This window comes from Erithacus rubecula, assembly GCF_903797595.1.
Source record: "Erithacus rubecula genome assembly, chromosome: 20".
In the NCBI taxonomy this organism is placed as follows: domain Eukaryota; kingdom Metazoa; phylum Chordata; class Aves; order Passeriformes; family Muscicapidae; genus Erithacus; species Erithacus rubecula.
The window spans coordinates 4,458,548-4,513,584 of record NC_136672.1 but is presented as its reverse complement, the minus strand read 5'-3'; the positions used below and the strand labels follow the sequence as shown (position 1 = coordinate 4,513,584).

General features: G+C 44.9%; 4 protein-coding genes across 12 annotated transcripts; 2 read left to right on the top strand and 2 right to left on the bottom strand.

Annotated features, from left to right (window-relative positions):
* Positions 1-558: 558 nt before the first annotated feature.
* On the bottom strand, positions 559-14,516 carry JMJD6 (jumonji domain containing 6, arginine demethylase and lysine hydroxylase). Its single transcript, XM_079323364.1, has 7 exons — positions 14,264-14,516; positions 13,133-13,521; positions 10,025-10,311; positions 8,618-8,753; positions 8,362-8,500; positions 7,648-7,775; positions 559-6,128 (listed from the first exon to the last, which is right to left on the bottom strand). Exons 1-7 carry the CDS (start codon positions 14,390-14,392, stop codon positions 6,092-6,094), a joined length of 1,245 nt encoding a protein of 414 aa, XP_079179490.1. The 5' UTR covers positions 14,393-14,516; the 3' UTR covers positions 559-6,091.
* A 56-nt stretch (positions 14,517-14,572) lies between these two features.
* Positions 14,573-17,993, top strand: METTL23 (methyltransferase 23, arginine). Its single transcript, XM_079323365.1, has 5 exons — positions 14,573-15,106; positions 15,186-15,290; positions 15,368-15,605; positions 15,921-16,005; positions 16,303-17,993. Exons 1-5 carry the CDS (start codon positions 15,026-15,028, stop codon positions 16,502-16,504), a joined length of 711 nt encoding a protein of 236 aa, XP_079179491.1. The 5' UTR covers positions 14,573-15,025; the 3' UTR covers positions 16,505-17,993.
* Positions 17,415-21,304, bottom strand: SRSF2 (serine and arginine rich splicing factor 2). Of its 9 annotated transcripts, XR_013776491.1 has the most exons (6): positions 21,008-21,286; positions 20,464-20,872; positions 19,592-19,902; positions 19,132-19,235; positions 18,375-18,484; positions 17,415-17,851 (listed from the first exon to the last, which is right to left on the bottom strand). XR_013776491.1 is itself a non-coding variant. In XM_079323367.1 (4 exons), exons 2-3 carry the CDS (start codon positions 20,823-20,825, stop codon positions 19,599-19,601), a joined length of 666 nt encoding a protein of 221 aa, XP_079179493.1. In that variant the 5' UTR covers positions 20,826-20,872; positions 21,008-21,286; the 3' UTR covers positions 17,415-19,235; positions 19,592-19,598. The 9 variants fall into 9 exon arrangements, 3 of the variants coding, with proteins under 3 accessions (XP_079179493.1, XP_079179494.1, XP_079179492.1); XR_013776490.1 differs by having other exon boundaries at positions 17,415-18,484; XR_013776494.1 differs by having other exon boundaries at positions 19,132-19,902; positions 21,008-21,284.
* A 3,881-nt stretch (positions 21,305-25,185) lies between these two features.
* On the top strand, positions 25,186-40,149 carry MFSD11 (major facilitator superfamily domain containing 11). The gene is made up of 14 exons (XM_079323222.1): positions 25,186-25,399; positions 25,606-25,776; positions 27,262-27,317; positions 28,299-28,406; positions 28,822-28,901; positions 29,000-29,096; positions 30,807-30,865; positions 32,877-33,018; positions 33,837-33,877; positions 34,637-34,702; positions 36,627-36,752; positions 37,605-37,779; positions 38,766-38,901; positions 39,421-40,149. The coding sequence occupies exons 2-14, from the start codon at positions 25,681-25,683 to the stop codon at positions 39,586-39,588; spliced, it is 1,350 nt and encodes a 449-aa protein (XP_079179348.1). The 5' UTR covers positions 25,186-25,399; positions 25,606-25,680; the 3' UTR covers positions 39,589-40,149.
* The last annotated feature ends 14,888 nt before the right edge of the window (positions 40,150-55,037 follow it).

The following is a 55,037-nucleotide window of genomic DNA, read 5'->3' as shown; positions in this document are numbered from 1 at the left end:
TCTCTGGGCAACCTGTGCCAGGGCCCCACCACCCTCAGAGAGAATTTCATCCTAATATCCAAACTAAACCTGCTTCTTGTCAGTTTGAAGCCATTTCCCCTTGTCTGTCACTCCAGGCCTTTGTAAAATGTCTCTCTCCATCCTTCTTGTGGGTTCCCTCCAGGGAGCAGAAGGCTTCAATGAGATCACCCTGGAGGCTTCTCTTCTCCCATTTCTCTCAGCCTTTCCTCATGGCAGAAGTGCTCCATCCCTCTGATTACCATGGTGGCCCTCCCAAAACAGCACACAGCACTTGGAAGATGAAACCCTCTCTTGTCAGTGCAAGGTGACACCTGAAACACAACACAGAAACCTCTTGTGACACAGACTGGGGAGGCCAGGGCAGGGCCAAAGAGCAGGTGGGGCAACAAAACTCACCTCCCAAAGGCAGTGCAACCTCAGCAACTTTCAAACCACACCTCAAGCACCCCCAGAGTTGTTCCTGACACATTTAGCATGAGGTGCACACCTGTAAGTTTTTTTTTTTTTCTGATCACAGTATGAAAGAAAGTGACAGGATAATGCAAAATAATTGATTTTATTTAAAATAAAAAGCAAAACCACAATCATCCGAACAAGACAAATACCCCAGCTCTGCTGGATGGGTGATAAAAGCAGCTAAGGGCAGTGGCAGGGCTTGGAGCTGACAGTGGGACTGTCACATGAATGGGTAACACTTTCCTTCCCCTCTCTGCAAGGGGGATGCCAAAATCCTCCTGTTACAATGTGCCCACACAGGCATTTCAGACTGGATTCAGCCAACAGTCTTGCTTCCCAGCCCACAATGGCTGGGGCCTCAGGGAAGAGTAGAGTTTAACTATGAAAGAGGGTGCTGTTGTTCCTTGAAGCATTTGGAGAGGTTGATGTAACTGAGAAGACAAACTGGACTAGCACACACGAGCTGCAAGGGGAGGAAGTCTGCCAGAGGCTCCAAGCACTTGTGCAGAGAACAGGTGCTGGGACTGGTGCCTCTTGCCCACACTTGTGGTTCTGATGCAGTGTTGGGTTGTTTCCTCCTGAACTCTCACAGCCTGTGTCCATCACCAGGCTCTAAAGCACAGCCAGAGCTCCCATCACCTTTCCCAGAGCAGGCAGGACTGTGACAGTGACACCCAGCCCCACAGCCCCAGAGAGGTGAGGCAAAGCTGAGCTGCTGCTCTGGGGCTCAAGGAAATGAGGGGCCCACAGGGTGCTGGAGCAGCTGCATCCAGGGCCTCTAAATGCAAAAACAGCAGGGCTGGAACAAGAGACAAGGATGTCCCAAAAAGCACAGGCCTGGAGAGATCAGAGCAGAGCCCACTCTCCCCAGCCAGCTTCCCACAAGGGAAGTCTTCAACTGTTCCTGACTCACCCAGCCTGAAATGAGGGCCTGGGAAGCACCAGCTCCCCACACTCCTGTAAGGCCAGTGAAGCTGACTCCCTGATGAGAAAATTGCATCTAGTCCTATTTAAAAACAGATCCTGCTCTAGAAGCACTTCCTGTTTAGAGCAGGCCATGGAACAGCAACAGTTCAACCCTGGTGAAAACAGAAAGTCTTGTTAGGCTACAATTTATGTACCACACTGCAGTTCTGGAAGGGCCACCACAGTACACCATGTGGCTAAGAGTGTTGAACAACATCCCCAATGTTTTCTGCTACAAAAAGCTCCCACCAGGCTCAGAAGTCTCAGGTTGCCCAGGATGAATGAACACCTTTTTTGGGTGGATGGCTTCAAAGCATCTTGCACAGCAATTACAGTTCAGCCTCACAACAGCCCTTCAAGGTAGGGATTTTCCTCATTGCTCAAAGACTCACCAAAGTGGCTGAGGCAGAAGCCAGAAAGTGGAAGAATTGGAGACCATGGAGTTCTGATTCCCAGGCAGCCTGCTCAGACACTGTTTCACAGCAGGAATGCCCTGTGGAGCAGTCAGGAGAGGGTTGCTGGTATCCTGATGTCTGCAGTCCACTGTAAACACTGCTTTTCTGTGAGAGATGTCACACCAACACAGATTTCACTGGAATTGCTTTATTTCCCACCATGGAAGAGCTCACAGGCGTGGAAGAACTGGACCTTCCCACTGTGCTTCTAGAGGCAGAGGTGTGGCTTTCCCAGCACAGCAATCAGGCTTTCACATTAGATTTGAAGACTGTGCAAACTGAATCACATGTGCCAAATGCAGCTGCATTTCACTGGGGTGCTGCCCAGCCACCAGAGAGGGCAGGGACAGCTCTCCAAGGACTCCCCTCACTGTGACAGAGCTGAGTCTTGTGAGCCTTTGTCTCTCCAGGCTCTACATTCTTCCAAAAGGCAGCAGCTGCAGCCTTCTCTGACAGGACACACACAGACTGTGCAGGCTTCCAGGCTGTTCAGCCTTGGCCAGAAATGACAGGAGTTGGAGAAGCTGGAGGTTTTTAAAATGATCTTGTGGAAGAATTTGCAATGGCTACAGAGCAAGTGAGTTTGCTTATGCCTGGCTATCACAGGAAATTTGGGTGTCTGGACAGCTAAAGAACATATCAATAAACCTTCCCTCTCTCCATTTCCCCACCACCACACTGCTCTTACACAAACTGACTGGCACAAAAGAGTCAAAAACAGAGATACCAACAAACATATTTAGAATTCCTTTGTACAAAAGGATATGGCCCAGGAGTGTTTAAATAAGGACTAGGTAACATGAAAAATGGACCACAGAACCCAGAAAAGCAACACTCCAGGTTCCACCAAACCCAATACATTTAAGAAAGTCACAGTTGAGGCTTTAATCTCTCTTTAATTTCCTCTTTCATCAGTGCCTGGGTGTTGCTGTGTGTTTACTTCTGTAGTTTTCTCTCCAAAAGAATGGCTGAAATGAGTTCTACACTCAGCTCCTAGGGCTCAGAAGGGCAGCCACTGAAGCAGCCCATGGGAAGTTCAGATTTCCTGGCAGCTCCTTCAGCCACACAGAGACACCACCAGCACAAGCCCCTGCTAATACAACAAACCAGCAGCTCCAAAAGATCCCTTGGGGACAAGAGCTTTACCTGGCATAATACAAATGCATCTACACAGACTTAAGCAACACATTGCATTTTTAAAAAGCATAAAACAACATGTTCCCCTCCTCAATCCTTTAAAATTGGCACTGCAACTTTTAGAAAGGTCTGAACACAATCTCAAAGACAAGTCATTTAGGCATGTGAACTGCACTGGGCTGAGCAAGTCCACAGCCCCAGAACTGTTTGGTGTTTCAAGCCCAGCAAATGTGACCTTGACAGAGTCAGACTTTGTCAGCAGTTGCCTTGTGCTAAACATCACACTTGCACCTGAAGGATTGCAATTACTGGCAAATGCTGACTTTTTTGCCACCCCAGTTTTTGCTGTGCAAGAAACTCCAGGATTCTCATACTCCATGGAGCTTCCCATCACAAGGTGCTAGTGCAGCTTTGTTACCTGTCACTGTGACAGACACAGAGTGGAAGCAGAAGGACTGCTGCTGGTTCAGGTGTTGCACCCCAGGTGTGTGCAGAATCAGACCACAGAAGATGCTTCAGGCTGGTGGCCACCTCTGCTGAAGTTGCTTCAGTGCTTGGGGCATTCCCACCACCTTCCTTTCCTTGGCTGAACAGGGATCTTCTCTTGGAAATAAGATGAAAAAGGAAGGTGTTTGCCCAGTGGAAGCAAGATCAGGTGACATGGGAAGAATATAGAAATGCTGCTGCCACTGCAGGGAGAAAATTCATGTGGCCAAAGCTCAACTGGAGACAAATCTGGCCAGAACTGTGGGGGAAATAAAAAAGAGTTTTTTCAAATATATTAATGGCAAAAGGCAAATTAGAAATAACACTGGCCCATTCCAGGATGAGGATGGACACCTCACAAACAGGGACACACATGGACATGGCAGAGGTGTTTAATGTTTCTCTGCCTGTGTTTTCAGAACAGATGATGGACCAAGGGGGGCTCAGTGCCTTGAGCTTGAGGACTGTGACTGTGACAATGTTCTCAACCCCAAAGCAGCAGGATCTGCTGCTCCAGATGGATGCCTACAAATCCATGGGGCCTCATGGAATTCATCTGAGAATCCTCAAGATGCTGCTGTTGTCATCACAAAACCTCTCAATGATTTTTGAGCAGTCTTGGGAATCCAGAGGAGTTCCAGCTGACTGGAAGCTGGCAAATGTCCCAGTCTTCAAAAACAAGGAGGACCCTGGAAACCACAGGTCTGTCAGTCTCACTTCAGTGCCCAGCCACATCACGGAAGAGATGATTCTGCAAAGTACTGAAAAACACCTGGAGGACAATGCAGGCATCAGTCACAGCTAGCACAGCTTCATGAAGGGAAGTCCTGCTTGTTGAATCTGATCTCCTTCTGTGACAAGGTGACCTACCTGGTTGATCTAGGAAAGCCAGTGGATGTCACCTTTTGGACTTCAGCAAAGCTGTGGATATTGTCTCTCCCAGTGACTTAGACAAAGTCCAGTCCACAGTTGGGTAACTGTGTTTGCAACTGGCTCACAGGTTGGACACAAAGGGTGACAGTGACTGGGGTGACATCAGGCTGGCACTGGTCACTGGTGGGTTTCTGCAGGGCTCCATCCTCATCCCTGTGCTCTTCAACATCCTAATGACTTGGATGCAGGACTAGAAGGAAAATTAAGTTTGCCAACACTAAATTGGGAGGAGCTGTCAACTCCTTTGAGGGTAGAGAGGCCTCCACAAATTAGAGAGATGGGCAATCCCCAAGTGTATGGAGTTCAACAAGGGCTGGATTCTGCACTGGGATCCAGGCACTCCTGGTTGTGTGACAGACTGGGTAACAAGAGGCTGGAGAGCAGAGCTGTGGAAAGGGACCTGGGGGGCCTGCTTGGTGGCAAGCTGGATCTGAGTCAGCAGTGCCCTGGAGCCCAGAGGGCAAACTGTGTCCTGGGGACATCAGGCCCAGCACTGCCAGCCAGGGAAGGGAGGGGACTGTCCTGCTCTGCTCTGGGGCAGCCTCACCTTCAGTGCTGGGGGCAGTTTTGGGAACCACAACATCTAACAGACATGAAGCCATTGGAGAGCACCCAAAGGAAGTCATGAGGATGGTGAAGGGTCTTGAGAAACCATATGAGGAGTGGCTGAGATCACTTGGTGTGTTCAACCTGGAGGAGACTGAAGTCAGGCCTCATTCAGGTCTTCAGCATCCTCATGAGGGACAGCAGAAGGGCAGGTACCAATCTCTTCACTCTTGTGACCAGTGACAAGACTCAAGGGAATGGCTGGAGCTGAGTGAGAGCAGGTTTAGGCTGGATATCACAAACATGTTTTTTACCCAGAGAGCAGCTGGGCACAGGAACAGTCTCCCCATGGTCACAGCACTGAGCCTGTCTGAGTTCTTGAAGTGTTTGGACAATGTTCTTGGGCACAGGGTGGGGTTCTTGGTTTCTGTGCAGGGCCAGGAGTTGAACTCGATGATCCTGATGGATTCTTTCCAAGTGCCTGTACTCCAGGATTTTATGAGACACACACGTGGAAGTGCCAGCCCTGACAGCAATGTTCTCCTGCAGCAGGGTAAGATCCAAGGATTCATTTTCCACAGCTCAGTTCTTGCAGAAGCTCACGTCTTCCTTGTTCTTCCAAAATTCTGGTGTGAGATCCACCAGATGTTCTGATAGGCCAAAAGGGCTGATGTTCCTTTCCTCAAGTGTACAGGACAACATGTAAACATATGACAGTGTCAAAGCAAGGCAGGTTCTTACATTTACCTGCTGGTTTTAAAAAGAGTTCTTTAAAAACTGACCATTGTCTTCCTTTGTCAGTTCCATGACCCATTCAACACTTGGCATGTCCTTCCCCACAGCTGGGTTCTCGTGCACTCACCCGGGGCGCAGAGGGGACAAAGCATTGCACAGAGGGCACAGTCAGGCCATTCCCCTACAGGTTACTCAGGAGCCAACCTTGGACAGCACGTCACGAAGATGTCTGATGGAGGAAGAGTGACACAAACTAAGGAGTGTGAGAGGTGGAAGCAGGAGGGGGTGGAACAGAGCTGGCTGGCTGCTAACGGAGCCTCGGACGGCAGCTGCCTCGGGCCAGGTGGTGCTATCCCTCAGGGGTAGCTGCGGCCTCCACAAGATTCCCTAATCCTGTCAAAAAAAGGGACAACTGCCTTTCAGCATTCCCCTTGGATCAGGGCACAAGATCCCAGCATGCAGATCAATCTCAGGCTTATTCTTCCTCCAGCATTGTACATGCAGGGTTAAGATTTCATGTTTTCTAGCAACCAAGCCATCACACAGCTGGAAAAGAATGCCCACCCACCCTCACAGAGTGAAACCATCAACATACAGGAGGAAGAACAGTGAAGCCCAGAAAGCAAATGTTCTAGGCAAGGTGCTAATTTTTAATATTTAGGGTACTCATTTCAGAATTTGAATGGCAAATAATTTAAAAATGCATGGGTTTTTCAGAAGAACAGATCTGCATTGTGATCTGCATTTTTACAGCTTTCTTTTTAAACCAGGGTCTGCATTAAGGTTTGTTCTTTCCTGCTGCTCGTTCCCTGCCTGAAGTCACACTGGCTGTCAAAATGGCATTTGACAGTGTCGTAACAAGCAAACTGTGGAAACCTCCAGGGCAAAATAAGCAGTTAGTACAGTTCTCCCCAGCCTTTAATGATGCTCTGTACTTGTAATTCAATTGTATTCAGTTATGAGCAACTGCTGGAAACGAGAGCAATCTACAGGAGCACACAGGTCTTCAGGCAGTCCCCAAACTGGGAAGTCAGCCTGGAATCATGCTGCTGCACACCTTTAGCAGCCACACACTAAACCAACACAGCACTTGCATCCATGCCAAACCTGGAGCATCCAAGAGCTCTAATGCAGGCAGTCAGCCAATGCAGCAGCACCGGTTAACCAAGCTGCAAGGAATTTGCTTAAGAATTTTGGCAAGCCTCTGCTATATGAGAAAAATGCTTCATTTAGCAAAGAATGTTTAAGTTCTTCCCTGCAGTGTATTCCCATATTCCCACTGTTCCAGTGTTTTTAACTTGGCCTGTCTAGAGAACTGCCTTCCTCAGCAGCTTTACCCTAAGCATATCTATCCTTGATTTTGCAATATTAATGTTGCCTTCTTCTATGCTAAACTTGCTCAATATTTATGTACCTATTTATTTTAAATGTAAACACAGAAATTTGGAACTTAGGATGAATTTTGCCTTTAACAGATAAAGCAGTGGAGAAAACTGAAATAGTCAAGGCAGCAGTAAGAGAAACCTGTTTGAACAAGACAATGAAACACAAGTGTTGCCTGATCATTCTTCATTTTTAACTGTTCACTATTCATTTGTGCTCTCGGAAGAGCAGTTAAAACATCCCACCTCTCCCATTAAACAAAGATAAAATCAAATCCTTTCATCTATTAAAAGAGACAACTAGGAAAAATAATAAGACTGTTTATTAAATAAAAACCCTGATTTAAAAGAAAAAACATCAATAATCTTAGTTTTCTGTTTGGAACAATTAAAATAATCGATGGAGGGAAGACTGCTTTATGTCCTGTAAGGAATGCCTTGCTCTCTCTCTGAGGAATGCCCTATCTGCAGTGTGCCAGCTCTCCCCTGTGCTGTCCTGTGTCTGTTCAAGGCAGCAGCTGCCTGGTCACCTGGAGGAGCTGCGCTCTTTGCTGACGCAGTCGTCCTGGGAGGTCGTGTCCCCGTTGCCCATCATCCCGCACGTCCGGCGCTTCTTCCTGCGGTGCATCATCCCCTCTGTCTCGGAGCCAGAGTCACACTGAAGCATGGAAAGATGAAACCACAATTCACAGGGAACTTGTGAGCTGCCTGTGCTGTGCAATTCACCACAAGAGCTACTCAGAAACCCTGAGCTCAAAGAACGTGCTGTTTAAGGCTTGACACAGCAAGGAAATTTTAAATTAAGCATTTAAAAATCAGGAACAGAAACGTTCTTGGGTTTCATCACTGGCTAAAGCTGACTTGAGGCATGACAATATAATGCACCTCATCTTCCAAGAGAAGACTGGCTTCTCAAGGTTTAAGGTGTGGGAAGAGTCCTGTATCATAACTGACCTGTTTTAGAGCATTCATTTTGCAGCCATTTTCAACAAGCTAAATGAGTGACAATTTTATATATAGACAGACATGGATCAAACAGAATGAATCCATTTAGCAATGTGAAGAGAGGCTTCAGCAAATAGAACCTGCTAAGATCACAGGCTCCTCCACCATGTAGATTGATTTAGCTGCTTTCCATTAATTTATTCCATATGGCAGGAATATAAGGATGAAGGCACTGATCAGATCTGGAAAAAGAATGTAATTGCAGAATATGGATCACCTATAGCAGTAAAAAGCATTACCTCTGAATCAGAGTCTGAGGAGCTGGAACTTGATGAACTGGAAGAATCACTAGAACTGTCAGAAGCAATACCAGTAGATTCCTGCAGGTCAACTGAATCAGCCAAGGCTGCCAATTCAGGATGCTCCTGCTTCAGGATCCTAAATACAGTTGAAATTCCAGGGTTAGCCTTTGAATTGTAACACTGCACATTAATGAGTATTTGTAGGTTTTGTTTTCAATGGAGAATACACAAAGAAAGCTACTGAATCTCTTACCTGTACCATTTCCGTGACAGTTTAGGTCTCCCTCTTACTGTCTTGTGCCACACCACTGGGAAGTTGGTACAGCTGGCAAAGTTTTGTGTGATGGCAATAGTTGTGTCAAGATTGAGGACTACATGCCACCAGCCACCTAAAACACAACACAGTGATCAGTGGTGGCTGCATGGCAGAGAAAAAGTTCAAGAACAGCCAAGAACACCCCTCCCACAGTGCAGGTGGGGCTGGACCTTATCTCCCAAACTCAGGTGAGTTTTCCAACACATCATCTTTCCTGTCTTACTTCAGCTGTCACCCCAGTGCCTGACAGGTTCTTGTTACTGAAGGCAGCTCCACCAATTACCAGGCAGCTCTGACCAAATTACCCAGCTCACACACAGGGCTGAAGATGTGACCTGACAGCACCACACTGGCTGCTGACAGTTTATTTAACAGCAGCAGCCATTGTGACCCAGACTGCACAGAGCTCTTTCTGTTCAGCTGCAGAACACTTTCCACGCTGATTTTGCAAGGTTCTTATGACTACAGACTAACCTTTCATTTAAAAATAGATGCAAAATTGTTTCTCCACACAGGATAAAAATAGTGGAGTTCTTACAACCCCCTCAGAGCCTCAGAAAAGACTGAGGGAACAGTTTAATGGAACCCGACAGCTACAAACTCTTAACAGAAGGTACACTCAGGAGTCACTAATAAGTGCCAAGACAATCACAAGGCACCCTTCACACACCAAGTCAGCTGGATTTTAGAGACAAGCAATGTGGACAGAAACTATGGGCTGTGCTGCAGATAAATGATGCAAGATTCTGAGGTTACAGTTTGGTACTGAACTCACCTCACCCCCACTTACAATGGGCACACAGTGTGCAGCCACTCAGAGGGAATGGCATCTTTAGCAAAGCTTTATTTAGCTTTTGATTTCAAATGCAAGATGAAGCATAACCACAGAGAGGTGGGTGGAAGGTGTCAGTGCCTTTAAGTAGATCATTTCCCACAGCTAAGAAAAATTCATATGCAAAATTCAGCCATGAATTTGCTCCAGCATGTATAAACTCAAACACTTTGTCTAAGAGTTACTGGGGCTCAAACACCTCTGTTATTTTATGCCATTATTGTATGCCCTGACAGCTTTCTATTACTGCAATTCAGTTGAGATGACATTCCTGTGATGTTGAAATGTAAATCCCACTTGTTTTCCCATCTGCAATCCTATGCCACAGGTCATACACGTTTTGTCACATTCAGAAAACAACTGAATAATCTCAAAAATGAGCTCAGTTTGGTTTGTAAGAAATGGGCCATATAAGAAAGCTGAAATATTCCCTTCATCTCTATTACACAGGAACGTTACAAATACGCTTTTTTTTCCTCCCAGATTGGTTTCCTGGGGAGATTTGCACCTACCTGGCACAAAGACTGTCTCTCCTGGTTTCTGTAAGACCTCCAGGGGTTTGAACTCGGGGGGCCAGGTGGGAAGCTGTGTCCGAGGATAGATGACATTGAACCAGGTGATGGCCTCGTCCTGCTGGTTCCCTCCCTCCTCCCGTGTCACTTTGATCAGCTCTCTGGGAGTGCTGGTTGGGAACAGGCACCAACGCTTATGGCCCTGCACCAAGGCATTCCATGCACTGGTTCCCAAGGGATCAATGTGAATTCCTGTTCCAGAACGAGGTGGGCCCATCACAAACCATCTGCATGGGAGGCAAGAAAAGTGCTTCAGTCTCTTTCTTCGTGTTAGGCAGAGAATTACAACAGTTCATTGCACATTCAGTTAGAAATTAAAGTAACTACAGTTCCCTCATTTACATTCTTGATTTTGTTAAGTTCACACTGCAGCAAAAGGACATAACAGGAGTTTAACTTTAAGTTAAAAACCAATATGAACTGGGACAGGAGTGACTGTGGGATAAGTAAGGGAAGATGATTTTTTATATGTCATAACTGTATTTTGTTTTAAACATCTCTTCAATAAAATGGTGATTTCAAAGTTTATGAGTATGATTGAATCCCAACAGCCCAAGCTGAGATTCTTCCTAGGCAGGAAGATTCTCCTATGATTTTCTAAAACTTGCTGCTCAAACAGATCAGAACTGCAGAACAATGAGGAACAAAAGGCAACAACAAGGAACAGAGCAAGTTATGCAACCTCAGCCTCTCTGTGCCTTCTGTTCATTCACAAGAGGCTTTTCATTCCAACACTTAACTACATGCAGCTTATTCTCCAGTGACCATTCAGAATTTGAGGTTTATATTCCCACTGCCCATTTACAAGGTTTATTTCTCCCAGTGGAGAACTTTATCTACTGTACATGTTTAACTGCAGCAGCACCTTCCACTGCTCATTTCCCCTGGAACAGAGCAGTAAGACCAACCACACCAGAAAAAGCAGTGTGAGGTGACTTCATACCAGGCATCAAGAGGACAAAACGACAATAATTGTTTCATTAGCAGCAGAGAGTGCAGAAACTAAAGCACTAACACACTCCCTCCATGGGGAAGTCAAGCAAGTGATGCACAAAAAGAGGAATGCAAAAGTTCAGAAAATACACCAAGTTCTCCAGCTCCCCCTTCCCAGTGTAGGTGTAAATCAAGCTGGTTTTGAAGGATCATTTGCCAGCATCAATTGTAGGACAGTAAAGTTTGATTATCAAGTTCCTTTCTTCCTGCTTCACAAGGGAGCTGTAAACAAGCAGGTGTTTGTCATTTTGAGTGCCAATTCACTGTTTAGATTCATATTATGCTTACAAAGCTCATTCAACTACAGGTAGAACAGTCAAGGCTTTCATTAGGAAATCAGAAGAAATTATATACATGAAGATCTGTCTGGCACAGACAGATGCACTGTTCAAATATCCCTTTTCTGACAATAACCTGAATCTACACACAAACAAAAGGTTTAAAATCCTAATTAAGCAGCCCTGTCACTTGCCAGCACCTTCCTCCAAATATTTAACTTACAATGAACAAAACACAGTTTGCCCCAAGACATCTAATTTACCATTAAAAACTTAACAACTCCTAAATTCAATCTGAAAGCAAACCCCAGCCCCTTTCCCCAAATTAAAATAGCTGCTTCAGTAAATGGCTTCCAAAAATTACTGTTTTTATTTTAAAGAGGAACAATGCCAATAAAAATGTCCTAAACAGCACCAGTTCTCCTTTTTAAGATTGACACACTATCACACACCTCTCAATCCAGAGATCATATCCTCCTCATACAATTAGCTCCACTTCCTGAGAGATTTTCAATTAAGCTCTAGAAGTACTTCACACTCATTTCTGTACCCAGATGAACCTCTAACTTCAGCAGACATTACTGTGCTCTCCTGCATCACTCAGCTCTAAAAAAACCTCAACAGCCTGAAAAATACCCACATTTTCCAGAAAAAAAATACAAGAAGTTGGATACCAAGATCACAAGCAAGGAGCTCAGCATGTGCCTGTAGGTGGGGAGGGTGTGGGGGACACAGAGAGCAAAATAAATGAGTCACAACCAGATACTCTCATTTACCTCTCACTTGGGTAAATGATCTCTAGTCCATGAAGTGTATTCTACTACACCCAGTGTGGTTTTGTGTTCAACCACAGTGTTGTATGTTCTTAGAAGAGAATTATGAAAAAGCACTGCAAAAACACCTCCTTCAGTGATCTCAAATGAAATCAGGTTCTTGTTTCACTCCTGCAAAAGCACAACTGGACTACAGACACATGAGAGAGTACAGAGGAAAGTGCCATTACTCTTTAGCTCTTGCTCAATTTTTATTTTAATAAACCACATCACAGCCTCATGTCACTCAAAGGGCAACTGGCATTGTCTGACAATTATATTGTCACTGCAAAGACTTTAATTACTTGGGAGGGTTCAACTTAAGCTCATACTGCTATGAAGTGTCATAGTAACAGAGATAAAAATGGCTTTTTTATCTAGAAGTCAAATACAAGGTTACTGCAACTGAATTTATGAATGAAATGTCATTTCACCCTCTTCCAAGCTGAAGCAAAAATAAAGAGTTGAAAAGACTATGTAAATGTGAAATATTGTTCTCTCTCAAAACCATTTGAAGGGGAGCTAAGGACTAGTGCCCACATTAGATCCTAATCTAACTTAAGATCTTTACCTTAAAAGGAGTGACTCATAATTAGACACAATTCCACACTGTACATAAGCCACTGGTACAAAACCCATGACCTGTTCCAGAGATATTTAAAATTTGAACACCAGAAGGCACACATAGCAAGAAACTGATCTTTATAGCTCACAGTAACTATGTAATTTTTGAAAAATCTAAGAAGTGATGTAAACTGACCCCCTACACCATAAACCTGTAGCAACACGGGTGGCAGAAGGAGAAATTATGATATAAATCTCCCCTTCTCTCCCACAGGATTACAACTGTACACTTGTTTCAGAGATGATGCAAAATTATCACTTTTTTATGTGAGACAATCCCAGGTATTTAGGAACAACCAATGAGCTGGAAAACACCCAGCTTTATTTTGCTGTCACTCTACCTGTAGGGCGGCCTCCGTTTCTCCCCTGCATACTGAAAGAGATCATCAGTGAAGAATTTGGGGACCTTGTAGTCCTCCAGGAGCTTCCTTCGCTTGGGGTGCTCTCCGTAGCTGCTGTCAAAGATGTAGAGGGGGCTGTCATCTCGCGTGGTTTCCATGTACTCTATGTAATATTTCATCTTCATCTTCACAGAGTAACCGTCATTGTCCTCCCCACATTTGAACTTCTGGTTCCTGTACTTGCGTTTCAGCCGCTCCAGCGTCCACTTCTCCTGGGCAGACCAGCCCACCTGAGCGTTCAGCAACACCACGGGCTTGTAAGGCTTTTCATAACGCTCCACAAACTCCTCCACTGTCAACTGGAGTGCATCTGCCCTCTCCACGTTATCCTGTGAAACAGAGGGAGGAAAGCAGGACAGATGTTAGGACAGACTGACGCCCTAGGGCTGCGTTTGCCTGTGGGGGAGCTTCACACGTATTCTTTGCTCCACACACCAAAGGGTACGGAGCTGCCTCTGTGCTATTTTAAGCTCCCCGAGGCTGCAGCCCCGTTTCTCCTGGCCCGCTCCCTGCACACATCGGTGACAGCGGCCGCTCGAAGCCTTTGGCACTGCTCCGCACCGAGGCGGCTCCCCGGGCGGAGAGGCCACCCTGCCCTTTGGGCTGACACACTGACAGATCCCCTGCTGCATTTCGCTCCCTCGGGACACCGGGAAGCGCTCCTGGAATGATGCGGGTGCCCGCTCCACCCCGGCGGGCGCTGACCTTCCCACACGCCCCGCCACGTGGAGAGAGGAAAGTCCTGTCCCTCACCAAACCTCTCCCTCCCGACAGCTCGGGGCAACCCAGCCTCAGGAAAGGGCCGCTTCCCATCAGAGGTCCCGCAGCTCCCCCTTCACCTCAGGCACACCCAATCCCCTCAATCGCCTCCTCCACCCCTGTCCCCTCAGGGCTCCCCAGCCGTGTCCCCACCCCACATCCTTCAGCCCCCCCCATTCCCCTCAGGTCTCTCCCCCGTTCCCCGCAGGACTCGCTCAATCGCGCCCCCCTCCATTCCCAATTTCCCCCGCTCCATCCCCCATTCCCACCCTTCCATTCCTCATCCTCCTCTTTCCCCTCCGCCCGACGCACCTTGCACGCGGTAGGGCTGAGGGGGAAGGTCTCGCAGTAGTTGTGACGGGTCCAGTCCAGCGAGTCCTTCAGCTCGGGCCGGGCGCTGCGCTTCGCCTCACGGATCCGCTTCTTGCTCTTGTGATTCATGGCGGCGGCGCTGGGGGTCGTCACTGCCCGCCGCCCCCGGCCCGACTCTGATCCCGATCCTGATCCTGATTCCGGCCGCACCTTCCAGAAATTTCACCCCGTGCCGCCGCTGTCGCCGCGGCCCCGCCCCTGCCGCGCTCCCATTGGCCGGCTGCTCCCCGGCTTCCGCCACACCTCGGCGCCGATTGGCCAGGGCTGGGGAAGCGGCGCCCCCGAGCCGCCATGTTGAGGAAGGGCAGCGCGGGCGGCACGGCGGCAGCGCGGGCGCCGGGCGCTCTGAGCCGCGCAGTCCCGCGGCCGCTCCGGGAACCCACCGCCACCGCCGCCCTCCCCGCGGCGGGCCCGCGCTCCGCTCTTGCTGCTTCCCTGACAGTGGTGGGCCGACCGCGTGCCACACGGTTTTCTCCCTTCTCCAGGAAGCGGCCCACGGAGGCGCCCGCCGCGCCCCGCCGGGGCAGCGGCGCGGGCGGGAGCGGCCCGGTTTAACCGCGCCCCCCGGGGGAGGCCGCGGCGGGGCGAGCGGCTCTTCGCCATCAACGCCCGCGGCGGCGCTCCGGGTGACGTCACGGCGGGAGGAGGCGCCGATTGGTCGGTGCGGCCTGGCCCCGACACGTGTCCTCCTGCGATTGGCCCATGGCGGAGCCGCGGCGGCAGCGCGCGCGGCGGTACCGCTTCGAGGAGGGTCCGGCGGCGCTGGCCGTGCGCGTGCCCGAGGTACCGGGGGCAGCCGGGACCCCGGGAACGGCGGCAGCTCCCGGGACCCCGGCACAGCGCCTCGCCCCGTGTCTTGCAGGTGCTGGACTCGCAGTATGGCATGTACGTGTGGCCGTGTGCCGTGGTCCTGGCCCAATACCTGTGGGCGCACCGGCGGAGCCTGCCCGGCAAGCGAGTGCTGGAGGTACCGCCCGCTCCCCGCTGTCGTGACCCGCGGGTCAGGCTCCACCCGCGGGCTCCACGAACACGCTGTGCTTTCAGATCGGCGCCGGTGTGAGTCTCCCCGGCGTGGTGGCCGCCAGGTGCGGTGCCCAGGTGATCCTGTCGGACAGCGAGGAGCTGCCCCAGTGCCTGCAGAGCTGCCGCAGCAGCTGCCTCATGAACCGCCTGCCCCACCTGCCCGTGCTCGGCCTCACCTGGGGCCGCGTCTCACCAGAGCTGCTCTCTCTTGCGCCCATAGACATTATTTTAGGCTCAGATGTCTTTTTTGACCCTAAAGGTTCGTTAATGCTCTTAGGTGTCTTTGGTTTGTGTCCAAGTAGTGCTGGGAACAGTCTGTCAACAGATCGGGTGGCACTGTGCTACTGACCTTGTTACTCCGGGGTAATTCTAGTTCAGAGCTGTCATAAATGCAGCTGAGGGTGTGGGAATAGAAGATGAAGTACACAACTAAGTCCCTTCATGCTATGCTTGGGTCTCTCATACAGACAATATTATTGCATTGATTTGTAATCACCATTTCATAGAACCAGGCACTTATCCACAGCTGGAATCCAGAGTTTAACCCAGACTGCTTTATCTCCCCAAACTACAGACTTTGAAGATATTTTAACTACAATTTACTTCTTGATGGAGAAGAATCCACAGGCTCAATTCTGGACAACTTACCAAGTCCGAAGGTAAATTTTTACATATTTAAAACTCAAATCTTAACTCCTGTCTCAGCTATGGATGAGCATTTGCTGTTCTGTAGCACCACCACTCTGACTCAGAAAAGTTCTTTATTGTGAGTCAGGCTTCCATTTGCTCAGTAAACCCTTGAGGTAATAAAATCTGAAAATAATCCAAGAATTGCCAATTTGCTGTTGACTAGAAAACTGTTACAAACTGTGTTGTACTAGTTTGGTGACATCCTGCTCGAGTTCCTGTAGCAGTGATAACCCTGGGCTAAGTTTTCCCTTGTTTCCTCCCCTCAGTGCTGACTGGTCCATCGAGGCTCTGCTCTACAAATGGAACCTGAAGAGCATCCACGTTCCCTTGCATTCCTTTGGTGCAGACAAAGAGCACTTGGCCAGCTCCTCTATGCCAGGAAGACACACAATCGAAATGATGATCATCTCACTAGCACAGTCAGAGGGCACTTCTGTTTATTCCACTTTAGATTTCAGTACAAGGTGATACTCAGCTGTTCACTGCAGCACAGAGCTGCAGAGAACAGTCCTGATTACAGCAAACCTCATGGATATTTTGGGGAAGCAGCAATTCTTAAAACATGCAGTGTAAAAATAAAGCTATTTGGTTTTTCAGCTACGGCTTTTGAGAAATTTGTGTTCCTCCCTCAAGTCTGTGAAATAGTTCAGAGCCTCAATTCCATCATGTGAGCCACAACACAACAGTTTAACCTGGAAATCCACATGATCCAACCTATATCCACAACTTCAGCTATGAAAAGGAAACTGCACTCTTAAAAAAACATGCCCATAAGATCCCTTTCCCAGGACTGAGAATCCTTCCCAAAGATCCACATACAAAAGCCAGCCCCCTCTGTTGATAAATGAGTGTGTGGAGACTGTGCTAACCTGGAACATACAAACTCCTCAATTTGTAGAAAAGTACTTTTAATCCTCAACAGAGCCATACTGCCAGTGTTCAGATGTTTCCATTCCCATTTAACATACATGCATAAGATAAAACAAGGCATTACAATACCCCTTGACACAGGATGTTTGAAGTTACAAGTCATTTGGTACCAAATCAAGAGAAATCATCAGTGTAAAGATCAGCCTGGTGAGCCAGGGCAAGCACACAACAATGCAATTATTAGTACTGCTCAGTGTGGACCTCCCACAACACCATCCCAGGACCTGGCTGGTTCTGTGTTGATGGCCTGGTGTATTACCACGTGCCACACAACATCGGGTTAGTAACAATACTAATTAAAATTTGCCCACAGTAATTTAAAAGCAACCCCAGTGGATAAAATTTTTAAGCAGTAGAATGCATTTAGTTACTATATAGAAGTTAAACATTGACAGTATAATTGCAGAAATCTTTTCAAGCTAAAAATAAGCTGACCCAAGACATTAAGTTGAGAAAAGTTAACACAGAAAAAAATGTTTAATATTAACTACAGAGACAGTGGGTATAGTACAGAATGTCTTAAGCAAAAGATACACCAATCAGTACTTACAAAGGAATGAACCATTTCTTTGCTTAACATTACAATTCTCATATGTAAGTTCATATATGTAGGTTGGTAAGCTTTACCATTCTGGAAATAATAAGGTGTGTATATCATCAGCTAGATGTGCTCACTGTATGCTCCATTTTTTTTACGCAAGGCCCGGGTGACTGGAAGTGCAGTTGTCAGGCATTTTAATTAACTGGACAGCCATTTGTTTCTGCACGACAAGGCATCGTTACACAGGAGCAATCAGGAGACAACAGGAAACAGCCAAGCACTCTGCACTGCAACACGCCACCTTAACAGCTAACCAGCATTACTCAACTGCTACACAACTGCGCCTAGTGCACAAAAATACATAAGAGAAGAGATTAGAATTGAGTCTGGTAAAACAATCCTTGCAAATATCAACTGTCACCTGAAAAGATTTCTACCAATTTGAATTTGATTGATGCTATTTTAAGTCAAAGTTTGTCTTTCTTTCTTTAAAAAAAAAAAAAAAAAAAAAGCATTTACAATAAGTTTCAAGTTGAAGTTTTGCGGACTTTTAAGAAATCAAGATAAAATTGAGAGTACTTTTTGACAGTTAGCTATCAGCATATAATGGCTGCATGATTCCTCAGTATGAAACTGGAGGCAGCAAGTTACCATCGACTTTAATTTCCAATATAAGTCAGCACTATATAAACAAAAATGAAGTTTTACCTCAAATATCCAAGCCAATAATGAAATCGGTAGTCGTTCACTTCACTAAATTACAAGAAATTTGAATAACAGCAACAAAATGGCACATAAAATGTAAAATCTGCCACTTCAGGCGCAACTTAAACAAGTAAAAAGTTAGACAAAATGTTACAAAATAACCTTTTCAACAGCTGGTTGCTCGGCCAGGGTCTCTCCAATGGGCTGAAGACTCAAGCGATCTTTTCCCCCCAAAGGCGTCCTTTATGTGGGTTCTCATTTAGCTGAAGCATCTAGGTTTGAAGAGAGAAAAGTTCAGCCAGGTTTCTACCTTGTCTAGTTTGGGTGTGGATGACTTCTAGTTGTGTTTCAACTGGCTTTGCCTAATTTAATTAAGCTTTAGGAATTTCCATAGTGTTCCACCTCCCCCCCGTGTGTTGCTTCACTTCAGAGGCCAAATGTAAAAGTTCAGTCAAAATATTTAGTTACAAAGCAGAGTAAGCACCAGGCTGTAGATCAAGCCACCATTAACTTCAATTCAGCCTGTTCACCACTCGATTATTCAGAGTTCTATAAAAGTTACAAAACTAGTACTTCTTCATAAAGACTTAACTAAGCTCTAATTAGCATTCAAAACCGAAAATGTGACTAATTTTGCTACAATTATCTAACTCCAGAGCTAGCTCAGGCCCTTTCCTTTTAAAAAACAGGACCAAACAGTTTGAAGGGTTAAAGACACACTATCCTTTCCCCACCCGGTGTATCCTTAGATGCCTCTTCAAGATGTTGACTTGAGGAAAAACCTAAGTTTCCGTGGTTTTCTTGTTGCAAGGAATTTACCACTTTTCTAGGACAGTTATTACCTCCAGTCAGTATAACGGCCACTGAACCGATCTTCCGTTCTAAAAGGATAGTGTATCTTTAACAGTGTAAGACAAACCTGCTCCAACACACGCCCACAGAAACTGGTCCCTGGAGGATCAGCCAAATCAGTTAAAATCTGCAATACTGGCCAATATTCTTTTAGCAAACAGGAGACCGCAGCTTTAAAGGGGAAAATGCAGATGTTGGATAAATACAGTAAGAAATAGTCATTTTCATCATAGGTTGCGTCTCATACAATATTTTATTAAAACCAAGGCATTAATCTTGCAATAAAACATTTTCTCTGTTTTTTAAAAAAATATTTCTCTGTAGAAAACCCTTCAGTAATTATTTCCCTAAATCAATAACCAAAAAACCACTGCTCAAGAAAAAAAATACCAAAATCAACAACTAACAATGTGCCCCACTAGGATTCACTTGGTTCAGGCTATTAATGTTTCAAGAACTACCCAACACCCCACCTAAGTGCTATAATAACATAACATGCATCCTATGCTGATCCCGAGGTACGTTACCATATTCCTAGGAGGATACAGCTCCTTCTTCTTCCGGAGACTTGGGAGGGCTCTTAGACCTGGATCTAGAGTTGGATTCCCTCTTTGAGGCAGGGGGAGGGCTTCGAGATCTGGACCGGGATCTTGACCTGGACCGGGATCTGGAGACAGATGAGGACTTTGACTTGGATCTCCTGGCAGATCTGGACTTGGAGGTGGAGCGAGACCGAGAACGTGTGCGAGACCGGGATTTGGATCGGCTGTAGCGGGACCGACTGCGAGACCTAGAGCGGCTCCTGCTCCTAGATCGGCTGCGACGGCGTCTTCTGGGGCTAAAACGTACAAGGAGGAAAAAAAAAAAAGGAAAAAAAAAAAAAAAAGGAAAAAAAATGCGCGTTAAAAGTTGCTCACGGGTGACGCATGGACTGGAGCAAGTGCTGCGGGACAGGGAAGGCGGAACAGGACGCACGTGGGCAAGAAATTGAGTGTTACGAGGGCGCCATTGTTCAGAGCGAGTGGCCGGGGGCTAAATCTACTACAGGGCTAAACCTTCCACTCGGAGGGAGCCCCACGTGCCTTTGCTAGTAAACCACTGGTACAGCCCCACTTCCTCTCCCCAGCTCGACCGCGAAACTCACAGGAAAATACACAGAAACCCACAATCGGTCCGGTTGGAAGGGGCAACAGTAAGTCATCCGGCCCAACCTTCCTGCTTCAGCAGGGTCGGCCTAGAGCACATGGCTCAACTCTGTGCCCATACGGTTCAGTGACTAAGACCTCACTACCTCTCTAGGCAACCAACATGAAAACAAACGGCTCCCACTGCACAGGCGCGCAGCTACGGTTCATCTCATTTACCGCCCAAACTCCGCTGCCCGTTCCGCGGCGCTCACCTGCGGCTGCGGCGGCCGTAGCCGCTGCTGCTGTAGCGGCGGGGCGGCGGCCCGCGGCGGCTGTGGTGCGAGTCGGGCGGGCGGCCGTAGCGGGCCATCTGCACGCGGAGCTCCCGGCCGTCCAGCACCGCCCCGTCCATCGCATCCATCGCGTCCTCCGCGTCCCGCTTGTCGTGGAAGCGCACGAAGGCGAAGCCGCGGCTCTCCTTAGTGTAGCGGTCCCGGGGGATGTAGACGTCGCCCACGCGGCCGTACTTCTCAAAGACCCTCCGGAGGGTGTCCGGAGAGGTGCGGTAGGTCAGGTTGTCCACCTTGAGGGACGTCATGCCCTCCACATCGGGAGGCGGGCGGCCGTAGCTCATGGTGGGCAGGAGCCCCTGAGGGGCGGCGGCGGCCGAAGAGAATAAACCTGAGGGGTTGAAGGGAGTCAGCAGCCGGCGCGGCCCTGAGGGCGACGCGCCTCACACCGCAGGGCGAGTCCAAAAAGGAGGAGAGCTACAGCGCATAGGGGAAAGCCGCGGGGTCCGTAGGGAGCAGCACCCACCTCAGGGTCCGAGGGGCGGCCCGAGACCGGAGAGAAGCGCCAGGAGCGGCCGCCCCGTCCCGCCGCGACGAGGAAATGAGGGGGAACCGCCCGCGCGCGCGGCTTAACGCCACAAAATGGCGGGCGGTGCCCCGGAAGGGAACGCGGCACCGCCCCGCCCGCGGCACCGCGGCAGCGCCCCCGGCCCCTTTTTCCTACTTTTCCCCGAGGTGGTCTCAGAGGGAGCGCGGAGAATCCCCCTATAAATTAATAATTCGCCCTGCGTTTGGAAAGCGGCTGTGAAAACGCCACCGCCGTGACCCGGAAAGGCTCGGTGGAGGCGGGGAAATTTTTGAACAATGTGTGTTGAAAAACGTGAAAAAAGCCCCAAACAATAGCAATTACAATAATAATAATAAAAAAGAAATTAAGGCAGAGCAATGTGTGTGTGTGGAGGAACGAGAGGGGCGACAAACCCCGGCTGCGGGAAAAAAAAGCGAGGGTGAAGTGAATGACTTGCGGGGCGGGCGCGGTTTAAAATGGCGGACGCGGAGGGCAGAGCCATGAGGCGAATGGGGCCGGGGTTCCGTGAGGGAGCCGGCGCTCGGCCCGCGTTCTGCTGCCTCTGCTGTGGGCCCGTGGCGGCTCTGAGGGGCCGGGCAGCCCGGAGCGGGCTCTCCGCGGGCTCTGCTCCATCCCTGCGGGCAGCGCTGCCCGGGGAAGCCGCGCCAGCTCTGGATGTGCCGCGATGGACCCGCGCGCAGCCCGGGCTGTGCCCGCCGGCTCCTCGCTGCCTGTGGGAGCCGAGCAGGGAAATATTAAAATCATCCTCGCTCCGGCCCGCTCTGCAAGTTCGTGCTGTGGCAGGAACGTGGGGAAGATTTCCACAGCTGTTGTATAAGGATGACAAGCAACTTCTCAGAGTCCCGGGAATGCCGTGAAAGCTGCTCCCCCACCCCAGAAGCTCTACTAATTAGTTGCACTAATAAAATGCCCGAACTCCAGAGCTGTAATACCTGGTTCTCATCTCAAAACAATGTTAAAAGTTTCTACCCAGCTGTTCCGTAACACTGTTAAAAAGGGAATGGAAATGAGACTATTTTCTGCTGATCTCTTTAATCCAATGACAGCATCAATATGGAAAAATATTTCAGTATTAGAATTTAAATTCTTACTTTCGCTATAATTGTGTTTAATTTTTTTTTCACTGAAGAAGTATTAAAAAAAAAAAAAAAGCAGTGGCATGGATACAAATCCAGAAGCAACAGTTTGTTTCCTGCTATAAATTACTTCAGAAATCAAACTAACTGGTTTGACATTTTGTATTGCTTTGTGTTTGTTCTTTTTTTTTCACTTGAGAATTTTGATTAAAAAATTCGGTGGAATTCGAAGTTTGTCTTTACAGTGCTTTCCCTAAAATGACAGAGGAAGTTTCCTATGGCTCTTTTTCCCAGTTTTGGTCACTTCAACGTGTTGGTGTGGCTGCTGTTGCCAAAGGAATTGTTCCAGCCCACCAGCCCAGTTTGCTGTGCAGCAGGATGGAAGCTTGTACTGGCACAAGGGAGAAAAGATGTGAGTGAGACACTATTTCTAAAGGATGTTAAAATTCTGCTACTATAAATCAATAATATTAAAAAGGAAAAAGAGAGCTTTTCTTGTGTTAAAACCCCTCACCTTGATATTTTAATTGCATCTTTGTAAAGCAGCCTCTGAATAAACACACTGACTTTTCTTTGCAAGTGAAAATAACATGCTGTTTTGAAAAACACTGACATTTAAAAATAAAACAGTTTGGGAATTTTAAAAGCATGTAATGCATGTATTAAATATATGTAACTACAGGTGGGGTGTGGATTTTATTTCACAGAATTACAGGGCGAGTCAGGTTGGAAGGGACCACAGTGGAGTTATCTGGTCCTACCTCCTTCTCCAGCAGGATCATCCTAGAGTGCATGGAACGTGATTCCAGATGGCTCTGGAATATCTCCAGTGAGGGAGACTCCATGTTTCCTCTGGATAATCTGTCCAGGTGGAGTTCCCTGGGCACCACTTTGTGTCCCCGGTGCCATTGCTGGGCCCTGCTCTGCCCCTCCTGCAGACAGGACAGACAGGGATGAGGGCTCCTCTCAGCCCAGCCCCTCAGCCCTCCCCAGCACAGAGCTGCTCCATCCCCAGATCATCTCTCCACAGGGCCCCTCCAGGAGCTCCGTGTCTGTCTCATCCCACAACTGGGCACTGCTCCAGGGGAGGCCTCGCCAGGGCTGAGCAGAGGGGCAGCTCCACTCCCTGACCTGCTGCAAATGCTCCTCCTAACGCTCCCCGGGACACCAGAGCCCTTCTGTCCCTCGGGCACGGTGCTGGTCACGGGCAGCTCATTGTCCACCAGGAGCCAGAGCTGCTTCCCCACAGAGCTGCTTTTCCAGCGCTCAGTCCCTGTGCTGTGCTGGGGCTGTTCCTCCGCAGGTGAAGGGCCCCGCACTCGCCTTTGCTGAATTCCGGGCAGTTCCTCTCTGCCCTTCTCCCCAGCCTGTCCAGCTCCCTCTGAAGGGCTCACAGCACTCTGGGCTATCGGCCACCCCCCCCAGCTTTGTGCCACCAGCGACCTTGCTGAGGAGGCGCCGACCCCTCATCCAAGTCACTGATGAGGAAATTAAACAACACTGAGAGACACCAAGCGGCCTCCGAGCAGACCCAGTGAATCTGACTGGGATTTTCTATCCAGCCGGTTCTCAGTCACCTCAGTGCCCACTCGTCCCACCCACACATCCTGAGTTTCCCCAGGAGGGTGGTGTTGAGAGGAATGTTACATTTGTCTTTACAAACAAACTGTAGATCTGTTGGTAGGTAAAGTTAGCACCTATAGATAAAAGAAACAATGAGAGGGATTACACTGATTGATGAATGGAAAAAGAGATTTGCCTTTACAAACAAACTGTAGGTTTGCTGGTAAATAAAATTGGGTAACAGAAGATGAAAGAAGCAACGGGGAGGGGGAAAACTGAATTCTACAAGAATTAAAAATTAAAAGGGAGAGTTATACATTAGAGGGGAATGTCAGGTGTCAGGCGTTCCGGGAAGTCTGTGCCTCTCGAGTACCTCAGCCAATGGGGAAAGAGAGAGGGAAAAGCGGCCGGGAAAATAGGATAAAAAGGGAGGCTGCGCCCTCCAAAATTCGAGAGATCCCAGGGGAATGCCCCATGGCCTCTCCCTTTATTCGAATAAAGCAAAAAGGACTCCTCTGTCTCCTTTTTGGACATAAACCTCTGGTGTTTGTGGGTTAATTTCCCTTACAGTGTGAAACAGTGTTGAAAACTTTGCTGGAGCCAAAACTGACAATGTCCACTGCCCTCCCCTCATCCATCCATGCACTTGTTTCATCATAGAAGGTGATCAGGTTCATCAAGCAAACCTTATCCCGCTTCATATCTAGTTTAAACTCTCAATGAGCCTTTCAAACTGCACTAATATCCTTTCCTCCCTTTGAGACCTCTGTTTCTCTAAACTCTTTACTGTGGACAGCAGAGGTAAAATGTGATGATTTGTCATTTACTTCAATCGATTCTGCATTTCCTTCTCTTTCCTTTTCGCCAGCATTCAACTGATTTAGTTGAATTCTCCAATCCCAGAGGTCCAACTGAACAGAAAAAGGATGGTAACAGGAAAAACTGGCCATTTGGTCAATGACTGATCCTCTCTCAGCTTTGCTGATGTTTTAACAGAGATCTTCATGACTCAAAGATGAAGTAGTCTTAAATTTATTATTTAGAAATACTGTGAAATGAAAGATTAATAGTATCTCTTCCATCCCTGGACATGTTCAAGGCCAGGTTGAAGGGGGCTTGGAGCAACCTGGTCTAGTGGAAGGTGTCCCTGCCCATGGCAGGGGTGGGACGAGCTGGGCTTTAAGGTCCCTTTTAATCAAAACCATTCTGTGATTCCATGTTCTGTAGTTGTGTGGGGTTTTTAAATTTTGAGGGGTTTTGTGTAGGTGGGGTTTTTCTTTTTCTATTTTTTTTTTTTTAACCTTGTCAGGTATTATATAGCAGCTAGAAATTACAATTCTCCAAACCCAGTACAAATAACTGTATTTTAAGGACTGGGAGATTTCCCCCGCTTTAAATAGGAAAAGGTTACTTTGCTAAAACTACATTTCCCATAGTGCACGAAGGCTTTCGGGGCTGGGTCAGCTGATGGAGACAGCGAAATGTTCTTTATTTCCTGTGCGGTGCATGGAAATGTGCGAGTGGCTCGTCTTCCCCTCGTCAGGTGATTGAGAGGCCGGGCACCGCAGTTCTGATTCCTACAATGACGAGCAAATCAACCTGCTCGATTTTGGGAAAGCTGCTCCTTTGGGACAAAGGGATGCCGTGAAATAACAGCCTGCACTCCGCCCTGGAAACTTCATGGGAACAGGTAAAGGAAATCTTGGCCTTTGCCTTTTGTACAAACCTTGTTTTTTTCCCCCAAGTTACCGATTTTGTTGCACATTATTTAAAAGAATTGCCAGGACTCTGGATTAATTGATAAGTAGCCCTAAGTAATCATTATTTTTGAAGCTTTCTTTTATTCCTTTTTAATTTTCTTGTTTGTTTTTTCTTTTTTTTTTTTTTTTATAACAGAGGTTAAGACGAAACTTTTAAAAGAAAAAAGAGTTTTTCCAGACTGAAACTGAGGACTTAGGAAGAATACACAAAATGTCTTCGGAAGGAAAAAAGCTTTTCAACATCATTATTTTGGGAGTCTCATTTATGTTTATATTCACTGCTTTCCAATCCTGTGGAAATATTGCGGTAGGTGTGACTTTCAAAATGTGCCACGTTTCTATCTCATTTATTCTTGTCTTTTGTGTGCTGTTTTTTGCTTTATTTGGGATTTTCTAATGTGCAGGATACTTTGACATTTAACTTCTTTTGGTTTATTTTTAAGTAGATTCATATGTTTAACCAAAAAATTCAGCAGCTTATTTCTTTAAGATAGCATAGCTACATATAAAACTGAGCCTGATTGCCTAGAAAGTAGAAAATTAATCTTATAAAATGTTTGAATTTTAAAATAGTGTCTACTTTGACACTTGCCATGTTGGACAATTGAATTACACTAAACCTTGCATAGTCTATATTCTGTATCGTTCCTTTCAAAATATTTGCCTAAGTTTTTATTAATTATACTATTATTAACTAGATTTTCATAATCTAACAAAGTAGACATTGAGGGGGAGTCTGATGATAACACCTGACAAATAGATTTCTACAATTGCTAAATTGCCAAGTCACCTTCCAGCTGAAGTTATTTGCTGCTATTTTGTATCTCTTTGCAGAGCGAAAATGGAGCACAGCATAATCCAAATTTACTGTTACTATTTAAATTTTTAGACTCTTGCTACTGCCAGGTTCAGCCCTTTAACTTCCTGAGCTGCTTGCAATGTTATTAGTTCTGTTCCTGCAGGGCAGTTTGATTTCAACATCCCTGTTGAGCCCACAGGTCTTACAGCTCTTTTCTGGTGAGCAGGAAGGAATCCTTGCTGGGTTCAGACAGATAAATATCCTTCAATGCATTAGATATTGTATTATATTATTGTATAGATGTTATAGAAATAACTACTTGTTGTTTTGTGAGTCCTAGTGCAGTGTGATACTTTCTGTGAACTCTTAAGTGCAGCCCAATGATCTCAGAAATCCTGCAATGAATTCAGCACCTCACCAAATTGGACTTTGTGATCATGCAATCATGTAATTCATTGTCATAAAAGTCTTTACAAGTGACTTTCAAGCAAATCTGCCTTCCAGTCCAACTAACTACATGGTCTCATGACCACTAAAGCTGATTCAAGGGGGAAAAAAGGAACAGGGAAATAACAGGATGCTGAAAAGAATGGAAACTCTTATCAGAGATTCAAAGTTAGGTCAGGTTAAGATTATTCTGTAACTTCTCCTTTTTTTCCCCACTTTTAAAATTAAGATAGTCATACCTATCTATGTAAGAGAGGTCTTAAGTGAAACAAAAATTTTGTGAAGTATTTTAGATTTCTTATGAAATCATGATTTAATAATGAAGTACTAATTTCTTCTTCAAACATAGATGTTTTCCTGCCAAATATCTCCTGCATCTTTGTTGAGGAGACAGTGTGAGTTGTAATTAACATTTTAGATTCTTTCAAGTACTTTGTAGTGTCTATCAATGAATAATTCTAATGTTTAATACTGACTTCAAACTGATGCAGGTGTTCTCAAAATACAATGTAGATTCTAACATTACAATGTATGATCTTCTCACAGCAAACTGTTATCACGAATTTAAACAACACAGACTTTCATGGCAGTGGCTACACGAGGTAATTACACAGATTTTCTTCTTACTTTGCTCTTTGCAGGGTGAACTTAGTTACAGCTTCATCCAGTAGAGAGACACTCTCAAGAGATTGCAGTGTTCTGCTGACTTCACAAATTACTGACACATTTAAAGCAGTTTAAAACAGGCTTCTCACAGTTCTGCTCTGAATTATTTCCAGTCGAACTACATATCTGATTTGCATGTTTTCTTTGTGGGGAGAAAAACCACTATCATCACATTCCCAGCATTTTATCTTAGTGGGCAAAGAGGTGGAAGTTTAAAAATAAATAAAACTGCTAACTCAGGCCTTGGTTGTTTGCCTTTGTAAATTGTGTTTGTGTAGGACAGGTGGTTTGGTCAGCTCTCAGGAAATAAAACATAAATGTGAAAGGAGCAGTTAGAAAGGCAAGCAAAGCCACAAAAAGTCATTCTCTTGGTTGCACTGGCAGAGTCAAACTTGTCATGCATGACCAGGGACCTTTTGCATGTCAAATTAATCTGTCATGTAGGAAAACCTGACTCCTTTGAAGGGTTTACTGTCTTCATTTTAAATTAAAAAGGCCACTGGCACAAAATATGTCTGTAAAATTTCTGTGGTGTATTTGGCAGAAGATGAAAACCTCACTGAGAGATAAATTGGGTTCTAGAAAATTCTCCTCTAGACATGCAGGGTACAAAATACAATAACTGCTGTTCAGGCAGTTTGACACATGCATGCTGTAAATTCCAAGATGTCATTGCCTGCAGTAGTTTGGGACTCTCAGCAATCAGGGAATACTGTACACTCCTGTATTCCCACGTGGGCTGCCATGGGTGAAGGGAACAGAAGGAAGCAGGGAAATGTTTGACAATCAAAGTTTTTCTGTTAAGTCATGCATGTACTTAAATGGATATTTTGAAATCCAGTGATCACTTCTAAAACAGTTGCAGTGATAACCTATGCTTTATTTTAAGTATTTGTCTTTGTTTTTTATTTTTGTAGTATGTCCATTATTTATGGAGTGTTGTCTGCATCAAATCTTATATCACCTTCACTGGTTGCAATAGTGGGTCCTCAGTTCTCCATGGTTGTTAGTGGTGTGTTTTATAGGTAAGTATTAATTGTGAGGTTTTGCCTGCTTTCTTGGAAATATTTCTTTAAGTTTTTCACATCTAAGGCTCCTGGGCCATAATGAAATTGCACTGGCTAAGAAAAGCCCCTCACAGAGATACTGCAGGTGTGCAACTCCAGAGTACTTCAGCCTACTGGAAACAGCACATTTTTTTGCAAGCATTTTCAGACTTTGCTGACTGTGGAATTGAGGTTATGACTCAGATTAATAACTATATAAAAAAAAATTTCTACGTGCTTAGAAGGCTGAAAAGATTTTTCATATACAACCTGTTTTTCAGCATTTCTTAGGAGAGAATAGCTAATTTAGAAGCACCTAAGTGAGGTATTTGATTATTAAAGAGCACTGTTCACTTTAGGTCAGTATTCAATGAACTGATCTGTTCTGTTCTAGCTTATACATTGCAGTCTTTATCCAGCCAGCTACATGGGCTTTCTACACTGCCTCTGTGCTTATTGGCATTGCAGCTGCTGGTAAGCATTGTTCTTATTCTGCTGACTGTTTTTTAAGAGGTTTGAATGTACCTTTAAAATATTTTTATTTCCTGAGCAATATATTCTGTCTGTTTCAGTCCTCTGGACAGCCCAGGGAAATTGCTTGACTGAAAATTCTGATGAAAACACCATTGGAAGGAACAGTGGAATATTTTGGGCACTCCTGCAGTTCAGGTAAGCTTTTGGTTGTTTTTTGTTGGTTTTTTTTTCCTTCTTGGTTGTGTACAATTTCTGCATTTTACATCTTTTTATAAGTGGGAGACTGTACAGAAAAATATTCCCCTGGGACCTTGCAGTCAGGGGGAAGGAGAGATGGAAGCAATGTTTTATTGGTGTTGTGCATTACAGAACAGGCAGTGAAAGAAAGTTGAATATTGCAACCTCAGCTCTTGAGCTGCTAAAAGACACATTTCTGTTAGGGGAGCATTTGAGGGATTGTAACAGAGGGATTAACAGCAGTCTTGTTGGTTGTGGAGGGATGTGCCAATTTGTGTTCTTTATTGAGGGAGAAGCTGATTCTCACTGCCAAGGTGAAGATACTGAAGTTGGACCTGGCAGTCAGAAGCCAGAAAAGAGATCTTGTTTTTGACAGCTCTCTGATATTAAATTTTAAGTGCTGCTTGACTGAAAAAAATCAACAAAATGCTCAGTATCAGTAAGAGCAAGGCAGTGAATGCTGTGTTGTGGCCATTATGTGTTTTGTGCAGGGGTAGTTAATGCCTCTCATGAGAGTGAAATGCAATTAGGATATAGAGAAAAATAATGGAATTATGCAAGAAGATAGAGCTGATGGCTTGAAGAGAGACTGAAAAGGTTGGGACTGTTTCCTGTGGAGGGGCAGCAGCTGAGGAGGATTATACCATTGTGTTACCCAAAATTATGGCAGCAGGGGAGCTGATTGTAGAGCTGTTGTCACCAAATGCTGCTGTGCTGGAGCTGGGGTCACTGGCTGAGAATAAGGAGGACTGGTTTGAAACAAATAAAAGTGTTTTGTGAAGTGAGTGATTAAACTTTTGGAGCTTGCAGCCATGGGAGTGTGTAGAGTTGGATGGTGTGAGTGAACAGGATTGAAAAGGAATCAGACAAATTCATGGGAGACAGGTGCACAAATGGTTCCTGAAGAGATATCCTTTTAGCACCTCTAATGCAGCAGTTCTGAATATTCTGCCAGAATATATATCTGGGAGATAACCAGGGGAATGAGTTGCAGAAATGCTTAGGGTGCTGAGCCTGCATTGCTGATGCTGCTGTGGGGATGGGAGCCTGGGCTGGAGAAAGTCAGCCTGAGCCAGGGGTGTGCTTGTCTTCTAAAGTTTTCAGTTCCAGAATTAACCCTCAGTGTGGCATCAGAGTAGCAATTTCCACAAACCCTGCTGATTGTGTGTTCTACAGTGAGTAAAACACATGGGTTAATAAGAGGAAAATTTGCTCTAAAACTGCTTTAAATTGTTCATTCAGAATGACTGTATTTTGGGAAATGGTAGTTAGGGACACAGAATTTCCTTGAGCTGAAGCAGCACTTCAGACAAGACACATGACCCTGCAAAGGAAGTATTGCAAAATCACCTCCAGAAATATATCAGCCTTCTAACCTATGCCCTTCCAAAATTAGAAGCAACTTAGATGCAGATTTCTTAATTTTTGCCACTACCTTATGTCTTGATTTATGAAAATGAGTAGCCAACATTTTGGGGCATAATCCTCAAATTTGTTTGAGTTTTGTGTAGAAGCAGCTGACATGGAGAGTGACTCATATCTTCATTTCTTTCATGATTGCACAGCCTTGGGATTTTAATTTTTTTAGTAGAATACTACTACTGTGGTGCTACAACCCTAATTTGTTCACAGAATGTATTGTTCACCTTTTGTTCTTTTTATTTGCAGCTTGATTTTTGGAAATATGTATATATACTTTGCTTGGCAAGGAAAAACTCACATATCAGGTGGGTACTGCTTGTTTGTATGGACAACCTTTAAATATAGTAGCATGAATTAACAGATAAAATAATGAACTCTAAAGTGGCAGGAAGCTTATACAAAAGCAGACTTTTTATGTTTTTCCCTTTCCAATTTATTGTAAGGTATTGGAGATTTTCCACAATAGCTATTCTGTATTTTTGTGCCAAAATAAACTTATCTGGGGGAAAGTTGTTCTGGCTGTATGTGTAATATTATACACACTATCCTATTCCAAATTAAACTCCTTGAGTGTTCTTCTAAATCATATTGGAGATTGATAAAGCTATGAAATAAAGGAAAATAAAGGAAAACCATCCTAGTTTACTTCATGTCTGCTTTAATTGTGGTGGCACAAAGCAGAGTAGGAGGCAGAGGCTGAGGTGGGGCAGCTCTGCTGGGAGAGTGGAGAAGGAACTTTCTTCCTTTCTGGCATAGTTTATGAGATTAACTTCCTAATGGAATTGTAATTAATGCTGTATGTTTTTCTATTTAATGTTGTGCTAGATTGGCAAAGGGCAGGAACTGGGGAACAGTGGACTTTATTCTTGTTCTTGAGCTAGAAAGTGTTGAGATTATGTTTTTAAAGCAAAGATTTCTGTCAACTGTTTAAGCCAGGCAAAGGGGGGGGGGAATGGGATTCACTAAGAAAAGTGGTGAAAACAGATTTTAATAACCAAAAATGAGTGTTGCTGGGAAGTCAGTGTTCTGTAAACAGATAAGTTTGATTTTCCTGTTCTGTAATTACTGATAATTTTCCTTATTTAGTTCTAATGTTGAATATCTACTAGAATGGTCAATTCTTTTAACCTTTAACAGATGATTTAATTCTGCTCTAGTCAATCAGGAATAAGATGGTGACTTTTAAGTGATAATTATCAGGCATCAGGAATAATAGAACAGAAGGAACAGTTCACTTCTTGTTTCTGTTAGCTCCATCTTTTCAGGCTCTCCACAGATCAGGTTTGGTAATGAAACACTGGCTAAATTTAAAGGTCATTTTCTGCCTTCCCTCACCTGTAACACAAAGGTTTAAGTGTTATTGGAAATATTTGAGACACTTTGAACCTGGGGGAGTCTCAAATTTTGTGCATTCCAAATGTCACTGCACTGCTAACCACAGAATAGAGCAATTCACTATGAGGCAGTTCTACTGTTACATTTCCCTCCATCTTAAATGTCTTGAGATTCCTCTTTATTAGAAAATTTTATATCAAACCATAACAGCATTTAAAATCAAATCTTATTTTACTACCTATATAGAATGAGCACAAACATTATAAGCTGTGAAGCACACCTCTTTTTGGATCTGTGATCATGCACAAGTTATTTTTAGGACAAGTTTGCAATTTTGGGGAAGTAAATACAAGCATAGGTAATATCTTCAGGGTCATGCATTAGTTCAGTCACAACTGCTGTTACTCACTTTTTCCCCTGTTTAGTACTGTTAAATGGGACTGGCTTTTATATTAGATGTGTCTGTGCTGTGCTGCAGTAACCAACTTGTTCAGCAGAGTTGTCCCCTCCAGCTGCTGTGACAGGTGCTGAGGTTTTGGTGGTTTTAATGCCTTTGTAGTTTCCCAGCCTACAGTTTATGATGTCATGGTGCTCACCGTTCTCATGCTGGTCAAGAGATTCTCTTAGAAATCTGAAGGGGTTTTTTTTTTTGGGAGGCAGTTTATGTCCACTCTGATTTATATAAGTCTTCAAAGATGTACTTTCTTCTGCTAATAATTTATGCACTTCCTTTAATTGGCTGCTCCTTGGTCAAAGCCTTTGCATGGCAGAGAATGCGAGGGACCTCTTTAATTTGCCGATATTTTATTAGCACCATAAAACTGAGACAGGAGTTTGCCAGCAGCTCCATGTGGAAGGTAAGCTAGAAAATGAGTTTGTGTTAAACACTGTAGCATGTCTGTGTTAGTTGTTTGAAGGTAGCTGGATTGGTGTGAATCTCTTCTGCACATCTGGTCATGGCTCTTGTTTGTTTTTCCACAGAGAGCGATCGCAGAACTGTCTTCATTGCTCTGACTGTTATCAGTCTTGTGGGCACAGTTCTGTTCTTTCTGATTAGGAAACAAGAGGACACAAAAGCTCCAGGGGATGATGATTCCACTAATGAAATCCTGGGGGAGAGCTCGTAAGTGTTGATGGCAATAACATGTTGTCACATCTCCTTGTTTGTGCTCCCGCTCCGCAGAGGAGCATTGTGCATTCACTTCCCTCTGTGCTGGAAATGTGAATGTTATCAACACCTGGAGGATTCACAGATTTAACAGAAAAGTGTCTGTGTTTTAACAATGAGAATTCATGAGAAATAATGTTCTTGATATGGCATGTTCTCAAGGGTGAAGTTCAGTGCTGCACATGAAGTTTTTCCTTTGATAAGGAAGTGCCTTGCAAAAGATACCCTTCACCTCTTCTCCACTGGTTATTATTATTAAATACTTTTATGTTTTATCTTGCCCTCATCTGCCCATTTAAAAGGCTGGAATAAACAGAAAATACTCCTTTTATATGGGTTGTTTTGCAAACTGGAACATGTTTTTCTATCTTTTCTAAATATATATGCCACGCTGATAAATACATTAGAAATGCACAGTTACACAGATTCAGTGCAGTTTTGCCTGAGGCATCAGCTTAAATATTTTTGCTTTATTTAAAGAACAATGAAAATGTTAGAAAAACATCAGTGAGCATGCCTGTGGAAAAAATGTTGAAAGCTTAAAATGTTCAAAAGAAAGATTCTGTTGAGCAAGTATTCATTAGTGCAGGCAGAAAATAGATTTTGTGGTTACTTTAGATCTCAGAAACTTTTAAAAATACATTGACACATTCCAGTAAGTAGTGCAGGGCTAGAAAAATGTACAGAAGGTTTGAAAAACGAAGGTCCCTTCCAGCACAGCAATAAAATGTGGTTATTCTTCTCCAATTTGACCAAGTAATTTGTTTACCCAGGTCTGCACAAAACAAAATGATGAGAGCAGTGGCTGCCTTCAGTAAGTACAATTTCACATCAGAATTGCTTCAGCAAAACCTGGCATCTCCTTGCCAGCTCCCTGTATTTGTGCTGATTATATGATCATGTACAAACCACTTCAATCACATACCTGAGTAGTCCAGGAGACTCTGGAGTGTTCCTCCTTTGATGTGAGTTTAGATCCAAACTGCTTTACAACAGCATCCTTGTACAGATGAGCACAAGAGGAGCAGGTTACTACTGAGAAAGGCAGTGGGATTGAAAAATAAAAATCAACAAACATTTGAAGATAAAAAGAAGTCACAGGTTTGTTTGATTTTGTCACCAGTTGATACCAGTTAACAATTGAGAACTGAAGCCTCTTCAGTCCCTTTGAAGCTTTGTATGTTCTGCCTGAGACTGTTAAGTTTGTTGTGAGGGTTTGGGAATCTGCACTGAAAATCTATTTATCCTTTCAAGAGACAATTGCTGTGAACTGAGTGTACAAAAATACAGAGAGCAGAAAATTGTCTGATAATTGAAAACTCTGTATCTGCTCTTTAATATTTCCCCCACTGCATTACTTACAAAATACAATTTTTGGATGGCACGTTTCATCTAGATGGCAGGTCAGGGTTGGTTTATTTAGCACTCTGCTGTAATAAACACTAAATAAAGCTTCAATACACAGTTTGTATAATAACCAATTTTTGCTTTAAGCAAAGAGCAAAAGTAAGTGTAGATTATCTTAGTAGTATTCTCAGAAATTGTATTGATTTTCTTTATTATTTCTTTACAGAGAAATCTATTACACTGAGCTTCACCAAGGAGATGCTGCTTCTCAGTGTTACCACAGCCTACACAGGTATGAAACCAGCAGAGTTTCACCAGGGAGCAGTGGCAGGGCATTGTTTGAAATTGTAATCCCAGGCTGGAATTTTAACCTGTATCTCTGCAAACATTATTTGGATATTTTAATTAATTTTGGGTTACTTGTGATGTTTCTGTATCCTGGGGAGTGTTTCTGTTCAGGAGGAGAGGTGCATCCAAATCTGCAGGTGCTGGTTCAGTAAAATTCTGGATCTCAAAGTGAGAGGCAAGATTTAGAGAGCTGGCTTTTATGGGATTTGATATTGCAGCAGATATTGCACATTTGATACTGCTCCAATCAATAATTTGCATTGCATTTGAATTAAAGAAATGTTTGTACATCACACTTTTCATTAAGGCATGGGAGATTCCTAATGCTCTTCATTTTAGTCTTGGTTCTATTGGGAACCATCTTAGTAATTATCAACTGTTTTTATCAATAGGATTTGCTGTGGCAAGGGTTCTCACTCTTCTTAGGAACTTTTAGGTAAACTTGGTCTGCCATCCTTGGACCAATGAGTTGTAAAATAAAAATGTATTTTTGCCATATTAGTGATTCTTCCACCAAAAAACCCTATAAAATCCTTGAGTTGTTTTTTGGAGGGTTTCTTGCTCCTTATTTGGCTTCAGATGTAGTTTTGTTAATGCTCAAATTAGTTTTTTTTATAAAATAAATGCACTTTCAGAACCTAGGCTCTGAGTCACCATTAGGAAAAACTATTGTTATATGAGAAGAAAAACTTAGATGTGAACAAAATTTAAACATTGCAGTTTACAGCAGCTCCTGGTAGAGAAATAGCCTGAGCAGCTCTGGAGTTGGGTTGCTCCAGCCACTAATCTGAGTTACAAATTACTCCACAGCATCTCCAGTGTTCTCTTAACCCAGATTAACTCACATGAATTCCTCTGGGGATGGGAATGTGGAGCAAGGTAACAAGGGAAGGGAGTCAGTCAGGTTTTGCCTGAATATCCTGAAATTTGGGGTTACAGGTGGCATAAAAATAAATCAGTCCAGGCTGGGGAAAAAATATCTGCTGCCATCTTCTGGATCTGGGTTGGTGTTGCTACTTTTTTTGTAGGAAACTAGAAAATTCCCTAAGGCCAAAAAGGGCTTTTATTCCAAAATTCCTGGTCTGGTTAAGATCCTCCAAGTGTACCCCTGTTTTTGAAGCCATGAGGTTCATCCAGGCAGGGCAGGGTGTGCTGAACCAGGGTTTGGCTGTAGCCAAAAAACAAGGGATATAAATTTGAAAGTTGTATTTTAAGCTGTTTTTCTCTGTTCAGGAATAACATTTTGTGTTGTTTTCAATACCCTTTTTTATTGAGTTGGTGTTTTTATATTAATGGTTGCTCATTGTCATGTTAGCTGGGTCAGTGGTGTCACCTTTCCTCACACTAATGGCAACACAAAGAAAGAAAGAAAGGATTTAAAACAAATAGCAGTTGTTCTTTTTAAGCTTGGATTCATTATGTATGTACAAAAAAGTTCATTTTAGGATTCTTAGCTCCTTATTGGTATTTGGGGCTGCAGGGACTTTTAGAAATGCCTTAAATTGAAGGGGGGGGGTGCTTAAATGAAATTGTGCTTTATTTCTTCAGTTACTTTGAGTTATTTCATGTGGCATTTTTCATTTGATAAAATTCCTATATAAACTGTATATATAGGTGTTGGATCAAGAGTAGCAGCATTTAACCTGAGTGCCTGTGACATCAGTTAGTGACACTTTTCTAATGTGGCTTTTGGTATAGAAGAATATAATAATTACATAGTTTAAAATTCTCTCTTTGCTTTTATTACCCCATCTCATTTAAATATATGATTGCAAAGATACCTGAGGGGAAGCAGCCTTTAGACATAAAGATTTTTTCATTGCTTTTATGAGAGTGCATCTATCAGTTCTGTTTGGTTTCCTTCCAAGGTTTGGTGTTAACATTCTTTTCTGGAGTGTATGGAACGTGCATTGGTGCTGTGAATAGGTTTGGCAATGAAGAGAAAAGCCTGATTGGTCTCTCTGGTATTTTTATTGGTGTTGGAGAAATCTTGGGTGAGTCTAAGTTTGACAATAAAAAGGATTAGTGTGATGTAGTTATTCAATTTTTTTTTTTTTTTTGGTGTTTAACTCAATAGTGTGTTTTGAGCTTCCAGCAATAATTATGAAATGAAATAGCAGCAATATAATTGGCACTGTGGTTCCTTACTGCACTGTGAATTATACCTTACACTGTGTAAAGTGGATGTAGACCAATTCTATTATTCTGCATTCTCTTTGGAGTAAAGTGGAGGAATACACAAGCTTCATATGTGAGAAAAGTAGGCTGCAATGTTGTTAGGGAATTGACACAATTTTGCTATTTTAAATGCTATTTTGAAATAGTATTATGTTTGCATTTGTATTACTTCTTGAGTGATATAATTTTAAAATTTTTTAATAAATGCTTACACTAAGGATTTCTTTCTATTAAGAGTTTGCTTGTGTTAAATGAGATGTGATATTTGAATAAATTTGGATACAGGTAATATTCATTAAGTAAATATTTCTTTTTTTCTGTAGACTCAAGTACTGAGGTGTTTAACAAAAATCCCCTGTTCATTAGCAGCTCAGATCCATTGAGTTGCATGTTTTTGCAATTAAGAGCTGAGCACAAGGCTGTCCATTTTCACTTAGTGCTGGTGCAGTACTGAAGGAAACTGGCTGCTGGTTAAACACTTGCCAAAAGGTGAAATATATTCATCAGCAGCCATCTGATCAATCTCCTGCCCCATTTCCCTGACAAACTCCTTGGGGCTGTTTGCATGTCAGTCAATCTTTGTTACCCAATGTGGGAACGTTTCTAATTTAAATTGTCAGTATTTAAATCTTCACTTCTCAATCCTCTCCTCTTTTCTGCTCCTGCAGGGGGAGGAATCTTTGGCTTGCTGAGCAAGAAGAATCGTTTTGGCAGGAACCCAGTGGTGATGCTGGGCATCCTTGTACACTTCATAGCCTTTTATTTGATTTTTTTCAACATGCCAAATGATGCCCCCATTGCTCCCATGGAAGGAACAGATCAAGTTGCTTATATGATTCCAAGGTGTGTGGGATTTTTTTGCCTTTGGCTGCTGTAGCTCAGGATGTGCATAAACAGCTTGTTTCTCTACAGAAAATTTCTTGAAGTTTTTTTCTGTCTAGTGACTAATTCCCTAGGAAAAGCTTTCAGGAATTCTGTTTTTATTAAAAGTAGACATTCCACCAGTGTGCACCCAATTTAGGAACTTGAATGACATAAGAATAAAAAACCTGGGGATGAATAATAGCAGTTGTGTCACTTGACAACTGATGTTTCTGACATGTAGCACAATAGCATCTATTGTAGTTGCTGTTAAAAATTCAGTTTATTTTAAAACAGTCTTGGGCTCAGTTTTACATCAGGGAGCACCAGCCTTGCCCTGTTTCACTGGTTTCCAAAGTCTTCCAGTGCTTCTTGTCAAATTCCACTTGGCCTGACTGCAGCCTGTCCCTTACAGCACTCAGTGGTTGGGGAAGAATATAGAAAGCTTTCTTACCTCATCATTACAACTTTCTTTTGGGCTGGATTTTTACCAGTTTGTGTGAAAATCCTGTACTGTCAGTTTTGCAGACCCAGCTGCTAACTTGCAATTCTAAGCATTTGTGCCTGTGCAGGTGACTAGTCTTTGCTGGAGTATTTTCCTGCCAAATGAATTGGTATTTCTCTAACATTCCTGCAGATTTTGTGAACTCACCATGTGCCTCAGCTTTTAATCACTGCTGTGTGGGTTTTGTGACTCCAAGCACTAAAATGAGTTATTTTAGTGATTCTAATTCAGTGTAGAGTTGACTGCAGGTAACAGTAACAGAAGTCTTGGCATTCAAGAAATTAAAGCTGATGAAATGACTCCTTTTGCCAAGTCAGGCATTCCCAGTTCTTTTCTAGGGAAATTAAAAGTGTGATAACTTTCTTCCATTTGCAGTTTCCAAATAAGTCTGCCAGAAACAGTTTATAGATGTGTGAGCTGTTTAAATGAATGGCATTTAAATTGGAATTGCTTTCTCCTTCAGCAAAGAGGTGGCCATGCTCTGCAGCTTCCTGCTGGGGCTGGGGGACAGCTGCTTCAACACCCAGCTCCTCAGTATTTTGGGATTCCTGTACTCAGAGGACAGTGCTCCTGCCTTTGCCATCTTTAAGTTTGTGCAGGTATTGCATAACACAGCCTTTGGAAATGGGATTGTTGGGATATTACTGAAATATTGGGTTGGACTTTTTAATGAGCTGAGAAAAATGTTTCTGAAAACCGTTTCAACCTGAATTTTGGTGGAAAATAGTTTTGTGAAGCTGGAAACAGTTTCCTGGGCTATGATCTTAAAGCTTTGTCTGTGTTGTTTCTAGACAAAGTGGTTTGAAATACCAGAGATTTTGGTAGTGCTTTTACCAGTTTGAAATACCAGCTTGCAATGCTACAAACACTTTGAAGTTTGGTGTTTTCATTTCCTACAGTTGAATGTTGTTTAAATAACAAGTAAAAACGAAATCTGTTGTGGGACACACTGAGACATATGTTGAGGTATAATGAAGCCTTAAGATTCTGTGCCTACTACAAAAGCATTCTGAGAGTTTCATATTAAACTGTGTCTATGTCAGTTTGATAATCCTTCTGTAACAGCAGCAGCCTGGAAATCTCCACTGATAATCTTTTCACTTTGATTTTCCTCTCAGTCCATCTGTGCTGCAGTTGCCTATTTCTACAGCAACTACTTCCTGCTGCAGTGGCAGCTCCTGATCATGGTGCTCGTGGGCTTTTTTGGAACAATCACCTTCTTCACTGTGGAGTGGGGAGCAGCAGCAGCCCTTGCTGCCCGTGGCTCAGACTACAGCAGCATCTGATCCCCGTGCCAGCCCTGCTCAGCCAGGAGGAGCAGCACAGGCTGTTTGGGAGGTGTGAAAAGGTGAAAGAGGTGGAGTTCCTGCACAGATTGAGGTGGAGGAAGCTGCTACTTCAGTCCAACTGAATGTGAAACAGGAGGGAAAAAAAAAGCTACATTTGAAAGGCTTTTTTTCCTTGCTTTGATCATCTGAGCGTGGTATTGTGTTGTTAAAAATCTGGTATTGGAAATGGAAGGAAATGTAGGGACCCATGTATTGAGCAATTCTCTTCTGAGATGTCCCTTTCAGAATGTAATTGCCTAATTTCACTCTGCCATGCACTACAGAATTAGTTTGGGGTTTTGTCCCTTAAATTATTTTTCCTATATTCTAGTTCTGCAGACATTTGAATTCCTGTATTGAATGAGTGATATTTTTATGAGGTAGATTATATTGCAGATCGTGTCTGCACAGCTGAGAAATCAATTTGGCATTGAATTTTTCAACAATTAGATGTGAGGAAGTATTTCTATGGGAAATGTTGCCTTATTCTGTAAACCTCAGCTCCTTGTTTCCCAACCATTTGTTTATTAATCTATTTCATGTGCTTAAGTTGTCAAATCCTTGGGGATTTTTTGTTTGGTTGGGGGTTTTTTTGTGTTTTGGGCTTGTTTTGTGTTTGGGGGTTTTTCTGTTTTTGTTTTTTGGGGTTTTTTTTTTGTTTTTTTTTTTTTTTTGTTTGTTTTTTGGTGGTTTTTTTTTGTGAGGAAGTCAATTAGGTTATAATGTGACATGATAGATTTTACAAGAAGTTGAAGAAATCACCCTTGGCCATCTAAAGGATGGGATCCCAAGGCCTATGAAATATTGATGGTGGAAAACAGCTTCTGGCTCAGCATCTCAGAATTGAACTGTGCTGGAAAAGGTGCTGAACCTTCCTCAGGGAAGTGCTTTGTGAAGGACCATAATCCTCCCAGAATCCCAAAATAGTTCTTTGGAGTTCAATGGTATTTTCATCATAAAATGATGAAAATATGTGATGGGAGCACTAAGACAACTTTTAAAAGAAATAGTCTCAGAATGTGAACTGTCAGAATAATATTGCAGTGTTTATTCTACTGCACAACCTGAAACACTTGTCCTAAGTTGTTTTAGTCAGTCTGTTTTGGGAAAATTGAGCTGTAATCTTTCTCTTTACAAACAGAAATGCAAGGTTACTGGCATAGTAATTAAATTTTAATCCAGAACTGTTACAGATGATGTAACAGGCAGTGACTTTATCTGCCTACATAAAACTCTGAAGCACTTGCAGTTGTGTTTGGTGGGCAGAGAGCAAGCATGGAACACTGAGTAGGTATTTTTAGTCACTCCATGGAGCTATTTTTAGAAAAGTACCATTCATCAACCTTCTTTTATGCCCAGTCAGAATGTTGATGTCTTTAAAGACAGGTTAAAAAATACTCACTGGTTACCTGTCAGGAGCTCCCAGGGTTGACCCTGGGGAGGGAGGGTGGCATCTCCTGTGACATTTGCTGTCACTTTTGCTCTCCAGGAGCAGTGTCACAACTCCTGTGGAGCACAGCCCTGGTTGTGCACAGCCCAACAGCCCAGGGTGATCTTTTTACAGGGATGGAGAAAGGGATTTTTAAATTCAGAGCAGGTTTTTGCTGTGAGATCAGCAAGGTGTTAATGAGGGGGATGAGAGGGCACCTGAACATCCAGCAGGCTGAGAAATCTGTGAGGACAAGCTGGAGAGAGAGGCTTGTGTGTATTCCCAGGTGATTTAATGAGTGATGTAAAAGAGAATGAGGCTGAACATGTATTTGAGTGAGGGGTTACCAGAGCCATTCCAATCTGTCAGGCAGCCTGAAAAAGCATTCAGTGTTCAATCAATAAGTGATTAATGGGACCAGCAGCACTGCAAAGCCTCTCTCACCCCCTCCTGTTATCCTGCAATTTGAAGCATAAGATTTTTATATACTGAGCACTACAAAGGTGTGGATTAAAGGGTGCTGCCAGTGATTAAAATTCTCTTGATGCTACACATTTTTTATTTTCTCCAGAGTACCAAAAGGGATAAAGAGCTTTTTATTCCAGATAGGGAATTACTGATATTTTTTTTCCTCCAAACCCTTTAGGAGCCCTGTTTTCCCCATCACATTAATGAGAGCAGAATGACTTGAACATTCACAAGGAGCAATTTTTTCTTACAGTGTATTTGGGGAAAAAATGGTTCTTGGGTCTTGTGATGAGCAACTTGTAAGTGCTTTTTAAACAATGTCATTTAATTGTAAGTAGGTTATGGCTCTCATGAGATTGCTTTTTAAATTGATCCTTTTTAATGATGAACTTCTGTGATGTTCATTTGCCATATAAGAATTATATGAACTATTTTATTAGAAATTAAAATGCTAAGTTTATGTAGTTTCAAAAAACATTTTGAAACCAACTCAGAGGGATACTAATGAACAAGGACTTGTGGGTTTTCAGTACCTCTGTGAATCTGATGCTTTACTTTTTTTTCTTTTTCCTCTGTTCTGATCTGACTCAGTATCAGATAATCTTATAAGGCTGCTCAAAACTATTTATAAGGTCATTAAAGGGAAGTATTATTGCTCTGTGACAAGTTTTACAAGAAATCATGACATTCTCCAGGCTGCATCATGGTTAGCTATTCTTTTTTACTATTATCTATATAAATATTGCTTTTGACATTTGTTCTGAAGAGAGAGACCTCAGTTATTCAGGCTGCTGTGACATATGATTGCTTTTCACTTACTCATATTCTTTAATATGCCAAGAGGTGAAAAATCCTCTGCAGTGTACACAGTTGTTCATTTGGTTGAAATTTTTGGTGTATATAAAGAATATATACACTATATATATATATATGTGAATATAAAGAACAGTAACACTGATATCCATTTATGATTCCATCTCTTAATCTGTTAATCAAAATTTACTAACAGTGAGGCTGCACCCCCTTCATTTCACCTCAGTGGCCTTTGAACAATTACATGTTAATCTGAATTAGTAAATTAAGAGGGATTTGAAAAAAAGGCTTTTGCTTTTTCTGTGGGATTGTTTTATATTAGAGATTTCATCTTTATAAGCAAAATTATACATTAAGTTGCTTTGGTTTATTAGAAAGTCCTCATTAATTTTTTTCCCCTCATTCTTTTAGGGTATTACTAAGGTTTAATATCTTGCCATACCACATCCTCAAGTTTTTCAAGCAAATGCTAAACAGGAAATGAAAACTGCTTTTCTTGTCAACTGAGTGCCAAATAAGCTGCTACAAATTAGCCTTTAATGAATCTCATATAAACATATATGTATTTTGTCCTGCCAGTTGGTTTTCATTTTGATACATGAATGCATGGACTGAGAATTTCTACAACTGTGGAGCTGCTTCCTAATTAATGATGTGATTTTGCTTCTGTTGTGTTAATTTAATTAGGTACAATCTATGTCACCAAATTGAGAGAAGAAAGAGAACCATTTATAAAAACATTTTTTAAAAATCATTCAAATCTATAATTTTCTACAAGTACTGCTAAACTCTTAAGGGATATTAAAAAAAAAAATCCCAAACAACCAGAACCCCCAAAAATCTTTAACCAAGGTCCCTATCACAGCAGAAACCTTTCTGTGGTACAGTTATGAAAAACAGAAAATCTTGTGCTGGTGAGTTCTTCCAATGTTTGTGACCATTTTAAAATGTACTGGAGAAAGAAATTCCTGCTGGGGTTTGCTGTCACTTTATGGAAAAATAATTGTAGTGTATAAGTTCAGGACTATGTGTCAGTTTAAGAGACAAAATTCTTCTGGACCTTGAAATTCCACAAGTTTACTTCAGCTGATGGATGTGGTTCCCTGGACTAAGTATCAGTAATTAATGCACAGAGGGGGGTGTGTGAACAGAGCACTAAATTCTGTATTTGAGGGCAGACATTAATTGTTTGCTGTCAGTGTAAAAAGGAAATGCAATGTGCATCATGCCAGGAGTCACAGTACCCACCTTGGACCCAAACTGTGCAATGTGTTAGTCAAGGCACAGCCTCACAATCACAGCCATCAATTTTCCTGGGGAAATGTGTGTTTGAAGGCTTTATCCACACCTCTGTTTCCCTTGTAGACCCACAAATGCTAATTGACTGGCAGCAGCAGTTAATACCATGTTTTCTTTGATCCCTGTCTAACATGCAGGCTGAAATATCAAAAGATGGGATAATTTAGAGATGGAGCTGAACTGGGAAGTTTTGCTGCTTTACAAGACTTTGACCTTCTGATATGACCATGCTGGTTCAAAAGCAAGATTGAGACTGTTGTCATTTTCATGGGTAAATTCAGAATAAATTTATTTTCAGAGGACATGTTAGTACCACGGAGAAGCACCAATAAGAGTGAGGATAACATCCTTAAAATGCAATAAAGAGCAAATCTGGAAGTGAGAATTAGTCTCAGTGGGCACATGAAAGGGGTGCTTTGTTCAGTTATGTTTGTGCATTGGAAATTGAGATTTCTGTTTAGTTCATACTGCCTCTGTTAAATTGATTATCTCAGCTGTTAAGATTCTTCCTCCAAGCTCTCTTTTTTTTTTTTTTTTTTTTTTTTTTTTTTTTTTTTTTTTTTTTTTTGACATTTTGACATTTTGACACTGTGAGAAGTCTAAACGATGGAGACTTTTTTACCTTTAAAAGGTGTCCTTGGGTTGGAATTACTGGTAATTGAGAGCAGGCACACATAATGATTATCCCTAATGGAAATGCTGATTTCAAGTAAGTGTACTGACTTGCCTTTCATTCTCACAGCCGTGCAAATAAAAGCGAATTACAGACATGGTTTCTGTTAATAGCTCGTTAAGTTGTCAGGATTGCTCTTGTCACTGTTTTAGGAGAGGGAGACACAGTCTGAAGTGATGGCTCCTGGAAGTGCTTTGCAAGAGCTGGCTTAGGGAAATGGAAGTGTTTGGTTTAGATTTTAGGTTTTTATTGTGTGGTTTGGGGTAAGTAATCCTTCGGAGATTCTTCATTCTGGTTTAGACTCACACCAGTGAAGTGTCACAGGGAAATTAGTGGCTGCTTCAGCCTTAGCCTGTTCCCTTGTCCTGTCTGAGACCCCATCTTAAGGAAACTGTTGCTGTTGTTGAGAGAAGTGTCTAAATGTTGGTTTGGGGCTTTTTTGTTTTAATTGTCATCATCCTTTCCCACTATTTCAGTTAATTTCCTCTCAACTCAAGTGATCTTTTGTGAAAGACTCCAGAAAATCAATCAGAATCGTGGAGTGCTTGTGTCCTATTTATGTAGATTTAAATGTGGCTGTGGAGGGCTTTGTCCAGGCTAAAAGTCAGGATTCAGTGCAGGCTCCATCCTGCAGCTGAGGGGAATGGAGGCAACAGCAGGAAACAGCTCTGCTGCCTCTCATTTGGCTGGATAATACATGAAATAAGTGAATTGCAGAGGTGAAGATGCTCAAGGTAACAGGAAGGATGCCAGTACAGATGAATTCTGCCTGCTGCAGTTTTCCCTCAAGATTCAGTAGTTTGCAGATGGGCCAAAATCCACTGTGGTTTCACCAGTGTGATCTTTGCATGGCCTTGGCATTCTGATTTCTGAGGGAAAGATTCTTTATTCAGTATCTGACTGTACAATCCTTTATGTGAACAAATAGAAAAGAACCTTGCAGGTTATCTTTTGCTGTGCACAGCCCTTTGAGTCCTGGATGAAAGGAGATTCAGGAGTTTGCACTTCAAAGTTAATCATGGAGGGAGGAAAAAATGGAAGGTTTGTGTCTTAAGTGATAGAACAAAATTAGTCATTCTGTCATATGAAAAGGAAATTGCTATTTAAGGTCATTTAGTGAAATTAGCTTCAATTAAGCATCCTTTCTAAATGCAGTGCTTGTTGTCAGAGCCACTTATCTTGTGCTAATGCCTGACCTGCTAAGTTTATGATTCATAATCTCTGTAAAAAACCCCTAAAACATCTAAAACCAAACAGGTTATTATCTGTGTAATCAGCTGTTGAAAGGAGCTTTGCCACCACACATCATTATTTGTTTTGTGCTCACAAAATCGTGGCTGACAGAGCATGTGTTTCACAGCTCCAGAGCTGAGTGATGGTGCTGAGGGGGAATTTCCTCAGCTGGAAATACTCTGAGCTGAGCTCTGGGGGCTGAAAGCAGAGGTAGTGGAGAGAATCAGAAGCTGCTGGAGTGTCCCTGCTCTGTTCCCAGTGTGACTGAGGAAAGCACAGGTGGAGGACAGCAGGGAGTGCTCAGCCTTTTCCCTCACTGGAATTTCTCCAAATGCTCATCAAAAATTTGCAGGCCAAATTTCTTAAACTGCTTTTCTTCCCATTATCCCTATTGTTATAAAATATCTGTCCAGGATACAAGTGGCCACTGTGGTGTATCCTGTGCCCAGCTCCACACTGGGCAAACCCAGCATGATCAGCTGCTGCTTCCATCCCAGTTTTCTCTGTGTGTGGGTGACCCAGCCATGGAAGTGGCTGCTCTTCCTCCCTGCTGGGCTGGGATTCAACAGGCACCTGTGCTGCAATTGGAAGATCTGGAGAAAATAGGACATGGATGAGCCTGAAAAATGAGTGTTCCAGCACTTGCATTCATCTGCCACCCTGACCCCCCTGCAAAGAGAAAGAGAGCAGTGATCATAGGCATGTCTTGATGATATTTGTGAATAATTATAATAATTATACTTACAAGTGCTGAATTCTGCTGATTCTCAGAGGTGTGAGTGAGACATGAAGCACTGCCCTTGGCAGGGAGAGGAGGGGACAGGGCTGGGATCAGCATGGGACTGAGCCTGCCCATGCTCCCAGTCCCTTGGACATGGCAAGGAAAATGACTCCAAGGGAAGGAGAGGGCATTCTGCACACTGAGCTTCACTTCAAGCAGAAAACAACTGGATTTTAAGTCTGCTAGCTGGTGGAAATATTTATGATGTTGTACAGCAAACAAATAAACCACCCATGGCAGGGATTGCAAGGGGCAGATGGCTTGACGTGCATCAAGGCTGAAAAGTTCATGTTCAAGAGTTCTTTCCTGGATAAAACACCTTTGTGCTGAGGGACATGCTGGTGTGTTTGTAATGCTGTTAGTGGAGGGCTGTGTGGCATCCCGGGCTGTGCCCTTGCTGGGGGTGGCACTGTCTCAGGTGGTGGGCATCTCACTGCCTTGGTGAGCTTGGGGAGCCCAGGGGATCTGCTGTGGATGGAACTCCAGGCTGGGGGATGCATTCCTGGGGCTCACAAAATGCCATGGACAGCCAGATCCCTTTTTTTACCTTGGAGGAGTTGTTGATTTTTTTCCACCAGGCAGGGGAAGTTTTGCTTGGCATTGGTGACTGGGCTGGTGAAAGGGTTCTGAGGCATAAACTGGGCAATTTTACATACCCCAGTCTGAACTGTGGGGGGAAAAAACATATACATGGTGTTTCTTGGCTTTCCAACACTAGCTCACCCCCACTGTGGGGCTGGATTCACTGCAGGATCAAAGCCAAAGATTTGTGAGGGAGCCAAAGGCTGCAGCAACATGTGGTCAGGAGAGGCTGGTAACGAGCCAGGTGGGAAGCAGAAGGGAGTGCTAAAATATGTAGGAGGAAAACAAGAGGATTATTTTTCATATTCAGGCAACCAGGAGTGCTGAAATGATGATGTGTTGATAGGTAGCAACAGTGAGGGATCAGCAAAGCTCAGGTTCTGCAGTCTGTGAGGATGAACCTGTGAGCAGAGCACAGAAAGATTCCTCTGTGTCTTCACTGCCTTTTGAACTCACAGTGTGTCGTGGTGTGTTTGGTTTTCCTCTGTGTGAACATGTGTCACTTCATTTGGAGGGGAAGGAAAGGTCGTGTTGCTCCATTAAAAATTAAACTTCTTTTTAGCTGGTGACGAAGCTGTGAGGTGGCAGATGCTCAGGCTGTGGAATAAAGCAGTGGGAATGCCCTGGGTAGTTTTAAACAGCTCAAAGTGCAGTTTGACTGTCAATATTTTCCTGAGGGGCTACATTTAGCAAGAATGATAATGTTCCCAAGTTATTGACTGAAACTCTCAAATGGACTTGTTTGTTTCTGGTGGAATTAAAGGCTTAGGGTATTGGTAATACTTAGATGTGGAAACTGGTCAATATTTTCTACTGGAAAGTACTGCTGTAGAATATTTGATTTGTTTTCCCTCTATTAATATATTCCTTCCCCCAAAAAAAACAACTTCATGCAGGAAATAAATATTGCAGAGCAGGAGAATTTTGAAGCAGAAAGGCAGTGGTTGTGCCTAAGGCAACAGGCAGCCTCAGCTGGGATTAGCAGCTGCTTGCCCCCAGCTATCCCAGTTTGTAAATCCCCAGCCAGCACTGCTGTCCTGGGAGCTGCCTGGGGCTGTGAACAGCCCGGGGCTCTCCAGCCCACTCCAGAGCCACTCCAGCTCCAGGCTCTGGCTGTGGCTGCAGAGCTGCTCTCTGCTCCTGTGGTGCCTGTTCCCCAAGGTGCCCTTTGGATCTTGGCTCCCAATTAAATCCAGCTCAGGTCAGCTCTTGACAAGCAGCCTCCCTTGTAACTCGGGGAGGTTACCAGCCAGCAGATTCTTGAAATGCATTTTAAAAAGAGAAAGGTTTGGGCTGGGAGCCAAGATGATTTTCTGTCTTTCTCTATATTTTTTTTTCCTCTCTCCCCTTTCCTTCTCTCCAGCAAGTCTTTCAGCAGAGCTGTGGCTCAGCTGGGAGGTTGTGGGGGCCAAGAGCACCATGTTAATTAGCTGTTGTACCTTCCAGCTTGTAAAACCCTGATAGAGACCCAGTTGTCATAATTAATGACCACAGAAATAGCAGAAGGGCTCTTAGACCTTGTGCAGAGGGATGTGAGCCAATTCCTCAGTCCTGGAAACCAGGAAGAGGCTTGAGTGGAGGCAGGGTGTCCTGTGTGTGTGCCAAGGGTGCTTTGCATCCTCCTGAAGTGCTCAGAGTGGGATGTTTTGTGAGATACAGCTGCTCCCAAATACAAGCTGCTCTGGTGGTATTTCTGAAGTTATCTCTGTGTCAATAATTATGTTTTTCATTGATAAGTTGTTTGGTGTGGCACAGCAGAGATAGAGGATGGGTTGAGTTTATAATTGAGTCCTCTGTAGTGTGTTTTGTACAGAGCAAATGGAAAGGAATGCAGTGATGTTGTTTGCTTTGAGGCACTCAGTGTGACCAGCCCTGTTCTGCTGTGGCAGGACACAGACCAGGAATTGCTGCTGGGCTGGGAGAGGAGCTGGAGCCCCTGAGAGGAGCAAATGCAGCAGCAGCAGCAGCAGCCAGGTGTGTGAAGGTAACTCCCTGCTCCAGCTAGGAGCCAGCAGGAGCTGCTGTCCCTGCCTGAATGTTGTGGGGACTGCAGGTCCTGGTTTGGGTCAGCTGGGCTGGGAAACCAAGGGAGGGGCTGGGAGAACTGTGGGGCTGACCTGCTCTCTGCTGGGAAGGACTGGATTTTGGAGCAAATCCTCCCAGCTGTGGAGGACCTGTTTGGAGAGGGAAAGTATAAGAACACAGGAAAGGATGGGGAGATGCTGTGGCTTTGGTGAGAAGTTCATGGCCAGCTGGTGGGGGGATTGGTGGGCACCATATGGTCTGATTGGGCATTGGAGGATGAGGCTCAAATGGAAAATTCCTCTCTTTGTGGTGTGCCAGCTTCATGCTGCTGGTTCATGCAGGTGAGTCTCTTAAGCATTATGCTCTGAGGATATTGGGTGGAACAGGAGGCACTTTGTGCTATTTTTGTGTTTGAGTGAATCATCAGAAGCCTGGCTGGGGTTATTGTGTGTGCCCTCTGTACCTCTTTGACCCTCCCGTGTGATGCACAGAAGCAAGGGAGTTGGATGCAGGAGGTGGGGGTCCCAGCTCCCTGCCCTGCCCGGGGATGTCACAGCTGCAGGGTGGGACTTGATTCTGTCCCTGCTGCCTGACCATGGGCATGGGCATGGAGCTCCTGACCTCCTTTGCCAACACCTGCAGCTCAGTGGGTGGGGATCAGCAGCTCCAAACAGCTTGGAGAGAGCAGGGAAGTCTCCTCTCACTGGCTTCTCCCGGCAATTAAATCCTGAGTGTGGCAGCATCTCTGCTCCCCAAGGAATTGAATTCCAGCCAAGCCAGACACAGCACTGGTGTCACCCCAGCAGGGCTGGCTTTATCTGGCAGAGTTCATTCCCCTGTTGGGCACATACAGCTCCTGACCTGCCTTTGGTTCCCCCTTATCTACAGGAAAGACAATCCCAGCCTCTGTAATTAATGGCTCTGCCCTGCCAGGGTCTAGGTGAAGCATCAGCACAGGAAATTGGCCAGGCTAAGTGGTGCCTGTGCCTGGATCTGGGCTGCAGAGGCAGCTCAGCCAGCTGAGATGAATTGTGGCTTAGTTGCTGAATGCATTTTTCATCCTTGGGTCTGACAGCAGACACAGGAAGAGCTCCTGTGCAGCCTGGTGTAACTTCTCCATCTGCAGCCTCATTTGTTGGAGATGTCCCATGAGCTGATGGAGATCCAGGGCTTGCTGGGCTCTGATCCTGGGGATTACCTGTGCTGGGGTTCTGCTATGGCATTCAGGGACCAGTCCAACACCACTCCTCAGGGAGATGAGCTTACAAGACAAGGGGTTAATTCTCAGGCAGCTGCTAAAAGGCTGCTAAAACTGCTCTGATCTGAGCTAGCACTTGGTGAATGTCTCAGCTCTCCCTGAACATGGGTTCTGAGGTGCTGTCAGGCTCCCACTCATGGTGATGGTGTGCTCTGTATCCTCCCTCTCAGAAAAAAACAAATTTATTTCACTTGTAGTGGAGCATAACCATGCACCAGAAGGCTCCTGTTCCTGTACCCCTGTGCTCACCTGCTTGGCTCTCTCTCTCCTTTATTTTCCTACGTTCTTGTTTGCTTCCTCCTTCAGTTTATCTCTTTTTTTCTCACCCTTCCTTCCCCTGTAGCTCCTGCTTGGCAGGGAGCTGTGGTCACCTCTGTCTCAAAGGTTCTGCAGTGTCGCCTTGGGCTGTGTCCATGTGTGCTCCAGGTGAGTCAGTCTGGTGAGCTGAGCTTTGGATTTCTAATCCTGGCTCCTTCCTCACCTGCAAGGTGGGATTGTTGCTAAAACAATGCCCATGTCTGGGGCAGTGTGAGGTGGATTGGGTTCAAGGGAAAACAGGTAAAAATGGATTACTCAGGCCTGCTGGGCATCAACATGTACCTTCAGTACCTTTACCTTCCCTGGGTTGGGAGTGATCCCTGCAGGAACAGCCCAGCTTTAGGCTGCAGTTGCATTCACTGGGGGCCAGGTAGAGCTTCCAGATGTGCCCCCTGACTCCAGGCAGCCCAAATAACCTGCCCTGCACCCAGGAGGGGACTGTGTGTCTGTGCCTGCAGGCAGCTGGGAGCAGCCCATGCTGCTGGAAGCTCTCAGTTATTTTTGGAGGCTGTCAGGTAAGAGGGGAGCATCCATTTCCTCTCCAGAACCTGTGCCAAAGGCTGACCTGCCTGTCAGACCAGTCCCCAACACCTCCCTGGGGGTGTTGAACCCAATCTTTGCCCTTACACAGACACTTTGGAGCTGCTGTCTCTTCCCCAGCCCCAGGAAGAGCTGGGAGCCTCTGCCCTGCTGCCAGAGGAGTTTGGCCCTGGGGAAAGGCTGTGACAGTGCTGGGCACAAGCTGCACCTCCCCAAGGAAAAAACTTCTTTTTCCTTGCTTTTAAGGCTCTGTATTTGCTGTTGTTGGCACATAAGGACATTTTGGAGGCTGAGGAAGGACAGCAGCATTTTCCCATTGCTCTGGTGAAACAGCAGCTGGGAGGAAGGAGCAGAACTGCTGGAGGAGGAAGGATGCTGAGTGCTCTCACATGGGGTGGCTTTCAGCCTGTGCACATGTGAGAGGGAAAGTGCATTCTGCAGGAGCAGCTTTTCCTGGCATTGCACTTCATCTTGTTAATGAATCTCTTGTAACACCTCCCTGCAGAGCCCCTCGAGGAACTGGCTAACCAGGAGAAAGTGGAGATCCCAGAAAAGCCTCCTAATCCATTATCAGCAAATGCAATCAGACTCTCCATCTGCCATCCCAGGCCCCTGCAGCCCCACAGCTGGGAGCCAGCCCTGCTGCCTCCTGCACAGATGTTTGGTCACTGAGTGCCTTTGCTCCTCTCTCTGCATCCAGCCTGGTGTCACCCCAGATCATGGGCTGGTGCTCAGAGCCTGTGCTGCCCTTGGGAAGAGCCAGGTAAAGCTGGCAGCCTGAGCCAGGAACACCTTGGCTGGGAACCTAGAGCTGGGTGGTTCATGGGTGAAATAAATGCAGTGCTGTGTGCTCCAGGGTGGAAATGAGGGTCTTGTCTTGGCCAGGAGGAGGAGGAGGCAGAAAGAGCCTCTTGTGGTGGAAGTTTATTAAGGACACTGGTGGGAGTGCTTGCTTTTCCTCCCCCTGCCTCTGAATCACAGAATGATTTGGGTTGGAAGGGACTTGAAGGATCATCTCATTCCTGCCAGGGAATGGATTTCCAGCAGACCATGCTGGGCAGGGCCACACCCAGTCTGTCCTGGGACAGCACCTGAGAAATGCACACCCCAGGATGAGTGCCAGGTCTGTAGTGTCACCAGGGGGACAGCCCTGCCTTGGAGCAGCCTGTGATCTCAGCTGGGGACACTTCTCTGCAAGGAGGGCACAGAGATGTGACCTGGCTGCTCACCTGAGCATGAGCTTGCTGTGCTGTGGTCCTACAACACCATCCCTCCATCCCTCAGTGATGTTAAAGCAGAGACACTGGATATTTTCATTCCCTCCATCCTCAGTGGTGTTAAAGCAAAGACACTGGATATTTTCATTCCCTCCATCCCTCAGTGATGTTAAAGCAAAGACACTGGATATTTTCATTCCCTCCACCCTTCAGTGGTGGTAAAGCAAAGACACTGGATATTTTCATTCCCTCCATCCCTCAGTGGTGTTAAAGCAAAGACACTGGATATTTTCATTCCCTCCAGCCCTCCTGCTCCTCAGGCTGCTCACCCCAGAGGGGCTGAGGCTGGAAGGAGCTCTGGGTGTTGTCTGCTCCATCCCCCTGCTCCAGCAAGGCCACCACCAGTCCTAGGACTGTTCCAGCTGGATTTCAGACATCTCCAAGGTGGCAAACACCCCCTCTGTCCCCTCAGGGGCTGGTGGCCTTGGTGGCAGTGCTGGGCCAGCAGAGGGGATGGAAATCTGTCATGGGTGGCACCTTTCAGTCTGTGCCAACCAAGCCATGCTTTGTCCACCAGCCCCATATTAACATTTGGGCACCTGCTAGCATTTCCTACTTTTCCTCTTTTTTACCTGTGCCCTTTGAAATATTCATTATTCAGGATAAAAAATCTGTCCCAGGTAATTTCAGGATTCAACTGCACAAAAAAATGAGAAAAAGAGCCAAAGTAACAGCAGGTAAAGAATGGTTTAATTTAGTGACTAATTTTCTATAAAGTAATTATTTCTTTAAAAACCTGGGATTTGCTCAAAGTATCCCAATTACTTTTTTCATTATGGCTACAGAATGAAGTGCTTGTTTAATTAGTAAACATTTGGCATGCCTTTAAATAGGTTTTTAATTACATTAAAGGGACACAGTCAAGGTGTCTTTCATAATTTTTAATAGACCTGGATTTCTTTTTTCCCCTCACAGTTGGATGCAACTCCTTGGGTTTGATTGGCTGTTCCAGACAAAAACTGGAGAAGCCATTTCCCTGGAAAATAATAAAAAGAGAGGCTCATTTGTGGGTTAGGAGCTGAGCTGTGCTCTCCCCACCTCCTGTTTCCCAACTTGCTGCCAGCAGGGCTTGTAGCCTCCTTTGCAGTCCTGAGGGTCACCCTGTGCTGGACACCCAGAGCTAAACCAGCAGCTTGTGCCCCCCAAATCTCCCTGTGCTGCTGCCTGCTGCAGCAGATGCCTGTTCTGCAGCCTCATAATAAATCACCAGTGCTCAAACTGAGCTTGATGTGAGCTCCTGGAGGGGACTGGGCTCTGGCTGAGCCCCCAGGCTCCTGCCTGCCCCTTTCCTGGGCTGGGAGATGCTGGCAGAGGCCAAACCTGCATCAGCTGCTGGTGCTGGGGAGGCTGGACCTGCCCTGCTCCTGATGGATGAGGCTCAGAGCAGCTGCCAGGGGCTGTTTGTCTGTGTGTCCCCTCCCTGCTCACAGGAACTGAGACCTCTGCTCTGTTTTTGGGGTAGGTTCACTAATTGAGATAGATGGGAGCTGCTGCATGCAGAGGTTTCCTGGGGTTTCCCCAAAGGGAAAGCAAACAGCAGAGGCAGTGTGTGTGTGTGTGACACAGGGGCTGCCTGGGGACACGGGCCAGTCCTTTCTGTGCCCTCTGAGCCATGTCCCTGCTCTGCTGCCCAGTGTTTCACAGGCTGGACAAGCTGCAGTGCCTCTGGTTGAATTTCTGCCTGAGTTTCAGACATCCTTGCTCTCCTCTGAGGAGCAGGAGCTGCAGGGAATGAAAATATCCAATGTCTTTGCTTTAATATCATTGACTTTCTGCTCTGCTGGGTCCTGGCAGGCTCCCCTGAGGCCACATCCCCCTCCAGCACTCTCTGAACATCTCTTCTTGGTTTCCTCAAGTTTTCCCCTTACTCCCATCTGTTCTCCTCCTCCCTATCCACCACCTGCTCATTCTCCCTCCTGCTCTGTTGGCTCTCCATGAAGTCCTTTCCTTCTCCTGCAGTGACTGTCGGCCCCCCATGTGGCCTTGAGTCCAGGCACTGCTCCTTCCTGCCCCCAAAGCTGAGATGTGGGGCACTGGGGAGGTGTGGGAATGGCTCGTGCCCCTCCTGCCCATCCCTGGAGGATCCCTGGGCAGGAAAGCTCCTGCCTGCACCCCTGGAGCTGGGCAGCAGAGCAGCCACAGCCTTTCATCCATCCCCCTTGCTGGGAGGAATTGCTGCACAGCTTGTCCACCCACTTTTCCTAAAGGAAAGTGATGCCCTCTCCTGCTTCCAGTTTCCAGGGAGACAGCAGCTGGGAAAGCACTGGAAGGGCTGGAGCTGGCAAGAATGGCCAGCCCACCCTCAGGGAGTGGCAGCAGGGCCTCTCTGCCCCAGCCTGGATCCCACCCACCAGGGGACAGAGGGAGCCCTGGCAGCAGCTCCTGCCCTTTGTCCTGCTCCCTTTGTGCCAGATTCCTGGGCACAGGGAATGCTGCCGTGGGAACTGACCCTTTCCCAAGACCCTCCATGGGGCCACAGAGCCCCTTTGCTTTGGGGAATCGTGTGGGGAGGGAGGTGTGGTGGTGGTGCAGCAGTGGGGTCATGGTGGGAGCTGTGCCACTGTCCCCTGTCCCCCCTGCCCTGGGCTGGCTGTCCCCAGGAGCCACTGGGGGATGGCTGCTGGGATGGAGGGGCACAACCCAGCCTTGGGAATGCAGCTGTCCTGATCAGCTCTGTGCCCTGTCCCCGCTGCCACAGGGAGCTGAGGTCC

Bases quoted from the DNA above. Each gene is read 5' to 3' on its own strand.
- JMJD6 (XM_079323364.1), bottom strand. From the start codon at position 14,392: ATGAATCACAAGAGCAAGAAGCGGATCCGTGAGGCGAAGCGCAGCGCC. The intron at 8,501-8,617 runs GTAAGAGATTCA...AACTGTATTTAG, and splicing joins CTGTCACGGAAATGGTACAG to GATCCTGAAGCAGGAGCATC. The intron at 6,129-7,647 runs GTGACCAGGCAG...TTTTTTTGACAG, and splicing joins AAAGAGCGCAGCTCCTCCAG to GATTAGGGAATCTTGTGGAG.
- METTL23 (XM_079323365.1), top strand. From the start codon at position 15,026: ATGGCGGAGCCGCGGCGGCAGCGCGCGCGGCGGTACCGCTTCGAGGAG. The intron at 15,606-15,920 runs GTTCGTTAATGC...CCCAAACTACAG, and splicing joins TGTCTTTTTTGACCCTAAAG to ACTTTGAAGATATTTTAACT. The intron at 16,006-16,302 runs GTAAATTTTTAC...TCCTCCCCTCAG, and splicing joins ACAACTTACCAAGTCCGAAG to TGCTGACTGGTCCATCGAGG.
- SRSF2 (XM_079323366.1), bottom strand. From the start codon at position 20,825: ATGAGCTACGGCCGCCCGCCTCCCGATGTGGAGGGCATGACGTCCCTC. The intron at 19,903-20,463 runs GTGAGCGCCGCG...TGTACGTTTTAG, and splicing joins TACGGCCGCCGCAGCCGCAG to CCCCAGAAGACGCCGTCGCA.
- MFSD11 (XM_079323222.1), top strand. From the start codon at position 25,681: ATGTCTTCGGAAGGAAAAAAGCTTTTCAACATCATTATTTTGGGAGTC. The intron at 28,407-28,821 runs GTAAGTATTAAT...GTTCTGTTCTAG, and splicing joins GTTAGTGGTGTGTTTTATAG to CTTATACATTGCAGTCTTTA. The intron at 28,902-28,999 runs GTAAGCATTGTT...TGTCTGTTTCAG, and splicing joins TATTGGCATTGCAGCTGCTG to TCCTCTGGACAGCCCAGGGA.